The sequence below is a fragment of the Heterocephalus glaber genome, unplaced genomic scaffold (assembly GCF_053883595.1).
Source record: "Heterocephalus glaber isolate CG9 unplaced genomic scaffold, H.glaber_assembly_v1.0 deba00000122, whole genome shotgun sequence".
Lineage (NCBI taxonomy): Eukaryota > Metazoa > Chordata > Mammalia > Rodentia > Bathyergidae > Heterocephalus > Heterocephalus glaber.
In genome coordinates this window covers 88,068,547-88,137,416 of record NW_028258138.1, presented here as the reverse complement: position 1 = coordinate 88,137,416, position 68,870 = coordinate 88,068,547, and the positions used below count along the sequence as shown (strand labels likewise).

General features: G+C 45.0%; 1 protein-coding gene across 2 annotated transcripts; it reads left to right on the top strand.

Annotated features, from left to right (window-relative positions):
- The first annotated feature begins 14,716 nt into the window (after positions 1 to 14,716).
- Sqor (sulfide quinone oxidoreductase) lies at positions 14,717 to 64,071 on the top strand. Of its 2 annotated transcripts, none has more exons than XM_004835467.4 (10): positions 14,717 to 14,846; positions 41,589 to 41,839; positions 43,053 to 43,223; positions 48,376 to 48,429; positions 50,373 to 50,567; positions 51,846 to 52,055; positions 57,678 to 57,861; positions 61,950 to 62,017; positions 62,292 to 62,470; positions 63,769 to 64,071. In XM_004835467.4, the coding sequence occupies exons 2-10, from the start codon at positions 41,606 to 41,608 to the stop codon at positions 63,824 to 63,826; spliced, it is 1,353 nt and encodes a 450-aa protein (XP_004835524.2). In that variant the 5' UTR covers positions 14,717 to 14,846; positions 41,589 to 41,605; the 3' UTR covers positions 63,827 to 64,071. The 2 variants fall into 2 exon arrangements, with proteins under 2 accessions (XP_004835524.2, XP_087037342.1); XM_087181216.1 differs by lacking the exon at positions 14,717 to 14,846 and adding an exon at positions 16,500 to 16,614.
- Positions 64,072 to 68,870: the final 4,799 nt, after the last annotated feature.

Here is a 68,870-nt window from a genome sequence, read left to right as displayed (position 1 = left end):
TCATAATGCATTTGTCTCAGCCCTCGACAGAACTACTTATTAATCAGTGTTCATTATGGCCTATAGGTGGCATATTAGCATTCTCCAGAGAAACAAAACCAGTAGGATGTATTTGCATGTTTACATATGGAGAGATGTACGTGCATATACAGGGGAGAGAGAATTTGAGGAGTTGGCTTGCATGATTGTGGGGCTGGCAAATCAAACTTTCAGGGGAGGGAAGGGTCAGTGTCCAAAGGCAGGCAGAATTCTCTTTTCCTTGGGGGCTCAGTCTTCTTCAGGAGAATGAGGATAAGCCCCCTCCGCCTCCCCATTATGGAGGGTACCCCACTTCACCCGAACAGTACTGAGTTGCTGAGTCAGGGAACCTGGTGGTTCTGGGCGTGGAGTCTCTAGTAACCCTAAGTTCCAGCACATTTTCCGAAGCCAGTGGAGCTGAGGGCGCCAGGCATTGCCTAGCCTCGTGGGCAGAAGAGGTTGCCAGCGATGGGTCGCTGTGGTCATCATTCTACAGATCCACGCCCACCCACATGAGACCCTGCAGTGATGTTTTTTTTTTTTCTCGGTGCTAGGGATGGAGCCCAGGGCCTCACACAGGGTAAGGAAGGGGCTGCATCACTGAGCTACCCCATTGCCCTACAGATGGGTTGTGGAACAGAGAGGAGGAGAGAAGGATGGAGATACGACCTGGTGCTGGCTGTCTGTACAATAAGCCCCTCGGAGACCTGGAGCAAATGAAGAATGTGAGTGTGTCTGAGAGAAGTAGGTCTGCTGCCCTTTTCTGTTCAGTTTCTTTCCCTAAAAATCTCCACAGCAGCATTTAGACTGGAGTCAAATATCTAAATCCCACGGCCTGCCAGATCGCCATGGAATAAACCTCACAGTTGGCTTTGAACTGGACCTAGGAAAAGAGAGATACACATACATTAAGCATGGCCCTAACAACAAAAAACTGGGCTGTATAAATGCCAGATAATGAATGTAATAATAAAAATAAATTCTTACAGTTCAGACATGGCTCGTGAGCTTGTAATCCTTGGATAAACCGGGCTACTGTTTCTATGCCTAATTACATATTTAATCAGACCAAAATAATAATAACAATGAGAACAGGTCCCATGATGTTGGGACTCAAAGGAGCTCAGAGTTAAGTGAGTGTACTTAAGGAAGGAAAAATAGATGCCACATTGTCCTGTTCAAGTTATACCTTCTTCACTGACCAGGGACTGCCCAGGTCTCTTAAAATAGCTTCTGATGCTGGGGATGGTGGCACATCCTTGTAATCCGTGCTACTTAGAGGGCTGACATTCCAAGTTTGAGTCCAGCCTAGGCACTGTAATGAGACTCTGCTTCAAAAAATGAAAAGGTCAAGCTGGGCATGGTGGTGCATGCCTGTAATCCGGCACTGGGGAGGGTGAGGCAGGAGGATCACCAGGAGTTCGAGGCCAGCATGGACTACATAGTGAGTTCAAGGCCAGCCTGAGCTACATAGCAAGACTGTCTCAAAAAAATAAAATAAAAAATTAAAAATAAATAAGTTTGGGATGTAGCTCAGTAATAGAGATCCCAGGGCTTGATCCTCTACTGAGAAAATTTTTAAAAAGCTTCAGAGAAGAGGCAGGCTGTTAGAGGAGAGCAAGTGCAACAGACAAGTCAGATTTTTTTTTTTTTTTTTTGGTACCGGGCATCAAACTCCTTGCGCTTGCGCAGCAGGTGCCAAAACCCCTGAACTAAATCCCTAGCTCCAACAAATCGGATTTTTAAGCAATAGATAAAGCGTAGATGGGAAATGCTGCCATCTCATGGTCCTCTTCGCTTCCTGCACCTGCAGATTCTAGCACTGTGTGCAGTGCATCCTCAGCTGATGAGGTTTGGCTAGGCTTTTTCAAGGACAGTTTTTTAGGTGACCTTTGCTTAAGCAGTGAGATGTTTGAAAGTGATCTGTGTGGTAGGATTAAAACTACATTTTTCTAATTCTCTGAGTCTTCTAGTTTGCTATTGGCCTTGAGTTTGTTTTTTCCTTCTCTTCCAATCATGGCCAATTAAGCTACCATTACCTACCTGTCATCAACCAGCTTACAGTTGTCTTCTGAGAGAGATGTTCAAAGATCTTGTGGGTGAAAGTCCTGGGAATTCCGTGGTTTGTCACCTGCCTTAGCTGATTGGATCTGGGCCTGGCAGCTGATGAACTGGGCCAGCAGGCAAGCTCTGCCCCGGGACTGGGGTGAATGTCACCAGCTTGCCCTCGGGAATGTCTTGGGAATGTGCTAGTGAATAGCAGAGAGCCAGTCTTCCAGTCATCGAAGAAGTGGTGAGTTAGGAGTGGAGGGCAGCTACATGTTAAGGGGGCTGAATCAGGATCATGAACTTGTATTTCTGAAAAGGGACAAAGCCATCAGAGCCCTCAAAATGCCTTGGGTCCTGAACCAGTCCATGCGATTCTGTGAGATCTGATTGCTGAGCTAAGATCCCTGTTTTTCACTTTTCTTTTCTTTTTTTGAGACAAGGTCTCCCTGTGTAGCCCAGGCTGGCCTCGAACTCACAGTGATCCTCCTGCCTCAGCCTCCCAAGGGCTGGGATTACAGGCATGCACCACCATGCCTGGCCATGTTTTTCACATTTCTCATTTTCATTTCTTTTCTTTCTCTCTCTTTCTTTTATTTTCTTTCTTTCTTTTTTTTTTTCTTTCTTTCTTTGTGGTACTGGGGATTGAACTCAGAACCTTGCACTTGCAAGGCAGGGGTGCCACTGAGCTGAATCCACAGCCTTGTTTTTCACATTTCTACAAATGTTTTTATAATACCATCTCCTGTCTCCTGCTTCTCTCATTTATGATAACTTTAGCAAATCTCTATTTAGTGCAACTATAACCATCTAATACTGTCTGTATGTCCTTGCCTGTGAATTCACGAATTCAAGGGAGACCATATTGGAGATAAGATTCAGAGCCCTTGCTCAGTTCAGCATCTGTTACACCCCAGGGGCTTTACACTTGCCTGCGAACAGCTGCTTTAGGAGGCAGCCACTGTTATCCCCTGGTCACCAGTGAGGAAGCGGAGACCATGGAGTCTGAGTAACAGGTGGGGCCGAGCAAAACCCCAAGCTCCCATTTCAGGGATGTCTTGTTACATGGGAGACTGAGCAGAGACAAATTGACCTCAGGATTTCAGATTCAACGTTGTGGTGTGCTCTCCATGCCTGGGGTGGGAAATTGTAGGACTGTACCTTTCCCAGGGGCTCCAGTCACTGACCCGCTCTGGCAGTTTCCAGCTCTACCCCTGATTATGACCATGGTTATGGATCATTAGAAAAAAAGCTATGGTAAAATCTGTAAGAGCTCAGCTAGAGTTTTATATTTCTTAGTGAAACTTTTTCTTCAAATTGTCTCTTATCTTCTTACAGGTGAAACTAGAGAGACTTATGACAAAGTGTCAGACTTATAGGTAACCTCTTATCAGTAAAAGAATCTAAGAGCCAGCAGGTTAGAATCATTATTTCAATTTCTAAGTGTGACTTTCTTCCCAGCCTGCCCTTCCATTTAGTGTGCTCATGCTTAGATTATGCTCCAATTTCTTAAGTTTTGTTTGTTCTTGCCTAGAGGCTGCCAAACTCCTAGCAGTCATAGAAATGGAACCAGTGACAAATGTGCTAGACTTCTTTTACTGGGATGCACCAGATGGACCTTGTAAACAGCTCATAACTGCTAAACTATACAATATGACTTCTGTGCTGGATTCTGAAGTCCCCTGGACCTTCTCCTTATCCTCTTTGTGGGAGGCTATTACTAAGTTCCTCCCTGTGGAGACCTTTGTTGGCTATATTCATAGCAATCCTGCTGACTTTATAATTTGGCCCGTGCATTCTTAACTGTTTCTTTGGCTTTGTCTCCTCCAGACTCAAAGCTATACAGCTACCAAAATGACAATGCCTGGTGCCCATTGAGGGCCTTTAGATAGAGTAACTCCAACTGCTGATCACAACTACGACCCTCTTCTGCTGGAAGTAGCCAGAACAGTCTTTGCCCTTTGCCCCCTCACAGCAGTTAAGGGTCCTTCTTCAGAGGGGGGAATACTGCAGATAGGTAAGTTAATTAGTTATCTTGTTGGCAGGTAGACAGGGCCTCCCTTAAGGTGTTAGCCCTCCAGGAGCCAACACAGCAAGGAGCCAACATGGAGAACAACTGAGGCACATTCACTGGTCAGCATTATAAAAAGGAAAAGAAGTACTACTTCCCCTAGAGATAGATAGCCGTGACTGATATTCTAAATGGGAAATTCCTTGTTTGTGGCTTGTCTTCCCATTTGATCCCCATTTAACCAATATAACCTGGGTGACTGTACTTGTAACCTTGTAATCTTATTGCTTGGTCATGGTTTTGTCCCACCTTATGCCCACCTTGTTAATTTCCATTGGGTCTTATAGTTTCGTCCCACTTTGTACCCACCTCACCATATAGCTTTGCTGTATAAAACATCTTTGAAAAATGGGGTGGGCGGGGAATCCACTTTCCGGTCCCCCTCTGTCTCTCTTAGACAGAAGCCTTCTTTCTCTCAATAAATTTTTCCTACTCTTAAAAAAAAAAGACTGTACCTTTCCACCCAGGAATTCTCTGAATCCAGTCTGACAATGTTCAAGAACAGAGTGGGAGGAGGCGTGAGCTCCCCCTGTAGGCAAGGACGCGCAGGACAGCCCCTCCTACAGCTCTCCCTCCCTCTCCCTCCCTCCCCTCTCCTCTCCTCTTCCCTCTCTTCCTTTGGGATTGAACTCAGGACCTTTGCACAGTAAACTACATCCCCAGACCTTTTCATTTTTGATCTTGAGGTCCCTAAGTCACTAAATTGCCCAGGCCTGCCTTGAACGTGGGATCCTCCTGCCTCAGCCTCCCAGAATGCAGAGATTACAGGAGTGTGCCACCGTGCCTGGCTCAGAACTCTTTGATTTTCCTGCAAGGCTGCTTTAATTTTAGGACGATCCTAAAGCTCCACACCTCTCAGTATTGAAACAAGCAAAGCTAAGACTGACCCCGGGTGAGGCGCAGCCTGGCAGCCTCCCTGGGCATGATGATGGTCCTGCTTTGCTGTCGTGTGGTGGAGCAATCACCAAGACCAGTTAGCAACACAGTTGATTCCTGAGGCGGCTGCATCTGGAGAAGGGTGAGCAGGCCTCCGGTCTGCCTCCCTGCATAGGGCTGGGGTATGTACGGGGGAAGTGCGGGAAAATGGTGGGGTGCCTGTAAGTTCTCTGCAGGGAACTCAGAAACAAGTGACTGAGCGCAGGTGAGGTCTAGAAGGTTTGCTCGGGTGGGTTATTCAGGTTTTCCCTTGGTTTCAGTAACAACCCTGGAGAAACAGCAATTCCGGAATGGCCGGGACACTTCCATTAGGCGTCCCTTTCCTGTTTGGGTGGAAAGTGTGGCAGCAAGGAGGCAGAGAGACGCACATGAGCCGCCTGCTCCTGGGCAGCCCTCCCAGGCTCCCTGCAGCCTTATTCTGGTGACACCGAGGTGCTGACCTGAGCGGTAGTGATATCAGAGGCTCGGCCTGTCACTCCCACCCGATCTTCACTCTGCATTTGTTGCAGGAGGCTGGGAGAGTGGTTCCGTGGAACATGGTGTCTGTTTTGCACCCAGCGGGAAGTGGGCGGGCAGTCACCTGGGTGGTGTTTAGCATCCGTAACGGCTAGCAAAGTTTAAGGCAAAGGGCTCAACAGAATTATCTTGGGCTTTCTGAGTCTCCATATACTCTGTTACAGCTGCTCCACTAGGCGGTAGTAGCACAAAAGCAGTCATACACCACACTGAAAACCAGAGTGTGGCTGTGTTCAGTAAAACTCTACAGAAACAGGTGGCTGACGACAGAAACAGTTTGGCTCACCGACCACTGTCTCCTAATGCCTGATATACAAAACCAGAAACAAAGCAAAACAAAAACCATGGGAAATTGGATCAGCAGAGGATGAGGGCAGGCACTTCAATAAAGTCGGACCCCTAGCTCAGTTCCCAGACCCGAGCCAATTCTCAGATCTGGAGCCCATGACTGGAGAGGGGCCGGAGCACAACCCTGCCACTCTGCTGCACGGTGACAAGTGCACACTGTACTTCTCCTTCCTCAGGGGCACCTGGGCCAGCACTTCCCGTCCTCCCAGTGATGGGCCTTCAGTACTCTTATTTCATTACTTGTGAATATTGCTCAGATCCAATTTTTTATTGTGGTAAAATACACGTAACACAACACTTAACATCTTAACCATTTTTAAGTGTATAGTTCAGTGGTATTAAATATATACATAATGTTGTACAACATCACCACCAAAACTCTTTTTATCTTGTAAAACTGAAACTCTATCACCATGACATAATTACTAGGATTGAACTGAATCTGTAGATCACGTTGGGTTGTAGGGACATCTTATGCCGCAGGCCGAGCCTGAAGATGGCCCTTTGACTCAGATTGTAGACCCTGGACATCACAGCCCCGGGAGACAGTTACATTGCATCCTTCCCTGTTCCCTTCCTACGCATGCCTCTATCAAGAAACATCATGCTGTGTTCAGCCTAGGCCACATAGGCCATGTAGCACTATTTGCCCCGCCTTCTCTTCCTGTTTGGAACTATAAATAAAGAATGTGGTGCTCCAGGTGGCCATCAGCTCCAGACAAGCTATGGTTCCACTTGGTCCCAAACTTCAAGAATAGTCGTGGTTTCTTCATTTCTTCTTCTTCATCTCCACCACTCTCCCTGGCTTTGGACACTACGCTGTGCAGTTCGTAGCAATCTTAATAATATCAAGCTTCCGGTTCATGAACATGGGATGTGTTTCCATTTATTTATAACTTTTTTAGTTTCAGTAATACTTTGTAGTTTCCTATGTGCAGGTCTTTTACTTCCTTGATTAAATACTAAGTACACCCCTCCCACAGGAGGTACAGAGGATTAGTTCTAGGATCCCTTCCAGATATTGAAATCCCTGGCTGTTCAAGTCCTTTACATGAAACAATTTGCATATAACCTATGACAACTTCCTGTATACTTCACTCTACATGACTAAAAATACCTAGTACAGTGTAAATGCTATATAAAAAGTAGTCATACTCTATTGTTTAGAGAATAATGACAAAGGAAAATGATCTGAATATGCTCAGTACAGATGCAGTCGTCCCCCACCCCAAGTGTTCCTTTCTTTTTTTCAATCTACTATTGGTTGAATCTATGAGCAGAACCCATGGACATGGAGGCCACCTGTATTTTATTCCTTTGGATGCTATTGTAAAGTGGAATTGTTTTTATAATTTAATTTTCAGATTATTGTTAGTGAATAGAAATGCCACTGATTTGTGTGTTGACATTATATTCTGCTAGAATGCTGAATTCATTAGTTCGAACAGTGTGTGTGTGTAATCTTTAGAGCTTTCTATATTTTGATCATATAATCTAGACAACAGATAATTTTACTCCTTTTTTTCCTAATCTGGATTATTTTTATTATCTTTTCTTTGCTAACTGCTCTGGTTATTATTTCTAGTACCATGCTGATGAGGAATGGTGAAAGTTGGCATCCTTGCCTTGTTCTTGATATTAGAGTAAACAGTTTAAGTCTTTTGCCTTTGAGTATGATTGTCTTTCATTTTTTGATTACTGTGACTCTATTTTTTTCATTTTTATTAGTACATGTTTGCAATACATAATAATTATATTCATTGTAGGGAATTGGTACATGTACATAACACATCCCAATTATCTTTTCTTCCTCTTTCTCTTTTTATTTTACTAGCATCAGATTCATTTACTGTGGGTTTTTATAAATAGATTTCATTATGTTGAGGCAGTATCCTTCTATTTCTAGTTTGATGAATTTTTTTTTATCATAAAGGATGTCTGTAGGGAATGGGAAAGGGGATGTTACCAGAACCCCTGCAGTGGGTCCTGGCCTCCTGTGAGCCATGACAGCACAAGGTGAATTAGAAAATAAAGCCAGGAAATGAGACTTAGAGAAGCTGGGTTCTGGGCCTGGTCAGTGCTGCTCTAGACAGCAAAGACAAAGGCACTCCGAGCTTGCCACTATTTATTGGGCTCACAGGGAGTATCAGATGACTCAGAGGGCAGCAATAATCCTAAATTGATGAGGATCTTATAATTGGAGAAGTATCAGATGACTTGGAAGGTAGTGATAATCCTTTGATGATGAGAATCTTTTTTTTTTGGTACTGGGGATCAAACTCAGGTCCTTGCACTTGTGCAGCAGGCGGTGAAACCACTGAGCGAAATCCCTGGCCAATGATGAGACTCTTATGCTGATGAGGATCTTAGGTCAATGAGGAGTTTATGTTGATTAGGATGGTAAGATGAGCAAAAACATTCTTACAACAGTAGGTGGGATAAGTTAAGCTGATAAGGAATTTGTCTGTCCCCAAGTGAAACCTTTCTCTTTTTTTATTATTACCCGGTTCTCAAAGAACCAGGATGTCTTCAGCTGATGCAGTCCTGCCCTTGAGCATCACAGCATCAAAGGACCATTGAGGTCGCAGCTATGACTGGAAGCAAACTGGAGTTATTTTTTGGCATGTCATAGCCAGCCTGTAGGCAAGAAGACTAGGAGACTAGGTCTCATACAGCCCTAATCATAATTTAATTGTGAAATGATTTTTCTCCCCAAATTATGTAGAATGGCTCCTGACAGATGTCAAGTTTTTTTTTTTTTTTGGTTTGGTTTTGGGTTTTTTTTTGGTATTGGGGATTGAACTCAGGACCTTGCGCTTGCAAGGCAGGCACAGTGTGACTGAGCTAAATCCCTGGCCCTTTTTCATTTCTTTTTTTGAGACAGGGTCTCACTATGTAGTGCAAGCATCCTCCAGCAAAACCAAATGATTTTTCTACATCAATTGAGATGACCATTTTCCTCCTTAAGACTGTTAATGTATTGTATTACATTGGTTGATTTTTGTATGTTGAACCATCCCTTACATTCTAGGAATAAATGCCACTTCATCATAATGTACAATCCTTTTAACACACTGCTGAATTCAATTTGCTAGTATTTTGGTGAGAATTTTTGCACCAATTTTCCTAAAAGATATTTGCCTCTAGTTTTTATGTAGTGTCTTTGTTTGGCTTTGTTGTTAGGGTAATGCTGGTCTCGTGGAACGAGTTAAGAAGTGTTGGTTCCTGTTCAGTGTTTTTGAAAAGTTTGAGAAAATTTGGAGATATTTATTTAAATGTTTGGCAGAATTCACCTGGAAGTCATCTGGTCTAGGGGTTTTCTTTGCCAAGAGATTTAAAATTATTGGTGCAGTGTCTTTACTTGTTATCAGTCTATTTAGATATTCTATTTCTTCATAATTTAGTCTTAGTGGGTTTTGTGTTTCTAGGAATTTGCTATTTCATCTAGTTCATTAATTTTGTTTAACTGTAATTTTTCATGGTATTCTCATAATCTTTTGTATTTCTGTGGAGTCAGTTATGTCCTACTTTCATTTTTTTATTTTAATAATTTGAATGTTCTCTCTCTCTTTTGAGGTGAGATCTTGTTATATTGCTCAGGTTGGCCTTGGACTCATATGATCCTCCTGCCTCATCCTACCAAATAGCTAAGATTACAGGTGTACAGCACCATGACTGGCTTTCTCTTTTTTTCTAATCCATCTAGCTAAAGGTTTTTCAGTTTTGTTTTGACCTCTTCAAGAAACTTATGGTTATAGTTTAGATCTAAAATGTCTCATGCATTCAGAGTTAGCTCCTGGTTGGAAGAGGCAGGTCCCTGGGGTGTGACTTGGAAGGGTGTATCCCCCCACTCTTGCTTCCTGACTGCCATGGGGTGAGCAGCTTTCCTCTGCTATACCATTTCTGCCTTGGAGCCGCAACCATGGCCTGAACCCTGTGAAACCATGAGCCAAAATAAACTTCTCCTCCTCTAAGTTGCAGATATTTTGTCCCAGTGATAGGCAAGTGACTAATACACTGACTTTTGATTTAACTGATTTTCTCTATTTCTTTTTAAATTTTATTTTTGCTCTAATCTTTATAATTTTTTCCCTTCTGATAGCTTTGGATTTAGTTCATTATTCTTTTTCTAGTTCCTTAAATTATAAAGTTAGGTTGCTGATTTGAGATTTTTTTTTTCATGGTAAAAGTCATGGTTATCCATAATCCAGGTAATAACGTAATAAATTTTTGAATTCTGTCATGTAGTAATTTTGATTAAGAGAAGTTCGAACAAATATATCAGTGTTCATTACTCTAACCCTTAGCCAGAATGGGTCACTTTAAGGTTGGCTCCTGCTTCACACATGTCAAAAATAATTACTACTTTTCTTTTTGATGCCAGGGATTGAGCTCAGGACCTTGCACTTTCAAGGCAGGGGGCGGCACCACTGAGCTAAATCCCCGGCCCACTACTTTTTCAATTAACACTCTGAACCTGAAGAAAGTATAAGGGCACTTTATTTATTCCCTTTCTTTCTCCAGATTTGTTTTCTACTACATCTAAGAGAGAAAAAGTCTATGTTGACACTCATGTTACTTGATTTAAAAGACATAGGAAAACAGATGACACATAGTCATTAAATTTCTAAGAAATATGAAGTAAAAAGATGAAATCTTGGGCTGGGGATTTAGCTCAGTGGTAGAGCACTTGCCTGGCATACCAAAGCACTCGAGTTTGATCCACAGCACTGCAAAACAAAACAAGGAAATATCTGGATAAATAGTGTGTGTGAAGAAGCTACTCCTTATGCTGTCTAAAAAGAGATGTGCCCTATTATATAACATATAGATAATCATTTAATGCTTTTCATAAGCATATAACTTCAGTTTTGTTATTGCTTCATATTTCATGAGGGCATCAAAAGTGCAAATTCATGAAACAGGCATTTCCTTTTCTAGCCACACACGAGGTAGTTTTCATGGATTTCAGGCTGGATATCACAGGCGAGGCTGACCGTTCTCCAAGCCTTCAGCACTGTTCTCCCAGGAGTGGGTCTGGAACATAGTCATCTCCCCCAGGTCCAGGCTGTGGCAGCTGCCGTGCGACTCAGGACTGCAGCTGTGTTAGCTCTTTCTCTGCACACAGTATTCTTCCATTTCAGCCCTGCTTCTTCTTGGGCCTGCTTCAGCTTCTGGTTCTTTTGCTTGCAGTGTTGGACACAGCCGGGTAGCTGCTTCTCAGCCTGCAGCTGCTGGGTGTCCTGGGGTGGCAGCACCTGGGCAAGTGGCGGAAGTTGGCCGGATGACCCCTGGCATCAGCTGACCTGGCTGCTTCTCATCTTTGTATGCAAATTTCCCCCTTAGCGCTGGTGTTGCCCTGTCCAATAAATTTCAAAATGTGCTTTCGTTTTCATTTGTCTCTAATTTCCCTTGTGATTTCTTTTTTATCCATTGGATGTTTAACAGTATGTTAATCTGCACAATTTTGTGAGTTTTTCAGTTGTATTTATGTTGTTGATTTCTAACTTTGTCCCATGTTGGTCAAAGAAGATAATTTGTATGATAACTATTTCTAAAAAGTCTATTGAGACTTACAGCTTCACATATCCTGGGAAATCTCCCATGTACACTTGAGAAGAATGTGTGATATTGTTGTCAGCTGCTCTGTAAGATCCAGTTGGTTCATTTTTATGTCCTGTATTTCCTTATTTATCTTCTGTCTGGTTGTTCCTTTCACATTAAGTGTGTTATTGAAGTGTCTGTCTGTTATCTTGGAGCTGTCTATTCCTCCTTTCCATTCTGTAACGTTTTGCTTCATATATTTGATGGTCTGTTAGGTATACAAATGTTAATAATTGCTATATCTTTTTGCTGTATTGACCCTTTTATATTAATACATAACACCCTTCTTTTCTCTTGCACTTTTTTGATTTAAAATCAATTTGGTCTGTATTAATATAGACACACCTGATTTCTTTGGGTTACTATTCACATGGAATATTTTTCCATACTTTCACTTTTAATCTATTTGTGTCTTTTGATCTAAATCGAGTCTCTTTAAGACAGCATATAGTTGAGTCATGTGTTTCAAATTTATTCTGCCCCTCTGTCGTTTGATTGCAGAGTTTAATCCAATATTGAATTTTCGGTATTCACTGATAGGCAGGGACTTTTCTCATGCTGCTATTTGTTTTTTCTGTGCCTCATAGCTTTTGGTCTCTTACTTCCTGCATTACTAGTCTTCTCTGCTTAGTTGTTTTTTTTTTATAGTGAAATGTCTGGATTTCTTTCTCATTTCCCTTTATATATAATCTGTAGGTATTTTCTGTGACTGCCATGGGCATTGCATTTGACAGCCTGAAGTCCTAACACTCCAATCTGAATGTAATAACAGTAAAAACCCTGCCCCTCTAGTAGCTTGTTCCTCACCTCTTTTGGTTATTGATATCCCAAATCTCTCTGTATACAGTTTGTGTTCAAAATATGAATTCACAATTCTTTTAAATGCATTAGTCTCAAATTATGTGCAAACAGAATGTGGAATTACAAACCAAAGTGATACTAATATGAGCCTTTAGACTAATAATTAAAAAAAAAAACATGTATTAGACTCTAGTAGAAAACCAAAAGTGGAATTACAAGCCATTGTTTCAATAACTTTTATTGTTACATTGTTACAAAATCTTATAATTGCCCCTGCATTTACCGTCATTGAAATATTTATTTCTTCATAAGCTTTACGTTACTGTCTAGAGTTCTTTCATTTCAACCAGCAAATAGATCTCCTTTGAGGATTTCTTACAGGGGGTCTAGCAGTAACAAACTCAGTTTCTCTGGGAAGGGCTTAAAATGATCTCTCCGCGCGCCGGTGGGGGTGTGTGTGTGTGTGTGTGTGTGTGTGTGTGTGTGTTCTTGCCTGGGGCATGTGGGTTTTGCTGGCACAAGTCCGGCTGTGGGCCGAGTAACCAGGACTGAAATGGAGGGCAGCCTGGGTAGGGCCACACAAGATTGAGGGTAGCGGGTATTGGGCCCGGATGCAGAAGGCTGACTGCCAGTGCCAGCCAGTGTGTCCCTCGGGAGACAGGTTGCTGTTGTTTTTGCTCTGCTGTCTTCCCAGAAAACCGCCCTCAGGTTCAATTTCAAGTCTAGTGGACCCTTGGCGGGGCAGTACCTTACCTAGTCAGTAAAGTGTTCTCTGTCTCACATTTCAATTCTCATTGTTGCGAAAACTGGGCCCAATATTCGTACTATTCGACGTCTCAGGCCAAGGACGGTGAACTTCTTTTATCTTTGCGCCTAGTGCAGTACCTGCCTGAACATTTGATCTCAACAGCCATGCCTGTGCCACTGTAATAGGTAGGTGAGACGGGGAAATTTATAGTGGATAGAAATGTATCGGCTTGCAGCTTCTGGAGAAGACGTCCAGTCTCGCCGAGCCGCTGTGTGCTGAAGGCCTCCTTCCGTGTCAGCACATGGCAGAAGGCGAGAGGGCAAAGGAGGACGAGAGGGCCTGGACTTGCCCTTCAGAATGGCATCAATCCACCCACGAGGGTGAGGGCCTCGTGGCTGAGCCGCTCTCCAACCTCTTCACATGGTTACAACGGCAATAAAATTTCACTGCGGGTTTTGGAAGGGACAAACATTAAACCATAGCAATAACTTAAGTACAATAGCTACAGTACTAGCGCCTGCCATTAACTGAGTGCTTAGTCTATGCCAGGAACTGTACCGATCATTTTATGAGTTAACTCATTTCATATTCCCAAGGATCGTGGGAGGTAGGTACTTAAAAAAAACAACCCCACTTAGCGATGCATGTAAAACTGAGACAAATTAGTACATTCTTACGGAGAGTGGTGGTGCGCATGCCCCAAAATAACCTTTGCCATTCATAATCCCACATACTCTGAGGTATTCATTGCCCAGGTAAGGTGAGCATTTTTATTTGTCAAGAATTTGAGACCCAACAGCGAACTGTCCTGAATTCCGCACAATTTTTCTGGCGCCTCACCTCTTGCCCCCACATTCAATTATGTTAAAAGTTTTTCTCTTTTTGGTAAAATAAGCCCAGTTTTATCTCTGATGATTACAAACATTAGGCATTTTTGCATGGTTTTAATATACTGAAATTTCTAAAAATGATCTATTGGTAAAAATCAAGAGAAGTTTATACTTTACTTTATTTAGAGCTCCTTTAACCTGGGTTATTGAGCATTACAGAAAATCATGGGTGGAGCCGTTACCAAGCAAAGTGTACAGGCATTTGGGGTGCCTCTGGTGATTTTACCACAGATGAAAGCAGCCCCTCTGGCTGAACACAGAAAATGTGGATTGAGACAAAAAATTCAAAGAATATTAATAAGTGTAAAAGAAACGCAAATACACTTTCAAAGGATTTTTTTTTTTTTAAAGAGAACTTGTACTTCTGAAGCTAGTAAAACTTAAACTTGCAGGAAGACTTCCGGGCCACCCTTCCTCGTGAAAATACGGCCCCCTGCACGCGGGCCCGAGGCGCTCACTTCACCCCGCGCTCGGCCCGGGATCCGCCTGTCCAGCACCGGGCAGCGCGGCGTGGGCAGGAGCGCAGCGTCGGCAGGAGCGTGGCGCGGGGCCCCAGCTGAGCCCCCGGGACGGAAAGTCGCAGAGCTCCCGGAGCCCGCAGTCCCGTGGGGCGCGGCGCGGCTGGCAGCGGGCGGGCGGCCTCGGGGTGCGGGGTGCAGGTGCGGGGTCCAAGCCGGGATCCCACAGGTGGCGCTCGTCCGCGGCCGGCCGAGGCGGGGTTCCAGCCCCTGCCTTTCGGGTGGGGTGAGCGGAGTGGGGGACCGCTTTCTCCCCGCCTCCAGCCTCCGCCCCGGGCGGGGCCCAGGCGGCGGGGCCCACGGGGAGCGCACTCGTGCTGGGCAGCGCGGCCGAGGCTGCGCGCACCTGGGTAAGAGGCCCCCGGATCCGGGCCTGCGGGAGGGGGCTGGCGGGACGGCTCGGGGACTTTGGCTTCGTCTCCAGGGGTCGGAGCGCCGGGGTCCGGAGGGGCCGCCCTGCTCGGGGCGATTCCAAACCCGGGTCCCCCTCTGCTGAAACCAAAACCAAAACTAAATCCACGCGCCCGCGGGCTCGCTACCCGCCTGCTGTTCGCGGGCTGACGCCGAGGTTCCGGGCGCCCGGGCGCTCGGCCTGGGGTGCGGGTGGGGACCGCGCTCGTCCCGTCCCGGGTGGGGCGCGCCCGGCTCGGCCTCGGGGACGCAACTCGGGGCTCGCTGAGCGGCGGCAGAGGGAAGCGGGACGCGAGCGACCGGGGCCCCTGGCCTCGGATCACAACCTCGCTTTCTGCTCAGAGAGCAGAGCTGCTGGATGTGCAACGGGCTGGCCGGTACCGTAGTGCAAGGTTCCGACCCAGTTTTGTGCCGCGCGCCCCTTTGGCGCTTCTAGGAAGATTAAGGATCCTTTCTCGGAACAATACTTTTAAAGGTGTAAGGCAGAGTATTCTAAAAGAAACCAGTTGGGAAACACTTGTCAAAATATTTCAAGAATTTGTGATATAATAATATATGTGCTTTTGGGCCGGGGATTTGGCTCAGTGGTTCCGGCCGCCTGCCTCGTAAGCGCAAGGTCCTGAGTTCGATCCCCGGTACAAAAAAAAAAAAAAAAAAAAAAAAAAAAAATATATATATATATATATATATATATATATATATATATATATATATGTGCTTTGAAAAAATAATGCATTACTAAATAAGATACAGAAGTGAATCTAATAGCTGTCATAATTTTTTTTGTTTAAATTTTTATTATTTGCAATACATAATGATCACATTCACCGTGGGGAGTTGGTATATGTACATAACACATCTCAGTTCCTTTCGCTTCCCCTTTCCCTCTCCTTTCTTGCCCTGGCTATCCTAATTTTGAAATAGTAAAGAATATAAACAGTATTGCAAGATGTCGTCAACACTATATCTGATTTCTATTGGTGACAAAATCATAGATTCTGCTAATATTGCTGTGACTTCCTGGAAGAAAATGGTAAATTTCAATTAGGTGATAGTGCAAAGAGAGATGTAAAATCTTTTTCCATCCAAGTTTGTGAGTCCCAGGTTAAGACCCTTTGACAGTAGACCCAGCTAATAATTTGGCTTCTGGGCTCGATGGTTCAGTTGACATCAGAGTCTCCTTGGTTTTGAATTTCTTTGAGCCTCAACTTCTGTATTGTACAGTAGAAATAATAATGCCTTCCCACGTATTTAAGGGGCTTCATGTTGTATCTGGCACAAAAGAGGTGAACTTGTCTTCCTTTAGATCAGCGATGGCAAACCTTTTAGAGACCAAGTGCCCAAACTGCAACCCAAAACCCACTTATTTATCACAAAGCGCCAACACTGCAATGAAACCTGAATACTGAGGTTTTGGTTTTGAAGAAACAACTCTACATTAACATCTTTTGTCTTAAAAACACAACCAACAGAGCTTTCAATGATGCAAACAGCTTTTTATTGCAAAGAAAAGTTTGCATTTGGTATGCTTTTGCACAACTAATGTGATCTCTGTGGTTGTGTGCATGCTGATAATTTGTCACACTCTGGCAGAGGTGACCTGGCTTGGTGTCAACAGAGAGGGGTCTGTGCCTCAGGCTCACCACCACTGCCCTAGAGTGTGACCAGCATCACTGTACCTCCAAACTTGGTCCTTGCAGGTAATTGGTGAGTATTTATTGAATGAATACGTGGGTTGGAGAAGGTTATTTGCAGCTACATCTAAGACAAAATTCATGAAGGAGACAGCTCGTGATTTGGAAAATGACCCTCTTTAAGTTTTGAGTGCCTCTTCCTTTTTCTCTTCCTCCTGTTTTAAATGGCAGAAGAAAATACATAAACACAGCTGGAACTGGAGGCTTGAACTAAGAGTCAGGGCCATGGGTCCGTGCGACCAGTTCTGCAGGAGAAAACGAAATTGAGTGTGGATAAGAAAGCTGGATTCCTTGGCAGAAGTTTCTTCTCCATCTGGCCTGGGCCTAGGTTTGTTAATCTAATGGGTGGTAAGGTCGAAATTGTCATATAAGGAGTGCACACAGACCCATGATGAGGCATTTCTGGGCCTATGTGTACATTCCTCTTTCTCTTTTCACCTTTCTCTACTCCCATACCCACTGCAGAACTCTGATTCTGGAGTTGTGGTAAACAGGAGCAGGGTAGGTAGTTTACTAAAACCTGCCCAGACAAGGCCTGAAGCCAACTAGTTACTTCTTAATTACTAGCTTTAAAAGTCTATGCAATCTAATAAATATGGTAATAATAATAAAAATGGATCCAGCCACCATCTTTCTGATGTGCTTTGTGCAAGAGGTGGGGACTGTAAAGAACAGGAAATTTAGAACCATGCATTTGGGAAGGGCAGATGCTATCCCATGGACCAAATGGCTCCCCCTCCCATTCTGATGTTGAAATCCTAAGACTCCTGCAGTGTCTTAGGGTGTGACTGTTTTAGGGTTACAGAGAAGTAGTGAAGTTGTTAGGTTACTGGAGTGGGACCGCAGTCCACTGGGTTTGGGGCTTTTAAGAGAAGAGGAAGCGACGGGTGATGTGTGTATCTAGGAAAGGCTGTGTGAGGATGTAGCAAGAAGCTGCCCATATGCGAGCCAAGAGAAAGGCCTCAGGAGAAACCAGTCCTGATGCCGCCTCACTCTTGAACATTTCTGAATGGTCCCTGGGTCCTGTCTGAGGTCACCAAAGTCTTCTTCACCTTCAGGATTCTCACTGTGGCCTTCTGTGGGTTACTGGGGCTGTGGGGTCTCATGCAATAGGTGCTTTCTAAGTGCATGTTGGTGCTGGGGTGCCAGTGTTAATGAGCGTCCTTGAGTACCAGAAGGAAGCCCCCTTCTAATCACGACGAATTTCCAAGTTTTGGCTTTAGCTTAAGCCTCAGGGAGCTTTGGTTCTGTCCATCTGGCAACCAGCAGCTTCAGCCCCGTCTGCACCAACAGAGAAGAAATACTGTGTCCACCCTGGGAACAACCCCTGACTTGTGGCGATTTCACTCTGTGTCCACGGCTGTTTGTTCGAAGGCAGCCCATGATGTCTTCATAGCAGAACAAAGTGTTGGCACAGCCCCAGTGTTGCGATTATAGATTGTGAAAGCTCCCCAGGGAAGTGCAAGGTCTTGGAAATGGGATATTGTGCTTCTGTGAGCAAGAGCCGATACCGGAGCAGGAGGAGAGGCCATTCCATTCTCTTGGCATCGGAGTTTGGAGGGCCGTCACGGAGCTTTCAAAGTCTAGGCGGTCAAATCTGAGCTGGTTTTGAATCGAGGAAGAAGGGTTTTGCAAGTCAAGTTGAGACATCTACTTGTTTCACACTCAGGAAATGGACTCAGTGTGGTTAGGTGACCTGCACATGGTCCACAACCTCCATTTCGTCACTGAGCAAATGGGGTTAATACTCCCCCTCTCAGGTTGTTGTGAGAAATTATGGAAAGTGTGTATCACAGTGCCTGGTACATAGCGCAGCTTCCACAGATGCGTTTTTCCAGGAGCTTTCATTTTGCCTGGGGTCATGCTCCCACCCACGGCAGCTGTCCAGTGAATCGTAGCAGGTAATGGAGCAGGCTTGGGACTTTGGCATAGAGTAGGGGAGGTGCAGTTTCCCTTCTGATTATGCTGCAGGGCTGGTTCTAAATCCAGCATTGTGTTGCTATAAAAAGTTCTGATCAGTCCGTGGAGTTAGCAGAACAAGTATGTCCATTTGATCGCCTGCTTGTGAACCTCTGTTTCCTTTTTTTCTTTCTTTTTTTTTTTTCTGGTACCAGGGATTGAACTTGGAACCTTGCACTTGCGAGGCAGGCAGCCACACCAATGAGTTAAATCCCCAGCCCTCCCTTCTCCTCATTAAGAGGCGCACAGTTTTAGAGTAGAAAGGGACTTTTGAAGCCACCAGCCCAACCCTTTCCCATTGGTGAAGAAAGCATGGCCCAGAGCAGTTAAGGAGGCGCCTCCCCGGCACTACCTGGGCGGTGGCCTCGGGTCTCCTGATGCCTGACACACCTCAGTCACAGCTTCATCTGGAGCAAGTAGCTGTGTCATCTAAGTGGACAGAGGCAAAGGGTGAGCTCTGGGGGATCTGACACACCCAGTACCTTGTGCACACCTTGCCCTGTCCTCACCATCAAAGGGTTGAACTTAGTGTCTCCCAGCATGTTCAAGCAACAGAGGTGTGGCTTGTCGTGGCAGAGTCTCTTCTGTGGGGACCTCACCCACAGCATCCCAGGGTTCGTTCTGCCTGAGAAATGGGCGGTGCCCATTCACAGGGCCACTCTGCCCTGCTGAGCTCCTCGAGTGGGCGACTGAGGGAAAGCGAGTGCTTGATTTTATTGTGGTCATTAACAGAGCCCGGAAGCCAAGGCTTAAGTGGATCCCTGCTGTATGTGGGGAGATTAACCCCACATCCGGCCTCCCTGATGCACACCTGGGCAGATGCAGATGTTAAAGGGAAACCAGAAACACCCTGGAGAGGAGACAGTTGGGCGTGGTGGTGGACGGGAGCAAAGTCGAGCTCCTTCATGCCCTGGGGTGTGAGAGGTCAGGGAAACCCTTAACTTCCGATTAAAATAACCCAATTCAGTGACTTATTTGTCCCCCTCGTTTGGAGCCTGAACGTGTTTTCTCTATGTAAATATAACTTTTGTTTTCTGCTTGGCAGTTGTATTGGTTTAATGAAATTGTCAGTCTTCCCATTGTAATGCTTTATCTGATTGTAAAATACTATTAAGTGTAGGGTAGGGCAGTGATGGCGAACCTTGTAGAGCTTTCAGTGATACAGACAGCTGGCTGTGGCACCTGTGCTGTAGTTCCTCCACCGCTGGGCTAGGGAAACTTGTGGGTAGTTTCTAAGCCTCAAAGGGGCTGCTGCTTCATGGTAAAGTCCTCATTAGTATTTCTTAAAATTTTTTGTAAACTTATTTTTTTATTAGTACATGTTTGTTGTACACATTGATGACATTCATTGTGGGGAGTAGATACATGTACATAATGTATCTTCTTTTTTATTCCTCTCTCCCCATCTCAAGATTCTCTTTTCATTTATGGAAGCCCTAGCTCCCTATTTTCCATTGTCTAGCCATCTTTCTTTTTTTAGCTGTTTAAGTTATTTATATTTTAGGTTTTTCATATAAAAGAAATTATGCAATATTTAAGTTTGTTTCACTTAACATGTTGGTCTCAAGATGCATCTGCATTTCTACAAATGACTCAAATGTATCCTTCTTTATGGCAGAGTAGTACTCCCTTGTATGTAAATACCACATTTTCCTTATCCATTCATCTACTGATGGACATATGGGTTGCTACCAAGATTTAGTTATTATGAGTTATGCTGCTATAAATATGGGTGTGCATGGATCACTGTAGTATAGCTCTTAATCAGTAACTTTTTTTTTTTGGTACCAGGGACGCTTGCAAGGCAGGTGGCAGAACCACTGAGCTAAAAACCCGGCCCTTAATCAGTATTTTCTTTAAAGAAAATTCTTACAGTCTGCTACCAAGAGTTAGAGAACTGAAGAATCCCAGGGTGGCCCCAAACCTGGAGCAGAGTGTCACACTTGTGTTCTTATTTCCTGGTTGCCTTTGTCCAGGCTCACTATTGGAGCCCTTGCTTCATAGCTTAATATTTAAGTGAGAGTTTGAATTGATAACAGCCCCCAGTCTCCTGCATGGCTTTGCTGGGCTAGGTGACAGTTGCTCCAGGTTTTGTCTGTTTGCTAACAGCATAGTTCCTGAACACACAGGCGAGGCGCGGGTGTGCTGCTGTCACTCAGGAGGTGAGGTAAGAGGAAGCCGTACCCCACATAATCCCTTCCAGTTTCTCTCCCTCTCACCGTACTTTGGACCTTTCCTGCCCTTCCAGTGATCCAGCTGCTTGTGTCCTCCCTTCGTCATACCTACCCGAACAAGCGTCTGTAATGTTGTAGTTCACAGGCTTCCTTCTTTATCCGTGTGGGTAATTGTTGCAAGAATCCCTCCAACATGTGTCTCACATTCACTTTTATTTCGTTGCCTACGTCCAGCCTGCATTTCCGAAACAGTCACTTCGTGGGTCTTCGGATTCCTGTTCTTCCCCATTAGACTTATTTATCACTGTCCCTTCGAGGCCTAGCACATTGCCTGGCACATAATAATCGCCTAAAAATGCCAAACTCAACCAGATTTCTCCATTTCATCCCCTTGGCTCTAAGTGAGTCCCATTAAGGACAGCCGAAGACTCTCCATGTGTCAGCAGGGATCTCCCGCAGCTCACAGTACAGCAGGCTGAAGGGGGAACGGGTGTCACTCGGACGGGCAGGGCTGGGCAAACTGCAGCCTTGCTCAGGGTGGAGGGGCCAGGGTGACTCAGTGGCAGCCCAGTGTGTCTGAGTGTCAGGATGTCAGTGTGGAATGTTTCCATGATATATCCAGAATTTTTTATGTTGGCAACTGATTCAAAATGGAAGAAAACAAAGCAAAGAAAGAAAGTGAAGGGAGAACTTTGAGCAAGCCTAGCAAAGCGCACCTGGACTACAGGTCTGGCCAGCAGGTTGCTGTTCTGCAGCCCTAGTGGGATTGTGATGCTCTAGGTCCTGGCCTATAGGTGTAAGTGCTCTGAATGTAGGTAACTCAGGCCTACCTGATTTTATCTCTCCCTCTTCTTGGGCTGCACCTGCCCGAGGCTGCCTTCCCTTTGGCACAGTTGGGTCACTCCTATTCCAAGTGATTCTGCCTCGAAAACCTCACACCCGGCTGTGCAAAGCTACCCAAGCTGGCCTTCATGTCCCTGTTTCTGCTCTCAGAATTGCTTTCTCTGAAGCTGCCTTGTCTACACCCCGAGGCCCTTCCTCCTCCTCACCCATTGGTCCTCCTTTCCTGGCCTCTAGTTTTTAATTTTAGAAGCATAAAACTATTTAATGATGAATTATCCACTTTTATTTTTACTTTTTAAAATTAATTTCATTGGTACACTTTAGGTATACAATATAATGACATTCATCATTGGAAATCTGTACCTTTGCGTAATCTATCTTGGGTCTTATTTATTTTTTTTATTTTGGTACCTGAGATGGAACTCGGGTCCTTGCGCTTTCGAGGCAGGCGGCGGAACCACTGAGCTAAATCCCCGGCCTCTTGGGTCTTATTTTTTTCCTCATTCCCTGCCCTCCCTTTCCGCAGCCCCTTTTTTGTCTGAATCCTTATTCGTCCTCCTAACCCTGACACCTGAATCTGTCACACTCACCGCTGCCAACAAACACCAAACTGACTGTGGACTGCAGCACTGGCTCTGTTTCTCCTCCCGATTAATTTCTTCAACGCTAGAAGCATCTTCCCCAAGCTGCTTCTTTGTTCTGTCGCTTCCTGGAACCTTGTTTTGCGGTGCTAAGCCTTCTTTCCTCAGCACGGCCCTGTACAATCTGGCTAAGATACTCCTTTCGATCTCTTCGTCTCGGTGGCACTCAGTGCCACTGCCCAAGCCCTGGGCCCCCCACTGCGACCGGCAGGGCTCTCCCGGCCCTTGGCAGGATCATAAGCTCACAGCCACACAGGCGGACCGGTGTCAGGCAGGGTGTCTGGGAAGCAGCTGGCCCACTCCAGGAGAGGTTGCGGAAGTAACTGCTCACAAAGATGTAGGCCGGCTTAGAGGGGCCCCGGGCGCTGAAGCGGTTACATTGGTTTGGGACCTGAAGATGCAAATAGAAGGAGTGGTTAGTACAACAGCTGGGCAGAAGGCAGCCGACCGGAAGTCCGGCCCTCAGGTGAGGAACGTTGCCGGGATCCATCTGAGCCAATGAGAGGGCTGAGGGCTGGGGAACGTGTCCTGACCTCACTCTCTCCCATGGACCCAACCGGAAACCGGAAGACAAAGAGGCCAGTGGATACACAGCTTATAAGTGTCTGTGGAGTTCATGTTTATCCTAGAGGTGATCAAGAAATACAGTGAATGTTTAAATTAAAAAAAATTATTACAGTACAAGATGCATCGCCATTAATCTCAGCATACTCCTCGCTTTGAATGCATTTATCCTATCGTTCTTGGCACTTTCCGAAGCATTCTGGAAGTCCTCTTTCATAAGTGTCTTTATGAGGTGTGATCAAAAATGCAGTGAATGCTGCTGTCGAGCCCCATCCAGTGGAAAGGCAGGCTCATGAAAACATGACGCTGTGTCCTCAGCCACCTTATCCACCAGATGTATGTCTGACATATGAGTATATTGAATAAATCCACCCATTGGTTAATTCATTCTTTTCAGCAAATGTTCTTGAGAGTCTTCTTGTTATCAGGTGGTATGCTAGGTACAGGGATAGCAAAGCCTACATTCTAGTGGAATGGAATACAGGTCAGTTCTCTCTCCCTCCCCAGTGATTGTACCATCTGGAAACGTTCTTTCCAGTTTCTTCAGCCAGGTCCTAGCTTCTCTTGTCTCCCACCTCACAGTGGTTCTACAAATCTTATTAGCTTCCTTATCTTTCTTGAAACTTTCTTGAAGTCTTTCAGTTGTTCGTTGATATTTTGATGCATCTACTTTCCCAGAGAGATTGAAACTTTTGTTTTCTCAGACTCTTTTTTTTTTGAAACAGGTTCTCACTATGTAGTTCAGGCTGGACTCAAACTCTCAGTGATTCTCCTGCCTCAGCCTCTCAAGTGCTGGGATTACAAGCATGTGCCACCACACCCGGCCATTTTCTCAGACTCTTGTTCTAGGTTCTGGTCTCTTTTATTACTGTGAATGCTTGTGGAGTACTTGTCCCTACCCTCTCCCTTTTGCCATGCTGAGGATTGAACTCAGGGCACATGCTAGGCAAGGACTCTGCCATCGAACTACACCCTTGGCCTGTGCCTGGTTCTGCTTGGCATTCTCTGGGGTGTCCCAGATGGTTGGTACAGGCAGAAAACATCCGCAGTCTACCAGGTGTATAATACTGAGTTTTGGGCCACTTTTTCAGGAATCATCACCAAGAAATGGGGTCCTTTATTTTCCAGCATCTACTTATCACTGGACTGGTAGAAAGAATATTGAGCTTGACTTCCAAAATCTAGGTTTATATTCTAGCTCTTAGATTCAATGACCATTTAGCTTCTCCGAACCTCAGCATCAGTGTTGGTAAAGGGGAATAACAGTACCTACTTCATGGGATTGTTATGGAGATTAAATAAGGTGATAATGTCACTTAGGTCCCCTGTGGCTTAACAGTACATTTTTGTTTTGTTTTTTCAGCAAGCACTCCACCACTGAGCCCCCGCCCAGCCCAACAGTATACTGAATTATCTCACACCTCTGTAGTTTGAAATCTCAGCACAGGTCCTAAAGTAGGCTAAAGTCAAGGTGCTGACAGGGCCATGTACCTCCTGCAAGTTCGAAAGGGGAATCTGTTTCTTAGCCTGTTCTGGCTTTTGGGAGCTGCCTGCTTCTTTAGTTCAGTGTCCTCTTCCTCCGTTTTCAAAGCCAGCAATGTTTCATCTTTCTGATCATTCTCCCATGGCTTCCCTCTGACCACAGTGGGAAGCGTTCTCCACTTTTAAGAACCTAGTTGATTGGGGTCACTTGGATAATCTGAGCTACTTTCTCTGTGTTAAGGTCCTTAATCAACCACATAGACAAAATCTCGTTTGCCACATGACAGCTTTAGAACATCTTTGAGGTGATTGTTATTCTGCCTGTCACTGTCTCTACTCTGGATTCCAAAGATTCATACTTATTTGACAGGCAAAATATGTTCATGCCACTCTGTGTTCTCCCAAAGACTGAACTCCTTATAGAGAGCATCGTCTGTTGTCCAAATTCTAATCTAAGTCTTAACTTGAAGGTTTTGATTTCATCATCTGAATAATCTAAGTCCTATGTGAGTGAGGCTCTGGGCATGGTCTATCCTGGGACACAAGTCCTTCCTTCTGAAGTGGACCTATGAAATTTTAAAAAAAGTCATCTGCTTCTAGGTTACAATGTTAGAATGGGAGCAGGATAGACAGTATAGACATTCTGGTAGGAAAGGGGAGGGAAAAAGAAGCCACCAGTACCAAGAGGTTTCAAAATCCAGCTGGACAAGTTTTAAGTTTTACAGCCTGGTGGTAATTCTCTATGGTTCTAACTCTGCTCTCTGGAACACCAATGCTTTGTCACGAGATTTGGCCTATGTTTGCAGTGGAGTACTTCTATTTAATTTAATTAATTAATTTATTTTTGGTATTGGGGATCGAACTCTGGACCTTGTGCTTGCGAGGCGGGTGGCAGAACCACTGAGCTAAATCCCTGGCCCTTCTATTTTATTTTTAACGGTTATTCCTTCAGTTTATTTCTTTTCTCTAACATTTTACTTGAAGCAGCAAGAAGAAATCAACTGCACCTTCAACACTGCTTGGAGATCTCTTGGGCTACATGTTCACATTCATCTTTCACAAAAGCATTTTCCATCTAACTGGAGACCTATTAATCTGATTTCATTTTTTTTTTGGTACTGGGAATTGAACTCAGGGCCTTGCCCTGGCCAGGCAGGCACTGTGCTGCTGAGCTAAATCCCCAGCCCTTAGTCCTATTAATCTTTCTGTCCCATAATCTCCACTGTCCAATAATATGTTTTGCGTTTCATTCTGATCCCTCTGAAATGGGGATGTCCCTGTTTCTCCTAATTGTCCGTTCGTGGGGAGTTAGGTCTCCTCAAGGTGAATTAGGTTTTCTCCTACCTCTTTCTGAATCTTCACTCACATAGTTGTTAGCATTCATATTTTACAGTGTACTAGAGGCAACCTTCACATTTCCTCTCTTGCTTCTCAACTTTCTTCCAGCCTCAGTCCAATTCCAAACACGGCCTGAAGCAGGGATGAGCGGGGAGGGAATACCCTAGTGGCCACTTTCCCTCTGAGCTCCTGCAGTGCCTCCCGCTTGCTGATCAGCCAGAAGCCAAGGGAGAGGAATCCAGGGATGTGCTTGGGCTCTGAGGGGCTGAGCCTGGCCAAGAGGGTGTGGCTGGTATGGGAGAAGGGGAAAATGCAAAAGTAGCTAAAAAGTGAAAAAAAAAATTTACATATTCCAATCATTGATTTTTTTGCTTTCTGATTTATGCCTTTAGTCTTACCCTTAAGAAGTTTTTATCTTACTCAGAGTTGACATAAATGTGTACTTTAACTTTCTTTTACGATTTTAATGACTTACTGTTAACACTCCAAAATTTAAATTAGCCCGGCTGTGGTGGTGCATGCCTGTAATCCTAGCACTGAGGAGACTGAGGCAGGAAGACTGCTGTGAGTTCTAGGCAAGCTTGGGCGACATAGCGAGACCCTGTCTCAACATTTTTTACAAAAATGAGACCTTCTAACATTAAAAAGGAAAACATTCCCCTAGAAGTTGGCTCACTTTCTCCTGGGTGCATATCATCGGTATATATAGTGTTGGGAGGTGTGAATTCTGTTGCCCTTCCTGTCACCTGCAGCTGAAACAGCTCAGGGTGGGAACAGGACTAGGACGAGGATGCTGCCATCTGTTTGCACCGGTCCTTCCTGATACTCAGTGAGTAGCTCAGAAAGGTTCTTAAATAGCAGCACAGTTGTGACCATGCTGTTTCATGTAATTCTATTCCTTCACAGAGATACTTACACATTCGGCATAGTTAAATGTTACTTAATTTGTCTGCCTTTGTGCAGGAAATAAATTCTGTAAGTAAAAATATAGTTTAGATTGTGTTTGCTGATTTTAAGTTCCCTTTTTTTTTTTGAGACAGGGTCTCACTATGTAGTTCAGGCCGGCCTCGAACTCATGGCAGTCCTTCTGCCTTAGCCTCCCCAGTGCTGGGATTACAGGCTTGGGCCACCAGCTGCAAACATTCATTTCTGAACACCTTTCTGAGTAGGTCTGTCAGATGCCACTTCTTTACCAGGGTTAAGTGGATAAAAAAGATGTGAAGATTTCCCTTGGCAGAGAAGATATCTCAGATTCCAACAGAGCAGATGATAGAGTATGACAAGGAAAGAGCTAGTGCCATATTCTTTCATAGCAATTACTGCATTAAAAAATCAAACAGCTATGTTATTTAGTTGCAAAAATTTGGCCCAATCATCCACATAATTACAGCATTCTTCAGTAGTACGTAATTAAATTGCTTTTTAAATGCCACCTGACAGTTCAGCAGATATGTAAGGAGAAGAAGCAGAGCAAAAATTTGTTAAACATGTGAAATCTTCTATCTGACTGAACAGTTGGCGTGTGCATTTTAATGTAGGTGTATTAAAATGCTCCCAGATTTGTTTTCATCAGGCATGGCAAGGCTAGCCGATCAGGAGACGACTGCCATGGAGGAAGACAGTTTTGGTCACAGCTCCCTAGAGACAGGCTCAACACACCACGTAGGGTCCCATAGGGATGCAGCTGGGTGGGTCAGGAGGTGGGAATTGTGAATGAGAGACATGGGTCAAAGCCAGTATTGTAGCTTCTGTGAGGCAGGGGAAAGGGCTGGCCAGGTTTGGGATTGGCCAGTTGGAATAATTCTAGTGGCTTCTGAGTGCCGAGGCTGCTCCTGCTTGTCTGATGCCCGGTCCTGGCCTTTGAGGCAGAGGATGCAAAAGCCCAGCAGAGGAGTCAGGTTAGAGTATGGGCTCTGTGTTGGCTGGTTTATAAATCAAAGGTGGGGTCTCAGGAAGTCCTTTACTCTCCCCAGGAGTTAGCCAGACCTGGGAGGGGCAGTGCCTCTGGAACTCCAACTGTCAAACCATCATGACTACAGAGGAAAAAAAAGCTTGATTAAATTAATAGGATTCAAAATATCTCCAGGAAGAGGAAAAGCTAGTTTTCTTCCTGACTTTGGGATGTGTCCAACACAGCACCATGGATAAGTGCCGTGAATATTGCTGCACACAGTGTCTGAATGTGCACCAGATGCAGGTGAGATTCTTCCAGGTGCAGTGGTACACACCTATAGTCCCAGCACTGGAGGGGCTGCTGAGTCAGGAGAATTTCAAGTTTTGCGGACAACCTGGGCTTCACAGCGAGTTCAAGGCTGGCCTGGACTGCACAGTGGGACTCTTATTTAAACAAAGAAGAAAATGAAATTCTGTAAAGGAGCCATCATGTTGGTGGGGTAATGTTTGCTGTTTTTTTGGAACCCAAGTAGTGCTAATCCAGTGGCAGTTCACAGCTTCCTTTCTGATAGCCTTCCACATTTAGACCTGCTCGTTGGAGGTTTGAGTCAGAGGGTGTGGTGGCTGTTTTTCTCTGTCAACTTGATTGGGCCATAGGGTGCCCAGGGATTTGGCCGAATGGTATTCTGGGTGTGTCTGTGAGGGTGGTTATGGATGAAATGAACACGAGGTGGGGGAGACTGCCTAAAGCAGGTTGCCCTTCCCAGTGTGAGTGGCCTCATGCAATCAGGCCAAGGCCTGAGAGCAACGAAAAGCCTGATACTCCCATGAATAAGAGAGAATTCTTTCTGCCTGAATGTCTTGAGCTGAGACATTGCCTTGATACTCAACTGAAACCTTGGCTTTTCTGCTGTTATTGCCTGAACTTTGGACTTGAGCTATGCCATCGGCTCTCCTAGGCCTGCAGCTGGTTGACTGTAAAACCTTGGGACTTTGTCAGCCTCCATACTTGCATGAGTCAGTTCCCAGAAGTGTCTGGCATAGAATAGGGAAAGTGATGGTGTTTGTTCTGCTTCCCTCCCTCATTCCTTTCTACCCTCTCCAGTTGAATCCTGATTTTGTCCTTTATTGGTTGTGTGGCCCCAAGTCTATCTATAATCCATTTTCCTCAGCCCTACATTTTCCTGATAAAAAATAAACCTACCTTGTAGGCCTGGTGCCCAGAACACAGGAGTCTGGAATACAGCAGTGATAGCATGTTAGGGATCATGATCTACTTTCACATTGTTCAAAGAAGCCATGCTGGGTAGGGAGGAGGTGGGAGGTGTGGGAAGGAGCCCAGCAAAGTGCAAAAGTGGTGTTAGGAGGGGACTTCCTAACTCAGCAGGTCCCAGAGTAGTGGGTGGGCTGAGGGCCTTAGAAGATGCTGTAGATCCTAGAGATGGATTTACACAAAAGCAAATACAGTTTATGCTTCAGGGTTCCTGTCTTGTACAGGCCCCTGTGGGTACAGGGAGTTCTCACACACTCCAGGAGGGCAGGTGTATTAGTCAGTTCTCCTGTTGCTGGGACATACTCCCTGGCACCCACAATTTAAAAGAGGAGAGGTTTAATTTAGCTTATGGTTCAGGGGGTTCAGTCTATGGCTGGCTGGCTCCAAGACAGAAACATCATGGTGGAAGGGCCTGGCAGAGGAAAGCTGCTCACCTCATGGCAGCCAGGAAGCCGACAGAGAAGAGAGGGGCTGAGGGCAATCACACACCCTTCTAGGTCACATGCCTAGTGACCCAACTCCAACCAGACCCCACCTCCAAATAGCGCATTCAGCCATGAACTCATCAATGGACTAATCCATTGATGAGTACAGCACCTCTCCTGAGAGTCCTGTCCCTCAACACCGTTGGACTGAGAGTTAAGCTTCCAATGCTTGAATACGGGGGGACACATTTGTAGGAGAGCTGTGACCTTAGGCAACTTCTGTCACTGACTCTGAGCTTCACTTTTCTTTTCTGTAAAATGAGGATACTATTTATGGTGTTGTGAGAGTCTGAGACAGAGACACTACACCTAGGAAGCAATCAGCTTTAGCTACTATTATGATGACACTTTCTCCCCGGTTTTCTATCAAATCCTATTTTGGAATAATTTGGCTGAGAGTTATGAGTAACTAATGAAAACCTTAGGGCTGATTTAATGAAGGAGACCAGAAGGCTATGGGCTTGGAGGGAGGCTGTGAGGAGAAGCTGTTTTGTAGTCTCCCTACCTGGTCTTCACGCAGGAGCCTGGGCTGACTTGGGCCTCAGAGCCCCACGGGGTTCAGAGCACGGGGTCACCACTGACAGCTCGGAGTAAGCTTGGCCCAGGTCTGGTGGGATCACAGGGTGGGTGGTAAAACAGCTGGTGGCTGTTTTCCTGTTTGATTTTGGAAGTGATCTAAAGGTGATCTGTTAAACACATCAGCCCTAAGGTTATTGAAACCCAAGTGAAATGAGCCATGCAAAGAACCACACACTCTTTCCTCAGATGCACAGAGAGCCGAAGGGGTGGCTACCAGCTCACTGGCCTGGGGGATCTTTGTTAAGGTGCTCTGGATAAGCTTACTGAGATGCCTGCTCTGTCTGAACAGAAGCAGGTATCCAAGCTGCTCACAGGCCAGAGTGGAAGGTCGCACTGTATAAGGTTCGGGAGCTTTGGACACATACAGTCCTTTAAGCTGGGCCCAGAAGGGCCGGCCGTGGAAGGGTCTGCAGCCAGTATGTGACGTAGGAGGAGGGGCCCAGGCAGCTGCCTTAGCTTTTAATGAGCAGGGATTTTTACTTCTACAGTTAGACTATTGATATATCAAAGTTTTTTTTTTTGGTACTGGGGATCGAATGTGGGTTCTTGTGCTTGCGCAGCAGGCGGCGAAACCACTGAGCTAAATCCCCAGCCCTCAAAGTATTTATTTTGATCCGGTGAAGGAGGCACTCAATGGATTTAGGATTAATTGGGGGATTTTTATATAACTTCAGAGCATGACATTATTTAATTATAAAATACATTGCACCTGCCACTTGTTAAATGAAAACTAAATTTGCCTTATTTATTGATTTTTTAAAGTGTGTTTCACATCATAAGAATGTAGAGATAAAGTGGTTGCATCCTTGGTGTCACTGGTAGTTCATTCTTATTTCTTTAACAAGTATACACATTTCAGGCTAACTTCTGAGGAGGTTAAGAAGTCCTATTAGATTCATGCTCTGTCCTTATTTTGTTGACTGAGTTTTTATTTCTTCTCTGCTGACTTCAGGATCAAGTTTGGCTTCCTTTTCTGCCTTCTAGTTAAGATTGTGTGGTTGTCACTTCCATAAATCTGTTTTTGTTTTTTTGGTACCAGGGGTCAAACTTGGGACCTTGTGCTTTCGAGGCAGGCAGCAGAACCACTGAGCTAAATCCCCGGCCCTCCACAAATCTGTTTTTCTGGTCGCTATAAACTTGGTTTAGGTAAATGTCAGAAATTCCTGTTAGTTCCTGAGTGATGTTTTAGGATTCTGCTTTTAACACCAAGTGTCCTAATTTTTTCCCCCAAACACCAACTAGTTCTCTGATACCAGCTGCATGTCTAATAGTTCGGTTCAGTTTTGACATTGACTCTAGGGGTGAGTGAGGTCCTCCAGGGTTTGAGGTTGTCCTACACTACACGACCATGCCCACTTCCTACACCAGCCACAGTGAGGACCCAGGTGAGCCCCACTTGTATTTGGCCGACACAAATTCTGGGTTTCCCATGATCCCCCTCAGGATTCATGATTGCTGTAGCTACTCACAGAACTCGGGAAAATGCTTACTTATGTTTGCAGGTCTATTGTGAAGGATAAATGGCCAGAGGGAAGGTATGGGGCACAGAACTTCTTGGGCTCTCTGGGAGCTCCTTTCACAGCACCTTGGTGTTGAAGTTCTTAGAATCTCATTTGTCCACTGAGAGTTTTTTTTTTTTTTGGTACCGGGGATCGAACTGGGGTCTTTGGGCTTGTGTAGCAGGTGGCGAAACCACTGAGCTAAATCCCTGGGCCAACCGAGAGTTTTAATAGATCTCAGTCTAGTCTCCTTTCCCTCTTGGAGGTTGGAGTTAGGGCTCAAAATTCCAACCCAGCCAGCACAGTCAGGTTTGTTTTTTCTGGTGGCCAGCTCATTCAGAGGCTGTCTGGTGTCCCACCCTGAGTTAGCTCCATAGCATACAGTCAGGAAATTTCTAGGGATGAGAATAAAGACCAAAGGTATTTTAAGATTATGCCAGTTCCAAGATTAGATGTTAAAAGTTGTGGCCATGCACTGTGGCCTGGACTGGTTCTCGTCTGTGACATCGTATCATGCCTGCCCTCTCTGCGGGCAGTGTTGGGCGATGTTCCTGGATTTTCTGATCTGGATTTTTGGATGTTGTTCTACTGTTAGGATGAGACACTTATTGAGATTTTTGGGTGTTTTGAAACTTGGGACATTTGCACTAACACATTTGTGGTTTTGAAATTGAAGTTGATAAGAGCAGTTCAGAGGTCTTTGTGTTTCTAAATACTGAGTTCACAAACAGGATATGGGTAGCTGCTGAAATAACCAGAAATAGCTTTTATGGCTGGGTGAGGGAAGTGCTTGCACAATTTTCAAGAGAAGAGCTGAAGTCAAATAACCTCAGCCAGAGCAGCTGGGGACCAGAATTTCAGCCAGGCCTCTTCCCAGATCCCTCCTCGCCTCTATTTTTTAAAATAAAACAAAGCAAAGCAAACAAAGCAAAGTAAAGAAAAACAAAACATCCTTTCCCTGGGGCTGGGATGCAGTGTCAGGACCATGGGAAATGGTTTTGCTTTTCTACCAAGTGAAGGTGCTGTCATTCTATCACCTGGACATGGGGCTCTCTACAAGGCAGTGTGTGACAATTGTGCCTTCACCAAAACGTATCTTCTTTATCCCTCACCAAACAGCAGTATCCCAACCCCTCAACTCCCTTCACTCTAAAGATAAAATCTAAGTAACTTAAAAAATCTAAAATGTAGCACTTATTAAAGAAAAGTACACACAAAGAAGGGGAAAAATTCTTTGTAGTTATATCGAAACCATTACTAATATTTAGGTGCCAGTATTATGAGAAATGGTTTCCTTTTTGTGGAAAATATTTTTTTTGTTTCCATATAATATTATCACAGAAGCATTGGTTTGTTGTTTGTGTTAGCTTCCTGTTGTTTGTGTTAGATAAATGATTTAAAGGAAGAAAGATTTATTCTGGCTTATGGTTTCAGAGATTTTAGTCCATGGTAGTTGGCTCTGTGGCAGCATAGGACATCATGGCCAAAGTGTGTGGAGGAGGAGGCCTGTTTACCTCATGGTGGCTGACAGCAAAAGGAAGGGGCATGGCTTCAATATCTCCTTCAAGGCCACACCTCCAATGACCTAACTTCCTTCCACTAGGCCCTGCCTCTTAAAGGTTCCACACCTTCCAATAGCACCATAGGCAAGTGACCCCATGGATCTTTGGAGGTCATTTAAGGTCAAGCCATAGAAGGGCACAGAGTGATCTCAGCACTCTGGGAGGCTGAGGCAGGAGGATTGCAAATTTGAACCTAGCCTAGGGAATTTAAGCTCTTAATGAGACCCTATCTCAAAATGAAAATAAAAAATAAAATACAAAAACAAAAAGGGCTGCGGATGTAGCTCAGTACAAAGGTCCTCGGTTCAATCTCTAGTACTGTTAAAAAAAAAAATCAAACCATAACACTGTTGATGCATAATTGTCTTAGACATCCCAGAAATAGTATAGTAAGGTGGTCTAAAGTAGAGTTCTGATCCAAAGGGCCTGGGTTCAGATCACAGTCTGCCACTTGTGGGGAGCTCTCTGACCCTGAAGGAGACCCTAAGTGCCACCTGCCTCAATTTTGTCATCTGTGAAGTGGAGAGGCTACTGGTAGACCACTAACAAATTAAATGCTTATAAGTGGGCCCTAATATGATTTATTATCATAAATACAGATATAGAGTAGAAACTTCTATACAATACAGACAATCTGAGGAAATCAAAACCACCCATTATTCTAAATCCAGAGAACCACTTACCCAGCGTTGATATTTGGCTATTTTTTTTTTTTTTCAGTACTGGGGATTGAACCCTGGGGTCTTCAGACTGAGTTACATTCCCAACCCTTTTAGCTTTCCTTTGAGACAGTTGCTCAGTTGCTCAGTTTTCCAGGCTGAGCTTGTACTTGTGATCTTGCTGCTTCAGTCTCCCAGAGTGCTGGGATTAAAGGTGTGTGTCACCTCATTACACCTAGCTTCTTTTTTTTTAGACACTGGATTTTTTCATACATAGTTGGAATAATACTGTGTAGTATAGTGTGATCTAATGTAATATTGTGTATCCATTTTTATCCTGATCATAAACCTTCTTTATAATCTTTTTGAACATACTGTTATTATTATTATTTTTTTTGGTACCGGGGATCGAAGTTGGTACTTTGCTCTTTTGAGACAGGCAGCAGAACCACTGAACTAAATCCCTGGCCCTTGTAAACATAATTTTATTTTTTTTTATTTTCTTGGTACATATTAGGTATAGAATATAATGACATTCATCACTGGAAATTTGCACCTTTACATAATCTCTTAGTTCTTATTTTTCCCCATTCCCTTGCCCTCTCTTCAACCCCTCCATCCCGACCTATTTACAAAGACTTTGTTTCCATTTTACATTTTCCCATATTAATTCCATTCCCTTCTTTCCTTTCTCCTCCCCTCCCACTTTCCCTTCCCCTTTGCCCCTTTTCTTCCTATTTCACGTTATCTATTATACCTTTTAGTCCTTATTTACACTTTCAGTTTCTCACACTAGAGAAACTATTCGGTATTTACACGTGTGCATCCTGTTTATTTCCCTTAAGAGTATTGCCTCAATGTGCATCTATTTAGCTATAACAAAAAAACAACTGTTTTTCTGTTTTTTTTTTTTTTTTGGTACCAGGGATCAAACTCGGGTCCTTGCACTTGCGCAGCAGGTGGCATCTATTTAGCTATAAATGTCTCTAAATTCTCATTTCTTATGGCTGAGTAGTACTGCATTTTATAAAAAAACCACATTTTCTTTATCCAGTCTCCAGTTGATGGGGATTTGGGCTATTTCCAAGTTTTAGCTATCACAAACTGTGCTGCTATGACCATGGGAGCACATATATCACTGTGGTATGATTCTTTTAATTCTTTGGGGAAGATCCCCAGCAGGGGAATAGCTGGGTCAAGTGGGACTTCCAGTCCTAGTTCTTTGAGGTATCTCCATAGTGATTTCCACAGTGGTTGCACCAGTCTACACTCCCACCAGCAGTGGAGCAGGGCTTCTCTTTCCCGCCAGCCCCACCAGCATTTGTTATTGGTGGATTTCTTGATAGTAGCCATTCTTTCTGGGGTGAGGTGGAATCTCAGCATTGTTTTCATTTGCAACTCTCGAATGACCAGTGATGTTGAACATTTTTTCATATGTTTGTTTGCCATTTCTACTTCTTTGTCTGAGAAATGTCTGTTCATTTCAGATGCCCATTTTCGGATTGGGTCTTTAAGTTTGGGAGGTCTGATTTTTAAAATTTCTTTATAGATTAGAGATAGTAGACCTTTGAGGAACAGCAGGTGAAGGTTTTTTTCCCACATTGTGGGTTGTCTCTTCATACTGCTGGTGGTTTCTCTTGCTGTGAAGAAGCTTTTTAACAGGAAGAGATCCCACTTGCTGATTGTTTGTGCTAGTTCACGGGCAACTTAGGTTTTTTTTTTTTGGTACCGGGAATCAAACTCAGGTCCTTGTGCTTGCGCAGCAGGCAGTGAAACCACTGACCTAAATCCCCAGCCCTTCCTGAGGTTTTGTTCATAAAATCTTTTCCTACACCAATATCTTCAAGAGTTCTACCTAACCTCTGTTCCAGCTGATTCAGCATTTCTATTTTAATATTTAGATCTTTAATCCATTTTGATTTTAGTTTAGTACATGGTGAGAGATATAGGTCTAGTTTTTATCTTTGGCAAGTTGAAACCCAATTTTTCCAGCACCATTTATTAAAGAAGCTATCTTTCCTCCAGTGAGGGTGTTTGGCTTCTTTATCAAAGATGAGATGGCTGAGTGTGTCTGGTGTCTTTTAATCTGTTCCACTGGTCCTCAGGTCTGTTTCTTTGCCAATACCATGCTGTTTTTATCGCAGTAGCTTTGTAGTATAGTTTCAAGTTGGGGGTTGTGATACCCCCTGCCATGTCTCTGTTATGTAGAATTGCTTTTGCTATTCTGGGTCTCTTCTTATTCCAAATGAATTTTTCAATTGTTTTCTCAAGGTCCATGAAGTATGCTGCTGGGATTTCAATTGGGATTGCATTGAATCTATATAGCAGTTTTGGAAGTGTGGCCATTTTCACTATGTTGATATTTCCTATCCAGGAGCAGGGGATGTCTTTCCATTTTCTTGTATCCTCTTTGATCTCTTTTTTCAGAGTGCTGTAGTTTTCAGTGTAGAGGTCTTTTGCTTCCTTTGTTAGATTGATTCCTAGATATCTCATTTTTTTGGATGCTACTGCAAAAGGAATTGTTTCCCTAATTTCTCTTTCAGAGAGTCTATTATTTGTGTAGAGGAAAGCTATTGATGTTTGTGTGTTTACCTTGTATCCAGCTACTTGACTGAATTTGGTTATTAAGTTTAGAAGACTTGGTAGTGTCTTGGGGTCTTCTGTATAGAGTATCATGTCATCTGCAAATAATGACAGTTTGACTTCTTCCTTTCCTATCTTTATTCCTTTTATTTCTTTCTCTTGTCTAATTGCTGTGGCTAATATTTCCAAAACTATATTGAACAAGAGTGGTGATAGTGGACATCCTTGTCTTGTTCCTGATTTTAGTGTGAAGGATTTCAGTTTTTGACCATTTAGTATGATATTGGCTGTTGGTTTTTCGTAGATGCCTTTTATCAGATTGAGGTAGAGGCTGCCTATTCCAATTTTTGTAGGGTTTTTATCATAAATGCATGTTGGATTTTGTCAAATGCTTTTTCTGCATCTATTGAGATGATCATATGGTTTTTGTCCTTGGCTCTATTGATACAGCGTATTACATTGATTGATTTGCATATGTTGAACCATTCCTGCATCTCTGGGATGAATTCCACTTGGTCAGCATGTATGATCTTCTTGATGATCTTCTGCATTCTATTTGCCAGTATCTTATTAAGGATTTTTGCATCTATGTTCATTAATGAGATTGGTCGGTAGTTCTCTTTTTCGGTTGGATCTTTTTCTGCTTTGGGGATCAAGGTGATGGTTGCTTCCAGGAATGAATTTGGGAGTCTTGCTTCCCTTTCAATTTCATTGAAGAGTTTAAACAGTAGTGGCAGTAGTTCCTCTCTAAATGTCTTGAAGAATTTAGCAGTGAAGCCATCAGGACCTGGGCTTTTCTTAGTTGGTAAGTTTTTAATTACATTTTCAATTTCATTGATATTGGCTTGTTTAGAATTTTTAGGTCTTCTTCCTTCTACTTTGGTAATTCATACATATCTAGGAATCTGTCCATTTCTTCAGTGTTTTCCATCTTATTGGCATATAGGTTCTCAAAGTAGGTATTGATGATCTTGATTTCTGCTGGGTCTGTTGTAATTTCACCCTTTTCATTCCTAATTGCATGGGTTTGGGTCTCTTCTTTCCTTTTTCTGATAAGGTTGGCTAAGGGTTTGTCATGTTTGTTTATTCTTTTGATGAACCAACTCTTGGCTTCATTGATTTTTTTGTATTGTTCTCTTAGTCTCCATTGCATTGATTTCTGCTCTGATCTTTATAATTTCCTCCCTTGTATGAGCTTTGTGTTTGTCCTGCTGTTCTTTTTCTAGAATCTTGTGCTTCAGCATCAGGTTGTTTAATTGGGCCTGCTCTCATTCCCCAATATGTGTGTTCACTGCTATGAATTTCCCTCGTAAGATTGCTTTCATTGTGTCCCATAGATTCTGATATGTTGTATTGTCATTGTCATTTAATTGAAGGAACTGTCTGATTTCTTCTTTAATTTCCTCTGTTACCCATTGGTTATTCAGAAGTGTGTTGTTCAATTTCCATGTGTTTATTAAGTTTTTGAGGTTTCTTTTGCTATTGATCTCCAATTTCATCGCACTAAGGTCTGATAGTATACAGGGGATAACTTCAATTCCATTGCACTTAAACATGTTCTATGAGCAAGTATGTGGTCTATTTTGGAGAACAACTGGTGTGCAGCTGAGAAGAATGTGTATTCTGATTTGGTGGGGTGGAACACTCTGTAAACATCTGTTAAATTCATTTGTTCAAGAGTTCAATTGAGTTCTAGTATTTCATTACTTATTTTTTGTCTAGTTGATCTAACTATTTGTGACAGTGGGGCATTGAGGTCCCCCACTACTATTGTATTAGTGCATATATGACTTTTCATGTCTGTTAGCATTTGTTTTATATAGTTGGGCGCACTAGCGTTTGGTGCATAGATATTTATGATTGTCATCACTTCCTCTCAGATTGTTCCCTTTACAAGGATATAGTGTCCTTCTTTGCCTCTCTTAATCAGTGTTGGTTGGAAAGCCACTTGATCTGCAAAGAGGATAGCTACTCCTGCTTTTCTTCAGGATCCTGTCACATAAAGTATTGTTTTCCACCCTTTAACTTTCAGTCTATGTGTTTCTTGTATGCAGCATATTGTTGGATCTTGCTTCTTGACCCATTCTGCCAGTCTATTTCTTTTCATTGGTGAGTTGAGACCATTAACATTGATCGTTATAACTGATACATATTGGCTTATCATTGTCATGACTTTTTCGTTTTTTTGGATTCTCCCCCTTTACATTTAATTTCTTATCATGCCCAATGGATTTATTCTGTTGTGCTTCCTGGGGTTATGATCCTCATCATCTTTTCCTAGGATATTGTCTATAATTTTTTGGAGTGCTGGTTTGGTATTCATGAAGTTCCTAAGGTGCTCTTTCTCATGAAAGTATCTTATTTCTCCATCAATTTTGAAAGATAGTTTTGCAGGGTACATCAATCTAGGTTGGAGGTTGTTTTCCTTTAGAACTTGGAATACATCACTCCAAGCTCTTCTTGCCTTGAGGGTTTGCATTGAGAAGTCTGCTGTGATTCTGATGCGGTTTCCTTTGTATGTGATTTGTGTCTTTTCTCTAACTCCTTGTAGAACTTTGTTCTTCTGTTGGGTTTCTGGAATATTAACAATTATATGCCTATGTGTAGATTTTTTTTGATCAAGGCTATTTGGAGTCCTATATGCCTCACTTATCTGTATGTCAAGTTCTTTTCACCTGCTTGGGAAGTTTTCTGCCATTCTGTGAACAGTTTTTTTATGTCATCTGCACTCTCCTGTTTCTTCATTGACTCCAATCAGTCTTATGTTATTCTTCTTTGCATCATCTAGCAGCTGTTGGAATGATTTCTCATGTTCCCTTATAATTTTGAAGCAATTTTTCTTTTCCTGGTCATTAATTGTAATCTTATCTTCTATATCTGAAATTCTGTCCTCACATTGGCTCAATCTGCTGTGTAGACTTTCAATGGAATTTTTCATGTCCTGGAATTCTATTTGTATCTGTTTTATGGATTCCATTTGTTTCCTATGTTGGGATTCCATCATGTTCCTCAGCTCCTCTCTAGATTTATTAATCATGTCTTGCACTAGGAGCACAATCTCTGCTGTTATCTGAGAAATTATTTCTGATTTCATTTTTTCCAGATCCTCTTTTGTTGCCAGTTCAGGGGGTTCAGGTGGTTGAGTATCAGAGTGTTCCATCTCATTTCCCTTTGGGGTTGGTCTAGGTGATCTGGAAGTCTGGTTTTGAGACTTATTTATGTGTTTTCTCATTTCAGACATGGGTGGTGGTGGTGGTGGTGCTGTTGGTGCCTGTGCGGCTCACCTCCTCTGTGCTGGGCCCAGGGGTACGGCAGCCCCGAAGCCACTTCCTCTGGGCTGGGAATGGTGGAAGGGTGGCCTAGAGGCCCCTACCTCTGAGCTGGGAGCAGTGGAATGGCAGCCTGGAAGCCTCTTCCTCTGTGCTGGGAGCAGTGGAATGGTGGCCTGGAAGCCTCTTCCTCTGGGCTGGGAGTGCTGTAAACATAATTTTATGAGTCATCTTGTGACCTATGTTTTATTTAACTTTCTCTTGATAGTCTGACATTTAGAATACTCTGTGCCCCCATACTAAATTGAAGTAATCCTAGGTGAATTGCAGTGAAAACCATCCAGGGCCCGAGCTGTCCCTGCAGTTGTTTCTCCTGTCCCACGGTGTAATTGGGACACATCCACGAACCACTTAGCAAAACTGTGATAGTGTTATGAAAACATATGTGAGAAACACTTCTGTAATCGTTTTTCTTCTTCAGTATTAGACATTCTTTCCTTAGATGAGATTCCTAGAAATGGAAATGCAGGGTCAAGGGATGGTAAAGGTTATTTTCTAGAAGGATCACACAGAATTTCTTTATTTCTTTATTTTTATCGGTGTATGTTTGCACCACACAATAATTACATTCATCTTGAGGAATTGCTACACTTCCATGTCACATCAGGTTCATTTTTACACATGATTGTAGGCTTGTGGCAAGGATGTGTGAGCCTGCCCCTCTTCTGGTGGGCTTCCCACACACCTGTCACCCCAGATGTGAAACACTGAGGCACCTAACTTCTGGAATAGAGTTAACCCTAAGGAAAACCTGGACCCATGTTGCCCCTAGCTCCCCACCATGTCCCCTCCTCCAGGGCCACCCTTTCCCCCCTTTGTCTGTCTCTGGATTCTGTGCAGCTTCCTGCTCTCTCAGTCAGGGAGGTGACAGAACGACCTAGTTCCCGAAAGACCCTGCCCTGTCACACGAGGCCTTGTTCTCCAGAGGGTGACTGTGTTTTAATGGAGCACCGGCTCCTGGGGCAGTGGTGAAAGCTCTGGTAACAGGCAGGATGCTGTGGCACCCGGATAGGGCTGAGTCTTGGGTCTGGGCCCTCTGATTCCACAAGGCTGCTGCGTCCTTGAGCTCGACCAGGGCCAGGCTAGGAGAGGCCTCTGGTTCCTCCTTTCCTCCCTGCCAAATCTCTAACTGCTCAGACCAGGGATGAGTGTTGCTAAAGGGAAAGTGAATCTTTCCTAAAGTAAATCTTCTCCTAAAGGAGAAGCTGTTTAGGAGAATTGGACATAATAAAAGACTGGTCAGCAGCATGTGCAGGTTTTTTTTTACATAAAATATGACTTTATGACACCAGGTGGGGCGGGGCTCCTTTTATAGCTTTTTAAAAATCATTTGATTAAAGCTGCTAAAGGTGTGGAGGGGCTTTGGTTGCAAGTCTGTAGCCAGTGCTGTGATTAAACTGCAGGTCCCTAGCGGCCAGAGCTGGCAGGAGGCCTGGAGTAGCAAGAGTGAAGCTTGGAGGGGCAGCAGGAGGGTTTCCTGCCTGACCTTTTCTCTTTCAGCAAGGTCTCCAGTACCCTTTACAGCTAGGAGTGTTACATGTCTCATTTGTGGGCTTGTACAGAGCTTTATTTTTCTTTCTTGGTCCTGGGATTGAACACTGAGATACATCCCCAGCCCCTTTTCAAATTCATTTTTAGTTTTAAATTTTGAGACAGAGTTTTGCTAAGTTGCTAAACTGCCTAGGCTGGGCTCAAATTCATAAACCTCCTGCCTCAGCCTCCCACAGTGCTGGGGTTGACAGGTATGTGCCAGCACACCAACTGGTATATTTGTTGTAAGAGACTGAAAAACCAAAGAAAGAGTTGAGGAATGTGGCTGAGGCTCCTGAGGGACAGCCAGATATGCCGAATGTGGACTAGATTTTACAGGTGGGTGGAGAGGAGCCATTGGGAGGACCTTAAGAGTGGGGGATGCCCTAGACACCCGGCAGTGAGAGGAGGGAGATAGGAAGATTAGTCAGTTGCCAGCTCTCTGGAGGCCTCAACGAGCCCAGCCAGAGCGCAGGGCAGCCTTGCAAGGAGATGGTGGGGACAGGCTGGAACTGGCCCGACCCCAGGCTCCCCACCCTTTGCCTCCACAGCGGTCTTTTCCAGGTACTCATAGCCTCGCCTCTTCCTTTCCAGCCTGGTCCAGCCTGACAATGGCCCCGCTGGCTACCGTGGCGTGCAGCCCCCGGGCCCGGCTCTTTGCCAGCCTCCTCCGGCTGGGGCCTCAGCAATCCGGCCCTCTCCAGCTGCACACGGGAGCTAGCTTTGCAGCCAAGAGCTACTATGAGGTGCTGGTGCTGGGCGGGGGCAGTGGCGGGGCCACCATGGCTGCGCGCATGAAGCGGAAAGTGGGCTCGGAGAACGTGGCCGTCGTTGAGCCCAGTGAGGTAAGTGGCCCCTTCAAGTGGTCCCGGCGCTGGATCAGGCATGCTTGATCGTGGGTAACCCATGCCTATCTTCCTGGGCTTCTCTCGGTATGAGGGGTGGCTGTCCTGGGAACTGGACACGCCATGTCTGTCCTGTCCCTTGAGGAAAAGTAGGGCAGGAGTCGCTTGAAGAGGCTGCCAGTGGCTCAGGACCTTCCTTGCTGTTTCGTGATTGCTGGAGCTGATGTTTACAGCTGAACAATAATTAAACAATAAAAGAACACAAAAAAGCCCAAGCTTGTACCTGTATTCTTCTTCCTGTTCAAGTTGGGTTTGAGATCGATGTGATCTTACCGCAGGAGACCTTCGTCCTGCTCCCCACTGGCCATGTCCACTGCGGGCAGCAGGGAGACTGCAGACCTGTGCTTTGGGCTGTCCAGGGCCTCCAGTCTGAATCACTCTGGTAATGTGGAGGCCTCTTGGTGCCCTGGTCCGTCGCACGAGTGAATCCTCAGAAGCTGTACCACTTTACCCCTGATGTAGAGCTTTCACAACTGACGTAGAGCAAGAGTGGAGCAGCTAACGCCAGAGGGCTCCAGAGAGCAGTGCCCAAGTAGAGAAAGTCTGGGCGTGGGTCGCACTGGGAGGGGCTGACACTTACTGGCTGTGGGTTCAGAGCCTCTGAGGAAGGAACAGAGGGGCTTAACGGGAAGTTTGTGAAGGCCTCCCGGGCTGGGGGACTCAGTTTGAAGTTAGTGAAGTTTTGAGGCTCCCCGGAAGTAGCTGTAAACTTTCCAGACTTCCCTTGGGCCCGCATACTTCCGGGCAACCTTAGTTCCACTTCTGGGCTTAAATTTTCTTTGTATCTGTGCACATAAATGTATCCATAATGTGTGCACACATGTACGTATCTATATGCATATATATATCTATGTCTATATATATCATGCTAAACACCAAGTCAGCTTTTAGCAATAAATAATTCAGTGATCACTAAAGATAAGTTTATGCCTTTAAAAAATGATCTTGGAAGAGTTCTTGGGTGGGCAATTGTCCTTCAGAGTTTAACATATTAAGAGACACCAGAAGGAAGTCACTAACCAACCTGGAAGCTTTATGAGATGCCCTAAGGGTCCAGAGAGAGGAACTGAGAGTGAGTCTAGTTCAAATTCGTCTATGTGGGACCCTGTGTTCAGGCTCAACTGCAATTGTCTCCAAATACCTTGTTCCACAGAGACATTTCTACCAGCCTATATGGACGCTGGTTGGTGCTGGGGCCAAGCAGTTGTCCTCGTCTGGTCGGCCCACAGCCAGCGTGATTCCCTCTGGGGTGGAATGGATCAAAGCTCGTGTAGTGGAGCTGAACCCGGACAAGAACTGTATCCACACCGACAACGGCAAACAGGTACCATCTCAGGCCTTTGGAGTTGGACAAAAACATTTCTGTATTCTAGTTTTTTTGAGACAGGGTCTTACTATGTAGCTCAGGCTGGCCTTGAACTCACGGCAATCCTCCTGCCTCAGCCTCTCAAATGCCGGGATTAATCATGTGCCTCCCCGCCTGGCTGGATTTTTTTGTTAATTGGAGGACTCATACTAAAGCAGACTGGACAGCTTCCTGCTGAAGGAGTAGCATACATGCACATGTGTACACTGCTACAGGAGACGGGAGGGCGTGTGGTCAATGGAGAGGAGATGGAAAGATGTTGAATTAATAAGCAACTAAGAAAAGTACTGGTTGCCTATCCAGCTGTGCGCCATTCTGATTTTTGTAGCACCTTGCATCTGGCTGCTTACTGAGCAAATGCCGTTGCCGCATGGAGGAACAGCAGGCTGCTTGTCTTTTGAGCAGTTAACCTCCTCTTCCTTGACGCCAGGCCTCCCTGAGGAAAGGGGAGCTGGGAAACAGCCGCGGCAGCCGCACTAGGGGGCGCTCTGCGGCGCAGTAGGGACAGCGGGCGACGAAGCTGGCGCCAACCCGGGAGTCGGGCTTCCAGGCATGCCGACCCCATCGATGTTTGGCTGAGGGGCCGAGACCGGATGCAGAGACCCCGCCCAGCACCCACCTTCCGGTCCCGTCCCCGCTGCAGCTGAGCTCCGGACCGTGGCTCCGCCCTTCGCCCTCTCCGCCCCCTCAGGCTGGGTGCTGGCTTTGGCACGGAGTTGCAGTTAGAGCTGGCGGGGAAGGGCAGCCCTGGCGGTAGGGTCACCTGACACCCTCAGGCTTGTTCGCGCCTTGAGCTCAGCCGGGTGACCCGGAGGCAGAGGCACCGTAGAGCCCAGCACAGGCCTGCAGGCGTCTCCCTCAGCCGCGTTTGCCTTTTTCAGTGACAGGCCCCTCGCTGATCCGTGGGAGCCCCCAGTTCCCAGCTCTGGGTCCTTCCCACGCCTCCTCTGTCGGGCCAGGCTCCGGCCTGGAAGAGGGCGGTGACCATGTATTACAGCAATGAGCAATAGATACACATATAGGGGAATATATGCGCATATGTATTTTATTTTAAGTTTTTATTTTTTTATTTTTTGAGACAAGGTCTTGCTATGTAGTTCAGGTTGGCCTTGAACTTGTTATGTAGCCTAGGCTGGTCTGGAACTCATGGCAATCCTCCTGTCTCAGCCTCCTGAGTGCTGGGATTACAGGCGTGCACCATCATGGAGAGCTAACATTTGTACTTTAATTAAAAAACCTTAAATGTTTTTAGATTGCCTTTCCCCTCTCCATGGCTCAGAACTTCCTTATTTTCCTCGGGAGGGGGGGGCCCTCCCAGAGGCTCCGTTAGTTATGCAGGATTGCTCTCATTTCAAAAGGCTGAGCTTGGTGGCTGTAGGGATTCACCGGTGGGGTGGGGCCCTTGGCTCAGCAGGGTCTGCTGCCCCCAAACCCCTTCCAGGGGCAGGAATGTGTCTTGGTCTCCTTTGTGGTGGGGTCCTGCTTATCTTAGGATCATAATAATCTCTCTCTCTCTCTCTCTCCCTCGTACTGGAGATTGAACCTAGGGCCTTCACATCTCCAGCCTTTTTAGAAATTTTGAGACAGGGCCTTGTAGGTTGCTAAAGTTGCCCCTGCTGGCCTTGCCCTTGTGACCCTCCTGCCTCAGCCTCCTGGAGCGCTGGGATTACAGGCGTAAACCATGTCCAGCAAGTCGACTCACTTCTGAGAATGGGTGGAGGGCACCTAGCCTTCTCTCTTCGGGGTCCCCTGTTACTGTGGAAGCTCAGGACCAGGAAAGCTGTAGGGTCTTGTTGTAAGGTTGGGGAAGATGTTGGTGACAGGTCAAGGGACTTCCTTCCGGGGCTTCATTAAGCAAAAGTATTTCCTTGAGAGCATTAAAACCCGGCACAGAGCCTTTTGCAGGGGGCATCATCGTGTTGATTTTCTCGCATCCTCCCAGCCTGTCTGGATTTCTAGGATTTGATTCTTTTACCCAATTAACACGCTTTCCAAGCTGTTACCTGCTGACGGCTTTGTTGGAGTTCAGGGCTTCAGGTCTGTGATGTGTCCCCAGAGAGCTTTTTTAAAAGATAGTGTAAGTCAATCAACATTCTTTAGCAAATATCCAACTTGTTCCCTTCTTGGTTTACTTTCTTGTCTGAAGACTGAGTTGAGGTCATTGCAGAAATCTTACCTTAAGGCACCTTGGCTCCTCTCCGTCCAGAGGTCCCTGGGTGTACATGACTCTGGCTCCTTTTCCAGACTTAACCTGGTTCTCTTTGCATGGCGCCTCTCATTTCCCCAAACACCTCTGCCTCCTTCTTGCCCCGGGGCATTTGCACATGCAGCTTCCCTCTACTGTTCACCTTCAGCAAGCCTTCCCTCCACCTGCTTGATCAAGCTCCCCTGTGTCCTGTATTACAGCATTCTGTGATTTCATAATAATCTGTGTGATTATCTGGAAATCTTATCTCTCCCGCTAGCCAGGGTTCTTGGGTGTATCATAGCGTGTCTGGGCACACAGAAGGTGCTGAGGAAATATCTGAGAGCAAGCCGTGTCTAACTTTCCTCCTTTGTGGGATGGGAATCATAGCCACCTCACTGGGTTACAGCGAAGATTATGAGGTGTGATAAAAAATGGTGAATGTTTAAATGAAAAGAACTTGTTACTGTCCAGGACACATGAATGTCTTCCTGAATCCTCTCCTCACTTTAAATAGTACCCCATCATTCTTGCCACTTTCTGAAGCAGCTTGGCAGTCCTCTCTTTTTTATTTGGTTTTTATTTTTTGGTACTGGGGATCGAACTTGGGTTCTTGCGCTTGCATAGCAGGCAGCGAAACCACTGAGCTAAATCCCTGGCCCTCAGCAGTCCTCTCTTGAGAGTGCTTTTATTGCCACTGTTGTAGCTGGACTGATGTCCCGAATCCACTGAAAACGTTTACCTGTCACGGTCATGTGGACTTTGAGGAAGAGCTAGAAGCTGCACAGTGCTCACTCTAGTGCATAAGGTGGATGAGGACACTATGTCGCGTTCTTACGAGCCCGCCTTTCTGTCGGGTGGCACTTGGCAGCAGCACTTGCTCTATTTTTGATCATGTCTTGTAAAGACCTGCAGGAAAGAGGACTCCAGAACTGTTTCAGAAAGTGGCCGGAGTGATGGGATGAGAGTGTTCAAAGAGAGGGGGTTAATGGCGATGTGTCTTTTACTGGAGTACATTCTACAATTTAAACATTCACTGCATACTTTGACCACAGGTTGTGAATGGGGATGTGTAAGGCACTTAGAACAGTGATTTGCACGGATGGGTGAATCTTCTTGGAATGTTATTATATTAAAAAGAACATATGAAAAAACTGGAAGAGGAAATACTGAGTATGCAGCATGGGCCAGCACAGTTCCTGACTGCTAACAGCAGGCTTATCAGCCCCCTGTCCCTGGGGCTCTCTTCTTTCTCTGAAGTACTATTTCCTAAGTGGGCCTAGAGTTTTGCAAGGGATTAGCACCTATTTGCTAAGCCTTTAGTGTTAGGACTTTACCCACCCCCACCCTGCCCAAAGTGAGGATCCTTGCCCGTATTTAGCCTTCTGGCAAGTTCTGCCCTGTCCTCTGTAATTGCTCACGAGTCTGGTCTACGCTCTCTTGGAATTCCTTACCAGCTAGGTCATCTGGTTTGGGAACTTGAACTTGATCAGAATGCTCGAGCTGTCTTTTTGTTCTCTTGCTATTGAGGCTATATTTTACCTTCATGGTTTCCCTCCACAGTGGTGAGCTTGGCTGCTCCTGGTCCTTAGAAATCATCACTGTCACACTCTAGCACAGTGTCCAGGTGTGTGCAAGCCAGCAGCTCTTTTCAGACAGGGCTCCTCTTCCCCTGAGACCTCCAGCTCCTGGCCCTCTGTCACTGCACGGGCCTGATGATCCCTCAGTGTTCAGGGGGTGCCTGATACAGAGCTGAGGATGTCAAGGCGCCAGCTCCCTAGGGACAGAGGAAAGATACAGAGGAAGAAGCTGACAGCCTGCCCATCGTGATACATTGTGTCTCGGCAAAGAATGAAATCATCCATCCGTCCATCCACCCACCCGTCTGTCCAACAAGCCCTATTTTCGTGCCTTACTTTAGTTCAGTGACCGTGCCAGAGTCTAGGAATATAGGGAGGAAGATGTTACCTTCATGCCCTGGGAGTGTCCCATGGAGGGGGAAGAATGATGTCTGTATAGCACGACAAGGGCCACAAAGGATCCTGTGCTTGTGCTAGGAGGGCTCCCGGAGGGGCCCGTGGTGGGAGTGAGAGCCCAGAGTCTCCAGGATTCCAGGGCAGGAGCTCTGCAGCCACCTGCTCCCCTCGGGCATCTCCCCCGCAGCCCCAGACAGAGCCATGCACTCTCGGGTCTCGAACCCTCTCTCTGAAGTGGGACTTGCTCAGCCTACTGGCTCTGCTTCTCCAGTTAGTGCAGGATCGTGGTAATCATCTCATTTCCGGGCTCTGAGTCTTACTGCAATCCTTAGGGATGCTCTTGCACTTTATATCCTTCTTACATACACTTTCCGTGTTTGCACCATCCTAACCCTGCATCTCCACCGTCGTATTTATGGATACTCTCGTCTTCAACATGAATAATCCTTATCCATGCCCATATCTGACAGGGGGACTTTTTCCTGCCAGGTAGACCTTTAAATGAGAGCAAGTCCATTATATCACATCCTTTTCAAGGACTCTCAAATCACTTGTTTCCCAGTTCACATGACAGGTCAGATTCATGTGTTATTCCTAGATTTAAAAAATGTTGATTGTCTTTTAACATTAGCAATTCATGTACCCATCTCTCGATGTGAAAAAGTTTTAACAGAAGCAGGGGACAAAGAATTATTCCCTCTTTGTTATTCTCCGAGGTGCAAAACCATAGGCACCCAGTGGCTAGGCAGGTCACATAGTATTTGTGAAGCAGTGAGGTGAGAGGCTGATGGAAGGGGTATAGGATGTTGCTCCCCCAGGGCGTGGGCTCTGCTCCCCTCTACCCCGAGGCTGATAAATGCAAACCTGGTACAGACCTCACACATCTGGGGCAGTCGGTCCTTGCTGCTTTTTGAGACTTGGTCTAAAACATCTTTTTTTTGTGTTGCAGATCTCCTACAAATATCTTATTATTGCTCTCGGAATCCAGCTGGACTATGAGAAGGTACTGTTTTAAGTTGTTCCTATGTTAAATTGGCCTATTTATGCTAAGATCAAACACTGTATTTGGTTGCTTTATATTCATTTTGACAAGAAAGAGGCTCTAAAAAAATCCTTTCCCACTTTTATTTCTCAGTGGTCCTTTATGGTTTAAAAAAGTCTCTAAGATTCTGTCAGTGATAACTATGTGTTTCAGCTTTAAGCTTTAATCAGAGTTTATTGTATGTATGCTCTGGTAATAATTCACAGGCAATAGCTACTGTTCCCACAATTATAAAAAACCTGACTTTCTATGGGGGACTGAGTTGTCTATATTAAAGATTAAATTTTCCTTTGCTGGTAAGATTTAGGTTTTTTTGTTTTGTTTTGTTTTTGAGACAAGGTCTCACCATGTAGTTTGGGCTGGTCTTGAACTCACTATGCAGCCCAAGCTGGCCTCAAACTTGTGGCAATCCTCCTGCCTCAGCCTCCCAAGTGCTGGGATTACAGATGTGCACCACCACACCTGGTTTAGATTAAGAGTTCTTAAAAGACTTTAAGGGTGACACCAGCAGTCAGTTACAGACCCTGGAGGGACATCTGGGTTTGTGTGATGGAGGCTGGGGTTGGTACAGAGTGACCGCAGCAGCATAAATGCTACCCTGCAAGTCCCTTAAGCCTCTTTTTGGTGAGTCAGATGCTAACTGACAGTTGTGAAATTCAAGTTTATTTTCCAAAACACAGTGGCATAAGTCAGTAATGGTTATGATTCCCAGGGGCTTGTTGGGGACAGCAGGTAAAGAGTTGTAGCACATAAAGCTTGGTGCTGGGAGTCCCAACTAGGGGCTCCTAGAAGGTGGCCCAGGACGGCTCTTTGTGTTTCTGTGTAAAAACCCCGACTTGTGACCGATTCAGTGAGGGCGGTGGAGATGTGTTGTGTGAAGGTAGAGAAGAGCACAACTCAGTGCATCCGAGTCACGTGGAGGGAGACTTCTGGGCCTGCCCCAGGATGGGGCCTGATAAGCTGCATTTCTAGCCGGTTCCCAGGGGACTGCTCCTTGAGAGCCACTGGCTTAGGAATATTAGGTAATTTATTCAGGATCACAAAACTATTAAGTGGAACAGCCAGGACTCAAACCAGGTCTGTAGGATTCTAAAGCCCACGCTTTTAATGTCCTGACCATAATGCCTTTTCAAGAATTTGAAGCGGTACAGCCTAACAGAAGGTCATGTAAGTTTGGTATATTGATGATATAAATGAACGGCCCTTGGTCCTGGCTATCTTTCTGTCTTAATCATTTTCCTGTCCACAACTTAAAGGGGGAGAGGATTATTTTGGATCATGGTTTCAGAGAGTTCAGTCCATGGTCAGCTGGCTCCAAGGCAGAAATGGCATGGCAGAAGGGCTTGAAGAAGGAAAACTACTCAGTCCATGGTAGCCAGGAAGCAGAGAGGACAGGGAGGAGCTGGGAACAAGAACACATCTTTCCAGGTCATGTCCTAGTGACCCACCTCCAGCCAGGCCCCTGTCCTAACAGCACATTCAGCTGTTGATTAATCCACTTATGAGCGCAGCATCCCCATGACCCAGTCGCCTGCTGAAACCTCTCCTCTGAACATGGGAGACTTTTGGGACATTTTAGGTGTAACCCATACACCTTCTTTTCCCTGTAAGGCACCTTGTTCTCTTAAAAGGAGGCATGGGTGGAACCTTGCCCTCACTCCAAAGGTGGGAAGGGCAGGTGGAGGGTTCCACGGGCTGGGCCCATTCTGTTGTTTGAGAGGAGACTTCAGGTGCCAGAGTTTGGTCTGAGAACCAGTGCTCACCTGTGTGTCCCATGTTTGTGCTCTCTGCGGGGTCACAACAGTACTGGAACACTTGAAAGGCTGTAGAAATGGCAAAGAACTAGGACCCTAAAGGCATTCGCACTTTGGTTTAAAACAGATTTTCTTTGTGCTTGGTTGCAGATTAAGGGCCTACCAGAGGGTTTCGATTATCCCAAAATAGGGTCCAATTATTCGGTGAAGACCGTGGAGAAGACATGGAAGGCTCTGCAGGACTTCAAGGAGGGCAACGCCATCTTCACCTTCCCCAACACGCCCGTGAAGTGTGCTGGGGCCCCACAGAAGATCATGTACTTAGCGGAAGCCTACTTCCGGAAGGTCGGTTTCCTCTTCCAGAGGAGGGGCGGGCAGGCGGCATGAACACAGCCCTTGCAGGGAGTTCGTCCTTACCCCTATTGTAGGACCTTTTTTATTTCTGAATTTTTATTACACATGTATACAGTTATATACCTTGAGGTTTATAAACTAGTAAAAGGGAAGATGCACCTCATAAGCCAGTTGCTTTAATAATGCTGCTTCACCAATGTGACATGTCCTTCCAGAGTTTTTTCTATGGACTTAAAAAATATGGTTATAAGCATAATGTACATATTAACTTAGATGTATTACCCTATCTCAAACAAAACAAAACAAAACAAGGCAAAAAAAGTTCAAATGGAACTGCAAACCTCTGTGGAAAGAGATTTTTGGGGAGGCTTGAATTAGACCAGGTGTCTGCAGCTAAAGTTTACCTGGGGCAAGGTGGGGAGACAGGGTGTTCTTGCCCTCCCTGCCCTGCATTTGGTTCATGAGGTGCGGTTTGACTGGAGACACGGAGGGGACAAAGTTGGACGTGGCTGGGACCCTGGTGCTGGGCAAGGCTTTCCCCGAGCTCCGTAACCTGCGGTAACCCTGAGAAAGTTCATTCTGGGTCATGAGGGGTGACACGGCCTGGTGCAGTCCTTACCCCTGGCTCCTGGGTACAGTGAGATGTGGGAAGCAGGTCCTGAAAGGAGGGTGAGGAAGAGGTGGCCTGAGAGCAGTTGCTGCTTCCACCCTGGAAATTCCCTCTGCACAACTCCTTTCCCCCAAGTCACGGATGGCCTGAAAGGAAGGTTTTCTCTCAGCTGCCCCAAGATCTTAGCACTGGGGAGAAACTTGGGGACAGTCAAGGGGGTCAGGGACTTTGTTTTCTCCACTGCTGTTCCCTCAGCACCGAGAGCAGCACTTGGCCAACTCCAGGGCTGCGTTAGATGTTTAGTGAGTGGATGAACAAAGGAATGCACGAATAAGTACTGCAGTTCTTTTCTCTCTTCCCCTGGACTTGACCTTCACTTCAGGCCTTCAGCTGGGCAGTGCCCACCTCCACCTCCAACTTAATTGTCATGTCATGGGCAGAAAATGAGAAGGTGGCATTAGATTCATGCACACATCACCCCTTCAGGCTACATGATAGCGGGGCACTCTCTTCTGCAGGTTTTAATTCTTGTTTGGGTTAAAAAGAAAATAATATAATAATAATAATAATAATAATAATAATAATAATAATAATAATAATAATAGAAGGAATGAAGGCAGAGTAACGCTCTGGAGTTGGTTGCTCTCTTCTTTTCCCAGACTGGAAAGCGACCCAAGGCCAACATCATCTTCAACACCTCTCTCGGAGTGATTTTTGGGGTTAAGAAGTATGCGGATGCCCTGGAGAAGATCATCCGGGAGCGGGACCTCACTGTGAACTACAGGCAAAACCTCGTCGAGGTCCGAGCCGACAGACAAGAGGCTGTTTTCGAGAACCTGGACAAGCCCGGAGAGACCCAGGTGTTTTCCGTGAGTGGAGGACGCTGCTGGGCTGGGCTGTGGGTGCAGGTGACAGAGTGGCTCTCCTCCCTGACCCATCACTGTGAGCTGTGTAGGGCTGGTTAGGGTGGGCATCTGAGGGCAGGGACTGAGCGAGGAGGCGGAGCAAAATGGGCAGGAGGGAGGAAGCTGTGTCCGAGGGGCAGGAGGCTTATCCACAGGGCCACTGTTTGTCCCATTGCCGTGGTTCTTTTCCTGGCACCGAGTCACTTGAAGCGGTCACAGATACTTCACAACTTCAGTTATGGCCTGGGGTTCCTCAAATGCAAGCTCTGGTGCCTGTCTCAGTGTGTGGCGTGTAGGAAACAGCCCTGACTAGGAGCCAGAAGCAGCACCGCGGCGAAGGAGTTCAGGGCACCAGGACGTCTCTTTCGACATCTCTCACGCGTGCCTGAAAGGCGGTGCTGAAAAGTCCTCACTGGCAGTGCTCCTTCTGCTCTGGGGAAGCTTTGGCCTTTGTTGCATGGATTGGTTTTTGTGCGTCTCAGTTTTTTTCTTCTGTGAAGCGGGAATTGCACTTTCAGAGAGGCATCACAAGGATTAAGAACAAGGCACAAAGGTATCTGGAGAGGACTCTTTACAGCCTTCTGCTAAGAGCTGTTAGCAACGAGAAAACATCACATGGTTAGGTTTAATGGAAGGTTTCATAAAAAAGAATTTTGAAGTGAACCAGATTCATCGTCTCAATATCAAAACTTCAAATTTCAAGCTTTTTTTTTTTTTTTAGCTCCAACTCATTCTAAAATCTATTGCCCACATCTTTCCTTTTGTAAACAGAACATAATGAATATCATTAAAAATGTTACTGATGACTCGGGGTCATAATTTTTAACAACTTTACTTGGAAATAACCTTGAATTTAGAGCTGGAAAAGTAGAGCACAAAGAGAATTACTGGTAGACTTTACCTAGATTCACCTGCAGAATTTTACGTCGTTTGCTTTGGCTTCATCATTTGATCTCTCTATCTCTGTACTCTCTTTTTTCTCTATTATTTTTCCCAAAGACAAATCACATATATCAAACATTATGTCCCTTTAGCCCTAAATACTTTAGTGTAAATTTCCTAAGATATGGATATTTTCTTACATAACCACAGTACTTATTAACTTAGTACATTTAGGACAGATATAATGTTCTAATCTATTTGTATCCAATATTGTTGATGGACCCAGAAGTATTTATAGTACGTTTCCTTCTCTGGTACAGACCCTAATTTATAGTCAAGAATTGTGTTTCATTGCAATGCCCCCTTAGCCTCTGTTAGTTTGGGACATTTCCACAGCCTTCCTTGGCTTCTATGACACTGATATTTTGGAATTATACAGCCCTTCTCCCACCACTTAGAAAAAATAGACTCTTCTTCATTTTTCAGTTCGTCCATGTTTTGTTGTGATGAGTTTTAGGCTGTGCTTTCTGGAGCACATCAGTAAGTAAATAATGTTGCAGACCATTGTGTGAATAATGTGGGTCCTTGTAGGGAATCATATTTGCAAGCACAATGCTCACTGGCCCTTTATTGATGATGTTTATTTTGATTGCTGGTCAAGATATGGTCCAGTTTTTCTGCTGAATAATTACTATTCTTCTTCTCCAATGCTAATAAGGAAGTCTGTGGGGAGATTCTTTGGAACCATGTGAACAACCTGCTCATTAAATCTCCGCCTGGAGTTAGCATTCATTGATGACATTTGTCTACTCAAACTTTATTGTGCTGTTTGCAAAATGACGATTTTCTCACTCCAGAATTCCATGCACATTTACCAGTAGGCTCCTGGCATTCTGTCAGTGTGAGCCCTTCCTCCTCTCTTAATTAATTCCTGGTATGAACTCATGCATTTCAATACTCTCCAATAGTTTATCATTCATTAATGTCCTTAATTATTTTGGTGCTGAAGTTGTCCTAGATCTGGTCAGCAGCAGTGTCTTCCAGTTGGCTCCTGTGTCCCTGTGACATGCGGCTACTGTGTTTTCCAGCATTTTCTTACTTTCTGCTGTCATGGGATGTCCTCAGCTCATCTAGTTCTACCTGTCCCGGCTCAGGATTGTCATTTAAAAATTTTTAAAATTTTATCAGTACATATTTGCAGTACATAATGACTGTATTCATCACGGGGAATTGGTACATGTACATCACACATCTTAATTCTTTTTATGTCCCTTTCTCCATCCCTCTCACTTGGTCCCATTCCTATTTGCAAAAGGGCTAACTTCCTGTTTCCTAGTATCTGTCTTTAATTTTTCTCTTTAATTTATTTATACATTAAGTTCCTCATATAAAAGAAACCATTCAATATGTAAGCTTATGTGCCTCATTTATTTCACTGTGCTCAAGGTGCATCCATTTTCCTACAAATGACTCAAAATTTTCCTCCTTTATGGTGGGGTAGTACTTCATTGTATATAATTACCCCATTTTCTTTACCTGTTCATCTGGTGATAGAAGTATAGGCTGTTTCTAGGATTTAGCTGTTATGAATTGTGCTGTTACAAGCATAGGTATGCATGGATGACTGTAATATGATGTTTTTAATTCTTTCAGGAAGATACCTAGAAGGGGAATACCTAGGTCAAATGGAATTTGTTTTAGTCTTTTAAAGGAATCACCATACTGATTTCTATAGTGGTTGCACTAGTTTATTTTCCCATCAACAATATAGAAGAGTTCCTTTTTCCCTACAGCCTCACTAGCATTTGTTATTATTTGATTTCTTGATGATGGCCATTCTTTCTGGAGTAAGATGAAATCCTAGTGTTTTAACTTGCAGTTCTCTAATGGCCAGCTAATGAACATTTTGTTATGTATTTATTGGCCATTTGTACTTCTTCTGTGAGGTGTCTATTCATTTCACTTGCCTGTTTTTTGATTGGATCTTTTGTTTTGGAGGGGTCTAATTTTTTTGAGTTCTTCATAAATTCTAGATGTTAGCCTTCTCTCCAAGGAATAGCTGGCAAAATGTTTTCCCATTCTCTAGGTTGTCTCTTCACACTTTTGTTTGTTCCCTTTGATGTGTAGAAACCTTTTAATTTGATATAGTCCAATTTGATCATTCTTGATGTTAATTCTTGTGCAATTGGGGACAATTATCATTTTGAGCAGCTGTCCTGTGGGTATGCTATCAGGGCCTGCTGGGTCATTTAGGGGTGGTTATCATTTTATAAAAGGATCTCTGCTTTTTAGTCTTTATGGTATCATTTTTGTAGCATTCCAGTTTTCCTGGCTGTCAGGGAGTTGTAACTTTGGAAGGTCCTTCCATATTCAGCTCTTTTGAATTGTTGCTTCTCATTTTTATTGGCTGGAAAACAAGAGAGCCAGACTTGCTAAATTTTACGTAATGCAAAAGAGAGTGGGCTGTGAGTGAAGGAGTTTTACGAGCAAAGTGTGTGGGCTTGCGTGAAGGAGCTTGACTTTGTTCCTTGGTCATTTGTCTGAGGTTCTCAGTTGTCCTGGGGGAGTTGAAGTTCAGGGAGGGCCTTTGCCCCAGGAACGGTCATTGTTCTGCTACAAAGTCTATAAAGAATGGAGATATTTGTGTCCCCTTGAATAAAAGAATTTCAGGTCAGATGTTCTTCAATTGCACTCTTACAAGTGGAATTTTGAAAAGTCCACTAAGAGTTTTCCAGTGGTGGCTTTCAAGGCTGGCGGTGCTGGAGTGACCCGGGGAGCTTGTAGATGGAGCTGACACCTGGGCCTCCTAGCAGAGATGAGCGCTTGGTCTGGGTGTGGCTCATGACTCAGATTCTCCTAATGTTCTAATGATCGGGCCAGGATTGGGAACAACCATGCACAGAATTCAAAGCACCCCAACGCTAATTATTTTGGATCCTTTGTAGAGAGCTTGGGAAACCGATCCGATTTCCCACAGTTTTAAAAATTCTAAACCTGTGTTCCATCACTGAGCCCTAGAACTAGGAGGGACTTTGGAGGTTTTCTAGTCTGACACAGTTCTTTATGGATAAGCAAATGGAAGGTGTGACATGTGGTCCATGTGAATGAACCAGTTCCTTCAAGCCAGAGAGTCTGAGAATGTGCTCCAGGGAATGCATGTGTCCGGGTCACTAGCAGATTTTGTAAAACCACAGATTTCTGTGCTTTCCCCAGAAGATCCTGGGCCTAGGCAGCTGGATTCCCACAAGTCTACCAATCCTGTGTATAAACATTAATATATGGCTAATTTATGTTAATGAATACAAACCGGACTATCATGTAAAGTTTGTGGGAATAAATAATGCATAAAGAGCAAGCTGTAACTAAGTGATAATGTTAATTTTTAATAAAGCTATAAAGTAGGCTCTAGTGTTTATTTTTGTGTGTGTGTGTGTAAGCTGTTAGTACAAGTAAGACTCCATGCTTTTATTATGATTATGTGAAAAATTTCCTTCCATGAAAGGTATGTGGAATTCATGCATACTTGTGAAATTCAAGCACCCTGACTCCACCAGACGGGGATTGTAGGAGGGTGTGGACCGAAGTATAAAAGGTAGTTGAAGTTGGCTGCAGGCGTGTACACTTGGCTTCCTAACTTGTGGATAGTAGTTTTGACCATTTCTTCTGGTGTCTCACAGGCACGAGTTTAGACTCCAAGTTCATTAATACATCTGGGTCTGAAGAGCTACCCAAGATTATCGTGGAGTGGAGCAGCAAGTGTTAGCAGTCCTCTTTCCTTAAGATTAACTAAGCTTGTAATTCTCTGAGAGTTGGAGTACAACACAGGTCAGCTTTCGATCCCCAGGGCCATCAGTGATGGTGTCATGGGCCTCCCGTGGGAGCCAGTGGACATGCTAGCTTACTCAACTTGCGACATGGCATTTGTAAAATAATTCAATAAAGAAGAACAAGAAACATGAAAGAATGCCACATAGACAAACAAAACAGTTAAATGTGCCATCAGAAGTCTTCAGGTGGCTCTATGCACAGTTACGAAGAGGTAGACGTGCTGCAAGTGTTTGGGAAAATGAAATTTATCTCTGCCCTGGGCCCTGGTCATAACCTTAGTACTGAATCAGACTCCTCTCCTTCTCCAAAGTGCTAATTTTCTTTTCATCCTTTTTCGTCTTACATTGGTGATTTAACACTTTCCTTGAAGTGTTTTGAGAGTTGAGACATCTTTGGGAATAATGCTCACTTATCAGCTCCTAATGTGACCTTTTCAAGTTTCAGAGACCCTGAGCACCTCCTTCCAGAATAAAACCAGAGTATCAGGTATCACAGGCTGACACCTGAGGGTCAGGGAGAGTGGAGCCATAATATATCACCCTCTTAATTTTAGTAAGAAGAGAGACATCATTGGATTACTACAGAATATTAGTGAGCTGTACTCCAGTATCTTGGGTTCCCCCATATCTGTTTCTGAGGGATTGCCTGGGCCAGGTATGGGGAGAATATGTCAACCAAGGGGCCAGTTTTTTAGTTTGTCACTACCTTGCATGGGAACATGTGAGATCTTGGAGAGGGTGTGGGTCAGTTATGCACTGACTGTGTGATTCTCCATGTAGCCATAGCACAGGATCTGGAGGAAGGATGCTTGGGGAGAGCTTGTGGGGCTGTAGCATTGTTGAGAAGATGCAAGTTGGGTGCTCTCCTTTTTTGTAGTATGACATGCTCCATGTCACACCGCCAATGAGCTCTCCAGATGTCCTCAAGACGAGTCCTGTGGCTGATGCGGCTGGCTGGGTGGATGTGGATAAAGAAACTCTGCAACACAAGAAGTACCCCAATGTGTTTGGGATTGGGGACTGCACCAACCTCCCGACATCCAAGACTGCTGCTGCAGCAGGTAGGAGGACTGGCTCTGTCTCCCTCCCCAGCTGCTGTCTCCCCAAGAAAGCTTGGCGCCAACAGAACTGCTTAAAGATGGAAGACACTTGTGGAATGAACATGATCTTAACCTTGAGGCAGAAATAAGTTGTCAAGGAGCCTAGCGCTGTATGGGACAGAAAGTGTTTTTGGAGAGCTTTGCCCCAGAATGGTATGCTCTTAGCTGATTTTCTAGGTCAGAGGGGTTGTTTGCGGGGCAAGGGGCAAACATTCAGGAGAGGGAATCACTGTCCCAGATCTCTGGGCTCCTCATTCCACCCCGCTCACATCCCTGGCAGCCAAGCAAGCTGACTCTTTCACTCTTGCCTGAAACTCCATAAAGCCAGGGAACCGTTAGTTTCTCAGCAAACACATGCAAGTCAGTGAAAGCCTGCAGACCACAAAATTGTTCTGTTAAGACAAACACAGTGGAGCATGCCCCGATTGGTACACGATTAAGGCCTCAGCATGGAAAGCTAAATTGCTCACCTGCACGGTCCGCACCAGCAGTGGTGGGAGAATTGCCCTTCCGATTCTGTCCTCTGCCCAGGGGAAGGAAACCTTGACCTCCCGTTGATGGGTGTGGTGCTGCTGTGTGTGAATGCAGCACCCAAGGGACCTGTAAGTACTATCTCAGTTTCAACAGGAAGAAAGACTTTCTAGGAAACACTTGGACTGTCTTTGTCATTGTTATTTTTTTGTTTTTTTGTTTGGTACCCGGATCGAACTCCGGACCTTGCACTTGGGAGACAGGCGCGGCACCACTGAGCTAAATCCCCGCCTGTGTCTTTGTCATTGTTAAGGATAACTTTCACTTGGCTTTTGAATTTCAAAAATTCAAATCTATGAAAAATGTAAAAGAAAGTCCAGTGAATTCTCACATACCTTTCAGGTATTATCCAGTTCTTAATATCTGTGTGTTGTTATTTGCTGTATCATTCTGTGTAGTGTAGATATTTCATGATATTTCACCTTAAATACTCTAACCCGCATTTCCTAGGACAGTGATGGTGAACCTGTGGCACGCACATTATTTGTTTTTCTTTTAAGGCAACAGATGTTAATGTAGGAATTGTTTTTTCTAAACTAAAACATCAGTATTCAGGTTTAACTGCAGTTGTCGGCACTTTGCAATAAATAAGTGGGTTTGGGGTTGCAGTTTGAGTGCTCGTCTCTAAAATATTTGCCATCACTGTCCTAGGAGAAAGGACATTTTCCTGCATATAGAACATCGTATTATGTCCAAGGAATTCAAGACTGTAAAATAGATTTTTCCATATACAGTTCAGTTTGGATTTCTCTAGTTTTCCTAAAAATGTCCTTGGTAGCTCCTTCCATCCTTTAAATCCACTAGGGGGTCAGCAACCACACCTTGAACTGGCAGTCCTGTCTGTTTAATCTTCTTTAATCTAGAATGAGTCTGTTATGATGTTGGCATTTTTTTTTTTTTTTGGTACCAGGGATTGAACTCGGGACCTTGTGCTTGCGAGGCAGGCGGCAGAACCACTGAGCTAAATCCCCAGGCCAATGTTGGCATTTTTGACGAGTGCAGGCTGGTTGTCTTGTAGAATACCCCATGATTTCCCAGTGCCTGGGTGTTTTCTCATTGAGAGGTCCAGGTTAAGTGTGGCAAGAATCGCAGTCCATGGGGCTCCCGCTGGCATGGCAGGAGCTTGTCTTGCCTTTGATGAAGTAGATTCATCACTGGGTTAAACGGTGTCCACTGTTTTCTTCCATGACAAAATTACCTTTCCTCTTTTTAATTTGTAGGTAGTCTGTGGGGCGATGCTTTGCATTTACATTCACCTAGTGTCAACCCAGCGAATTTATATGGTGGCAAAATACCTGTTATGTGAGTCCAGGTTGCCTGACCTTTAGTCTACTTCCAACAAACATTTATTTCAGTCTTTCAGGTAGATAATGTTAGCTATGATTAAACAAAAGTTTACGTGAGAAGTCTTGCTCCCAGTCCTGCCTCATCCGCTCAGCTTCGGCTTTCCGCAGCCTCACAGAGTGCCCCATTTTCACATCTGTTTTAGGACCTGTGTTCCATTACATGGCTCCCCAGAATTTATTGCCAAGCCCACTCTTGATTCACATTGGGGTTGCTTTCAACCCATTTTAGTAAGCATGACAGCTCTTCTTTTTCTCCTCAGACCCATGAATGTCCACCTACTCTTGACCTGAATGAGTAAACAGGAGATCCCCCTTTCTCATTGGCTGCCTTCCTCTATCCTCTGAGGGTCTCTGGGCGATGCCGATACCCGGCCACATGTCCCTCCTTGTGACCTCCCTCCCGGCCTCCCCCAGACCACTTTGCCACTGTGAGCCAAGTCTGGTATCATCACCCCTTTCTCTGCTGCCTTCGGCCCCAGGGTTCTCCCTGAGCACCCACAGTGCAGCCAATACCAGGATGTGGATGTAACAAAAATCAATGAAGGCTTTGACACAATAGAAGGACATTCTACCAGAAGAACAAACTACAGCTCACACTTGCCTGAACACGTGCACCTGTGGCCTGGCTGTACAGTGTGACGTCCCGGTCCCCGGGCCTGGCTGGCCTCATCACTGTGGCCCTTCCTGGGGAGCTCCTGTCCTCCTCCCTCCGCCTTGACACCCTGCAGCAGGGGCCTCCTCAGGTCGTCTCAGAGCAGATTCCAGCCTCTTCATGGCCTCAAAGATGAACAAAATTTTCCAAAATGAAAGCCCGATTTGGGGAGATGTTGCTTTGCACACAATGGAAACAGCTATTTAATAATTTTAACCAGAGTTCTTTACTGCTCATTTCTTTTGGAATCTCCTCATTCTAGAAAAAAATAAAACTTCCTTACGTTTTTGAGTTGGGTGTGAGCAAACTACAGTTTGTGGGCCAAATGTAGCCTGTCATCTATTTTTGTACAGTTGGCTAAGAATAGTTTCTACAGGTGAGGATTTATAATCAATTTGATAACAGGGGACATTAACTCTTTTGCTCAATTTAAAAAAATTCCATTATTCTTCTAGTGAGAATCAGTTGACCTATATTACAAAAATATTATATTTTGAATTTTTATCTATAAGACTTTTGGGGAAATTTTCTTTTTCTTCTACTATCTCTGGTTTTTGCCTCTTGGCCCACAAGACCTAAAATTTTTCTTTGCAGAAAGTCTTCTGACCCCTGATTTAGAAGATTACACTTTAATGAGCGTGTTGCAACATAAAAGTAACCCATCTTTCCTCAGAAGTAAAGCCAGTGTTCTATCTCTAGGGATAAGACTTCTCATTATCTTTCAAAGGCCAGTGTTTATTATTCAAAATGGAGCACAGATTGAGATCAGATGATGTTAAGGAATTACTGCTAATGTTTTTAGGTGTGAAAATGCTGTTGTACTTGTGAAAAAAATCCCCCACCTATCAGAGACATACACAGAAATATCTGTGGGTGAGTCAGTATGATGTCAGCTCTGAAAATCTCCAGAAAATAAAGTGAGATGTGTGATATGATAGATGAAAATAGCTAGATAGTTTGAACATTTTCATAATAAAAAAGGCAGTCTCCTTTTTCCATTGGAAAAAAAATATGTGTGTGCACATACATAAAGAGAGAGATCAATGTAGTTAGATGTGTGTAGCTATATATCTACATCTATCTAGTCCATCCTCGGCCGAGGCAAGCCTGGTGGAGAGGAAAACCCAGTATTCTGCCTTATTGCACACTTATTGCTTGGGCTACCAATCAAGGCTGCGTGTCAACAGGGACCTGGGGGTGTCATGGTGCAGCACAGGACACTGGGCACCCGGACCAAGTTGACAGCATCCAAGGAGGAGGAGCAGGAGTGGGCAGGGCCTCCCTGTTGGAGGGAGCTGGTGCTTCAGTTCCGACCTGCAGAGAGGTCTGTGTGGGCCCTTGATGAATGGAGGGAATCCCTGGTAGTCAGAACCTCATGGAGTATGAAGTCATGTTCTACTCACAATCCAGAGAGAAGGGGAAGGCTTCCTAACTTGTATATGTTAAAGTTATTTGCAAATTAGTTTTCATGAAAAACCTCAGGGCTTATATTTTTTCTAACTTTTCCATTTCTCTTATAGCTGCCCAGTCAGGGATACTTGATAGAACAATTTCCCTGATTATGAAGAATCAAACACCAGTAAAGAAGGTTCGTATGCCTTGTAAGAAGCATTATCTCAATAACATTCTGTATGGATCTGGTGGTTTCCTATGATTTTGCCACTTTCTTAATTCGTTGTCCAATATGGGCACTTCAAGTATTGCCTTTGGTACTATTATTTGTTACGTAATTTACATTTGTCCCCCAAATTAGGATGTGTATATGAAAAATCGCAACCACCCAGAGCACATAATAAATTCTAAAGTTTCTATATAATCGCATAAAAAAGCTACTTTCCAGCTCAGTCCCATGTGCATTTTAGTATGACGGCTACACTTCGTGTCCACTGGTGACCGGCTACAACCGTGTGATTCTGGCCGAGTTTGACTACACAGCTCAGCCGCTGGAAACCTTCCCCTTCGACCAGGGCAAAGAGCGACTTACGATGTATCTCATGAAAGCTGACATGATGCCTTTCCTGTATTGGAATTTCATGCTAAGGTGGGTGTGTCGCCAGGTCCTGGTGTGGGGGCCACACCTGATAGTGTATCACATCGCCTTGTGCCAGGAGATGGTTTCAAAGTTGCCTTCCAGCTTCTACCCAAAGCAGGACTTGCTACTGGCATCCACCCTGCTGTGCCATTTCTTTCTTTCTTTTTTTTGGTACCTGGGATCAAACTCGGGACCTTGCGCTTGCAAGGCAGGCGCTGTAACCATTGAGCTAAATCCCTGGCCCAGTGCCATTTCTCATGATGGTGACGGCAGCCCTTGGTGGGGGGTTCCAACCCCTCCACCATATCGGGAAGAAGGGCTGCCCTGGGAGGCAGTGGGTGGTAGCCATCCACCTCTCACAGGGGGTGCAGCCTACCTTCTGCATTATTGGCAGTGAACCAGTCTTCTGCTTCTATGCTCTAGCCCTCTTTTGCTGCTGGTTAAGTACTGATCGTGTTCACATGTCAAGTACTTTCTCATCTGCCACTTTACTTTTTAAAGAGTATTATGCTTGGGAAAAAAAGAAAAGTGATTAAGAGCAGACTTCGGTGTTCTACCTGTGTTTGAATCATGCTCGGGCCGTCTATTAGCTTATGTTCTAGGGCAAATTGCTTCAACTCTCGGTGTTTAAGTTTCTTATTTGCAAAATGAAAGTAACCTTGTCTGCCTCATAACATGAGGATCAGTGAGATAACACAGAAAGAGGTAAAAGGAGACATTCAATAAATAGGGTAATATAAATGACTATTTCCCCCTCTTTGTTCTAAAAATTGATGATCTCTTTTGACTTTCCCAAACTCATGGTTTTCAGCTAAGGATGATTTTGTCCCCCAGAGACATTGGCAATATCTGGAGACATCTGTGGTTGTCGCAGAGAGATGGATGCTGCTGGTAGCTAGTGATCAGAATCCAGGGACACTGCTGAAATCCTGTGGTGCACAGGACGGCCTCATAATGATGAACAACCTGTTCCAAACTGTCAGTAGGGCCGAGGCTGAGAAACCTGGCCTGTGTTAGTCCTTGAGCAAGTGAAAGCAGAGAAGAGAGCAGTTTGCTGTAGAAGGGGCATCACGCAGGTTTGCTGAACTGAGTCAGCATGTCTGGCTGGGCCCACAGGAAGACAACGTCAGGCTAGGGCTCCACGCCAGCTATCTTCCCCTTGCTGTGGGCTCTTCCTCACTTGACAGATCTTACTTTGTGTGCTGCTAGGCTTGCTCGGAGCATCCAGGCTTCCCTTCAAGATCCTGCTGGCCGAAGTCACCCCATTTCTTTTGGCCCAAGTAACTTTTCTGTGTTATTTCTCACAGGGGATACTGGGGAGGACCAGCCTTTTTGCGGAAGTTGTTTCATCTGGGTATGAGTTAAGGGTGGTTCTGCCCTGGCTCTTTTGGATGACTTCTGAGCCCAAATTGCAGTTCCTGAATTGACCAAGAATGGCACGAAGGATTCTACTGGCCCCATGAAGACTTTCTTGCTGGATAATGGTGACTTTTTTGGGTCCCTCTGAACAGCCATCATGTGGGCTGACCAGAATGAGCTTGATTCTTTGGAAATCTTCAAGTGATAGACTTCTATTTTCTAAATAAAAGTTTGTCATTGCTACGAGGAAATTGTCTCTTGACTGCTAGGCATGAAAAGTTGTTACAGTGCTGGTGTTGGTGGGATTGCTTCCTTGTTTCTGCCATGAGTGGTCAGCTCATAGCTGATGTGACTGTTCAGAGCCTATTTGGAGTCTCAGGAAAGTGACTGCAGGGAGCACATTGCTCCAAGCAGTGAGTGGCGGTCTTGAATATTGACCTACTTAGAATGCTTGCTGTGGGGCCCAGCATGCTGGGCCAGGAGCCCCTGCCTGCCCTTCCTGTTCCTCCATCCTGTTACTGTTGAGGCTGTGCTTTCTCCTGCCATTGACTGAACACTGTGGGGCACTTGGTTTAAGGGATCCTGATGTGTATAGTAGGCATTTGCTCAATTCAGTCCCAATTTTGGCCAACAAAGTTTTGAATAAGTCTGCACTGGAAATATTGTAGGAAATAACAGTTCCAGCTTCTCTGAAGTTCAGCAGTGGTTTCACAATAATTTTCTCCCAGCCAGTTGCTTATAGAAGTTTGGTTTGAGTTCAATCTGTATATTTCATACTTATAAATGCTTCAGAGCAGAAAGACATAGCTGTCTATATAATGCCTTAGATTTTAAATAATATTTTAGAGCTCAAACTCTTCTATGTGTTTCTAGGACTTCCAAGGGTCTCTGGTTTTCAGGAGTTCTGACCGCTTTCAAAACTGATCAGGTGGGGCCAGGGATTTAACTCAGTGGTGCTGCTGCCTGCAAGGTCCTGAGTTTGATCCCCAGTACCAACAAACAAAAACAAACAAACATTAAACCAACAAACTGATCAGGCATTCATCTATTCATTCAATGGATTTTTACTGAGCACCTAATACTTGCCAAATACTATTCTTGGTCCAGGGGATGCATGATGACCCAGACAGATAAGGGCCCTGACCATATTTCTGTGGCTCCTGTGTTAGTTTCCTATTTGTCTTTTCCTGGGATGCCAGGGAGCTTGTTGAGTGTAGCTGCGCCTTGATTTGGGGAGTGGACTTTCCTCAGTAGCACACATTCTGGGACAGGGTAGGGGACCACCCTAGCAACAGGGGTTTCTAGAGGGACCACACATCCTGCTTTTCCTGTGATGTTCATGGTTAACACCCTCTGTCCTGCATAACTATCAACAGCACCCATTTTCATGCTCCAAAATGTTTCTATCTGGGCAACAGCATGACCATTGTAGTGGCCACAATCCCACCCGTGTCCAGAACGGGAAAGCAGAGCTACAAGTGGTGCCAGTACGGGGCTTGCTGCCACTGTTGCTTTCTTCCATGTGTTTGTGCAACAATCAGGGCTGGAATTCTGCTGCCCTGTTCTTGGAGTCCTGGCAAAGAAGCCCCGTAGCTTTGTGCAGTTCCTGCCTGAGCCTGCCTCCTGAAGAGCAGCTCGCTCTCGAAGGATTGTGAGTTCAGGGCAGCTGCAGGCTGTTCATCCCAGATGACCCTCCACTGCAGGGCCCAGGAAGTCCCAAGAATAGCCCAGCCAGGGCCCCGTCCTTGGATGTGGACAGAGGTGCTGGCCAAGCTGGCTTCTGGATTTCCAGAGAATGGGGCTGATTCCTGGGACCAGATGAGGCTCTGGGTGGAGTGACTGAAATCCTGTGCTGAGTTAACCCAAGCCTCCTGGGTCTGTTTATGATAATGCATTCTGAATAAAACCTTCAGGCACCAGGCAGTCACTTTGGAGATCACTTCTGCAGGGCAGTTTATTGCCAAGGCTGGAGGCAGCAGTGACCCCCACTGGCCAGTCCACTGGTCTCCAGCAGTGTTCTTTCTGTGAGCTTGGGAAGTTAAAAACCATGCTGATTCCAGAAAAGCTCAGCCTGTGAAACTTGTCACCTCATCCACAACCGTGGCACTGGCCGAGGGAGGGGCCTGACTTTCTAAGGAGGAGCCGGGAGCAGCAAGAGGAGGTAGGACCAGGGTTGGGATGAGGGCAGTGGCTTCTCCATCAGGGGTGCCTCGGGTTGAAGTTCTGGTCCGTGGAGGGATCTGGTTTCAAGCAGTGCCTCCAGAATCTGGAAGTGACACCTACAGGGCCGAGCTTGTGGGCTCAGGGGATCCACCTTAAACCCAGGGAATCCACCTTCAATCCTTCACTCCCTGTCTCTGGAGCATCCCTCTCAATTCCTGCTTTGGCATCAGTCCTAGCTGAGCTATAGATGCAATAACATCGAGGGACCACTGGGGCAGGGAGAAGGAAGTGGAGAAACACAGAGTGAGATGGAGTAGAACTTTCTATGGGATTAACACATGAAAATTTTTTTCATGTCTAACTTTTGTAGCAAATTTAACAAAAGAGATAAAAGGAATAAAAATTACCCCCAAATCCACTTTCCAGTAATAACTAGTAACACGTTGCTGTCTTTTTCAATCTAATATTATTTCACATGAGGTTTCTCCATATTACATGTGACGAGCACATTGAAAGGACAGCTCTGTGACCTGTGGTTTATACTAGTATGCACCAGGGGCTGGGGGTTGGTTGTAGAGGGAGGTGACCTGTGGCATTTACTTAAGGAACGCAGGACACACACACTGGCCCAGGGAACTGCGGATTGATGAGCCTAGCAGTTGTCTGTCATGTACCTAGAAAGGTATCAGTGCTGGGCTGGCACTAGACATTTTTCTCATGTAACTCTTACAACAACACTGAAAGGGAAATTATGGAAGACATGGCATATCATGTTTTTAAGACGGTGTAACACAATATTTAAAAGTAGCTCCTCTGCTTTTTTTAATGCATTGGATGACTCTGGTCTGATGTTAAAACAAAGCCCCCTTTATCCCCTCTTTGTGACCCAAGACCACAGAGTTTTCCTCCAGGATGGACCCATTTTGGACATCTCAGGGAGGAAAGAAACAGAGCTTCTTTGGAGCATATTAATAACACCTGGGTCCTTCTGGTTCCATTAACTGCCAAGTAGCTAAGGAAACCACTTGTCTATATGCTGGGAGAAGTCATGGTTAATTCTTTGCAGTGGATAGGTAGAAAATGTCCCAAAAGGCTGAAAGATGGAGAGGGAGACAATGTTCTACCCCGATACTTAGTTTCAAAAGGTAACTTCCTGGGGTATAGCAACCCTAGAGTAGGTTATAACTTCACACATTGGTATGCAGCAGAAGTCCTGTGGCTGCATCCGTCAGGTATAATTTGGGATCATTCCTGTTGATGGTCTCTCTAGAGGGAGACCTGGAACCCCGGAAAGCACCGACTTTTAAAGAAAGAAAAGGAGACAGCCTGGGGGACGAACAGCAGTTTAATTCCTCTGGCACTCTTCGACAATCACAAAGGAACGAAGCAAGGCTTTTATACATGTGGGAAAGCAGCTTAGTTATTCTGGCTATTGTCTTTCTGATTTTAACCTCTGATGATAACCAGTGACTTTAAGTGACTCATAAAAGCTACAGGAGAATTCACAAGTCCCCTGTTTCCCTTCACCAATCCCATACATCAAAGAGCACACTGCAGCCCTCTTCTTATCACATAGTATCAAGAGAGCAGGATGATTTCAGCTAAAATCAAGCCCACTGGCCCACCATAAACATCACAGATGTGCATAGTAAGTCATATCTCTCTTACCACTCGTAGAGTCATTGGGTCTCATTGGGTCGCTGTCCTCTGATCCCGGGCAATGGTAAATAAGAAAACTAGGAAAACCTGTTTTTCTCCTGTGAGACTTTTACAAGGTCTCTTAAATTTTCTGGCATTCTTTTAACAAACAGACTTGTGGAATTTCCCAGAAACGACTTAATTTTCTTAGTTAACAAACTTCTTGTGATCAATTCTTACAACTAGATAGCTGAATTCTACCATTTCCCACAATTCCCAGGCTGCAGAAGGCGAGGACTCCGGGCTAGCCTGGGCATGAGCTAGGCCCAATGCAACAGGGGTCAGAGCGGAGGTTAGGCCTGGCTTTGGATCCTGGCTGTCACCTGACGGGGCTGGATGGTGCCCAGCTCCAGGATGTGGGTCCCCAGGTGTGTCACTTCCATGTGACATGGTCAGAATGTCCTCCTCACCCATCACCCATCTGAGGAGGGATCAAGTGAGTCCAGGTAAAGTGGTCAGCAGTTTGGTGCGTAGTCAGAATGGCTCCTGCTGTCAACTTTAGGAGTCTGCTGAAGTCCTCAGCTTCCCTCAGGACTAGAACTTCCGGTCTGTCTAGTGCGAGCGGAAGGGTGTCAGGGTCTCTTGCCTGCCACTACCACCTGGTGAGGTTCACGGTGGAAAGATCGCCATGGTACAATCAGTGGATGTGGGCGACCAAGTGTGTGACAGCATGGGTTTGAATGTCAGATCTGCCTTTGGCTGACTGTGCAACCTGGAGGAGGTCATTTAAAGTCGCTGGGCCCCTGTTTTCTTATTTATAAGTTGGGAATTATCATAACATCTATCTTACTGAGTTACTGTGAAGATTAAATACATCAAGCTGGGCGTGGTGGCGCATGCCTGTGATCCCAGTGCTTGGGAGGCTGAGGCACGAGGATCGCCATGAGTTTGAGGCCAGCCTGGGCTACACAGTGAGTTCAAGGCCAGTCTGGACTACAAAGTGAGACCCTGTCTCAAAAACAAAAAGCAAACAAAAAAAAGTCAAAAACTTCTTATATCCGAGATGTAATGAAAATATGCAGTGAATGTTTAAATTAAAAAATTATTACAATAAAATACACATTGCCACGAATACCCCTCAAAATACTCCCCTTGCTTTGAATACACTGACTCTATCATTCTTGTCACTTTCTGAAGCAGCTCTGGAGTCCTCTTTCGTGAGTGTCTTTATGAGGTGTGATCAAAAATA

Bases quoted from the DNA above. Each gene is read 5' to 3' on its own strand.
- Sqor (XM_004835467.4), top strand. From the start codon at position 41,606: ATGGCCCCGCTGGCTACCGTGGCGTGCAGCCCCCGGGCCCGGCTCTTT. The intron at 41,840-43,052 runs GTAAGTGGCCCC...CTTGTTCCACAG, and splicing joins CCGTCGTTGAGCCCAGTGAG to AGACATTTCTACCAGCCTAT. The intron at 52,056-57,677 runs GTGAGTGGAGGA...CCTTTTTTGTAG, and splicing joins GAGAGACCCAGGTGTTTTCC to TATGACATGCTCCATGTCAC.